The 72,089-nt window shown below is 39.5% G+C and overlaps 1 protein-coding gene across 1 annotated transcript; it reads right to left on the reverse strand.

Annotated features, from left to right (window-relative positions):
- Positions 1–6,986: 6,986 nt before the first annotated feature.
- LOC137291633 (orexin receptor type 2-like) lies at positions 6,987–57,231 on the reverse strand. The gene is made up of 5 exons (XM_067823042.1): positions 56,844–57,231; positions 35,783–36,152; positions 12,506–12,644; positions 10,279–10,403; positions 6,987–7,162 (listed from the first exon to the last, which is right to left on the reverse strand). Exons 1-5 carry the CDS (start codon positions 57,216–57,218, stop codon positions 6,987–6,989), a joined length of 1,185 nt encoding a protein of 394 aa, XP_067679143.1. The 5' UTR covers positions 57,219–57,231.
- Between the last annotated feature and the right edge of the window lie 14,858 nt (positions 57,232–72,089).

Here is a 72,089-nt window from a genome sequence, read left to right on the forward strand (position 1 = left end):
ATCGTTCGAAAGCTCTGAACATCCACGTTGCCAAGAGTATTTTCCGATTTGTAAGAAGCAATCTTAACGAAGAAAAGCTAGTTTTTAATGACGCTTATTTGCCACAGTCTGCTATAAGGATCGTGAATGGTCAAAATCAAACATGTGACCAAAGGCAGTTTTGAATGTTCTTGGAACAGTGTCTTTGGAACAGAAAGGATACCTTTTGCCTCTCATCTCACATCATACCCGTGAAGGTCCATGGTAGAGTAGGCCTTCTGCAACTCATGCATGCCACGAAAGGCGATTCTGCTTGTCGCGAGAGGCGACTAACGGGATCGGGTGGTCAGGCTCGCTGACTTGGTTAACATACGTCATCGGTTCCCATTTGCGCAGATCGATGCACATGCTGTTGATTGTTTGGTCCAGACTGGATTATTTACAGACCGCCGCCATATAGCAGGAATATTGCTGAGTGCGGCGTAGAACTAAATCACCCTCCCATCTCACATCACATCAGAAGACTTGCATTGGATTTCATGAACATACCATGCCGATCGCCATTTGGCAGTTTGATTTGTTGGTACAAAGACGAATGTCATCATCATTGTCTTTATTCTATAATCACTGTTCGTATATTATGCTATGAGCTTGTGTTGCCGTACACCTTTGTGCTGCGTTACTTACACTTTGTATAGATTTTAGAACACAGCTATTGATTACGTCACAGTGTTTGGTGAGTTTACGTTAGTTCTTTCACGACTGATGCCTGGTTAAATTTAAGTTTTAACCTGGCAATCATCATGTAAAACGTTTAGTGGCGGTTGATATCGATTGGACACACATTTCCCCGTACAGCTGTGTAATCACAGACTTGCTCCATTTACATGCACAATAATGGTCCCCTTTACGTCATCTATAACCTGTTTCTGATTATATACAAGACTTTTAGGTTCAGGTTTTATGTGGTTTGTACAAGCACATTATTTTTTATGTCGTAGTGTATTGTTCTGACGATACCTTTAATGAATTGTTCGTAGAGAATTTTCAGCAAAAATGTTTGTTCAAAGTGCACATTACTACTTCGAAAACCTACTGCAGTATTATTTTTGAGCTATGTGTCCCCACTTTGGCATCATAGATGTAAAATGTGAAGATCCGGGTCATAATTGATCTTCAGTAACCCATGTTTGTCGTTAACGGCGACTAACAGGACCGTGTTATCAGACTCGCTGGCTGACACTTGTCCACGGTTTACCCATGAGCGGATGGGTTCCCATTATGTTGGCGACTGGGTTGTCTGGTTTAGAGGCGATCGGGTGGGATCGGGTGGCAGGCTCGCTGACTTGGTTAAAACATGTCATCGGTTTCCAATTGCTCAGATCGATGCTCATGCTGCTGATCACTGGAGAGTCGGGGCTAGATTCGATTATTTACAGACCGCCGCCATATGGCTGGAATATTGCTGAGTGAGGTGTGAAACTACACTCACTCACTCACTCACTCATGCTGTTGATCACTGAATTGTCTGGGCCAGATTCGATCATTTACTAACCGCAGCCTTATGGCTTGAATGTTGCCAAGTACGGCGTAAAGTTAAACTCACTCACATACATGTACCTTACGCTGATCTGGGCATGTCGAATGAGTTCCAAGGATATTCACCTTCAATTCCCAAACAGTTCTATATGATGCCCTGAAAGGCTTGTTTTGAACAGCAGGAAGTGCCCGAGACCACATCAAATGTGCCAGAGTACAAGCCGATCAGTACAAACATGAATTGGAAGGCGAGTGTTGTTCACATTGACGTGGAGAGTTGCCCCTTAATCAGCTGAACCTACCCCTTCCACTGTTCGCCGACATTCCATTTCTAGCCATCACTTCTTCTCGGACAATGTCGCCGTCAGTATGGCCATCGGTGACAGCAAAACTTCACTGTGAACATGGAAATATTTAAGAAATATTGTATTCCTGGCTGCTTTCAGATGTTTGTGGGGTAGCTCATTGGGAAAATCATTCGCCGAAGATCCGGGTTCGATTCTCTTCATGGGTACAATGTGTGAAGCCCATATCTGGTGTCCCTCGCCGTGATATTCCTTGAATCCTGCTAAAAGCGGTGTGAACCTTAACTCGCTTAATGGTGTTGGTTGATAGTAGAATTTCTAGACTGAAATTCACCCCAGACAGACTGCACTTTCAGAATTGATATTAAATTGATGACTCGGATTCATTTGCACAACCGCTGCCGTGGAGTCCTAACGTCTCATATATAAATCAGCAGTTGAGAGCTGAAACTTTGCCAGATTTATTTTCACTTTGAATTACATGTATAATTTGTAGACTGTCATTCTAGTCATGTATGAAGCTGAGACACCCAGGTTATTGGATCTATAGATCCCTTGAGAATCTTTGCTTCCACGACACTACATAACACATAAGCAAAGGATAACTGTTAAGATGTAACATTCGTGCCATTAGATAAAAGTAGCACACGTGGACTATGCCTAGGTTGGCAGTCAAAGGGACCAACGACTAGTTAGACTTACTACTGAAGCGTGGTAGGCACAGAAAATAGCATTTTATGTGAACTGTATCGAGGATATTTCTGTTGAAAGTAGAAGGGTTCATTTGACAAAGTTCTAGAGAGGCAGTTGGATCTTGTTCATATGACAGTTAGGACCAAGTAAGACATGTTTGTCACAACAGAAAACATTTACTTCCGAAATGAAGCCTGACATATGAACACGTTTATTCTACTTGTCTTCTCCAATGATAATATACCCAAATGATGCGACATTCTTAGAGGAATCAAACCCATGCTTGCCATAAAAGGCGACTATGCTTGTCGTAAGAGGCGACTAACGGGATCGGGTGGTCAGGCTCGCTGACTTGGTTGACGCGTGTCATCGGTTCCCAATTTCCCAGATCGATGCTCATGTTGTTGATCACTGGATTGTCTGGTCCAGACTCGATTATTTACAGACCGCCGCCATATAGCTGTAATATTGCTGAGTGCGGCGTAAAACTAAACTCACTCACTCACTCACTTAGAGGAATCAAACCTACTGCGCTAGGTGACATGGCATCAGGCCGAGGGCTCTTCACTTCACAGTTCCAGTGGACTTGTCATGGAAATGATTCAAAAGTATATTGTGTTCAAATAGTAACTATTCACTATGCAGACTGGGAAATTAAATACCTTGGCAAAATGTAAGTCCTTGAACAGCTGAAGAATACATTCAGATGGCAAATTAAGAGGGGTTTTTTCCCATTTATAGACGTTCCACATTTCTTTATTACAAAAACAGCGGTTAAGTAATACAGACATACCGTTAGTTCGTCCATTTTTAATTTCCAAGACTGCAGATTTCTGTCAAACCTGAATAGGACATTGTTGTGATCAATGGCAACCCAAGACGTTACACAATACCCGATACGTTATACTGTGTTATATATCACGGTCAGGTACTTCCTGCTTCCTGACCCATAGCTGGTACTAGAAATACATTGTCAATGGAGAACCCCTCCATATTATTGTCATTGTGTATACTAGATTGTGACAATGTCAAAATTCACCCATTGAAGGACAGTAACAAGAGTAAAGAAGAAACAAAGACATCAGGCTTGCTGTTTTATTTCACAATACACGTATAGTCTACACTGTATATAGTTTACATATCACAGAATTTCAGATACTGATAAAACTGATAAAAGCATAAACATACTATTTGCAAAATAAAGTTATTTGATTTTTTAAAAGTCAACAATTTTCTTATAATCTGACAGAAATTACCTTGTGAAATTTAACAATTTGAAATTATGCAAAGAACACTCAGCTTTTACATGGTGAATAAGATTTTATTGCTAAAATAGGTATGTACAACAAAATATTCGAACGTAATCATTGGTCACTCTAATTTATCTTTTGTGTATCATTTCTCTGTTAAAAAGCTGTTGGTATGTGACATCATTGCAGGCCTGACGCACAATCAAGCTGTAACAGTCAAGTATGCGAAGATAATTATCCTTGTATCACCGTAATTTATCTCACAGTGAGACATGGAGATTCTAGCTAAATATTCTCTGTTAAGTCTGTTCATGAACCTGTATACTGCTCATCAGTTGTAGCGTTGGATAAACATCAAAACTGGTTGAATATAATGGTGTGCCTTCAATAATTAATTATACTCCTCTTTATAAACTAACACTTCACAATTTGTATTCAGTGCTTTTCAGACAACTGTTTATATGAAGCGAAACATGAGCTAAAGAGGCGGGCGTGGGGGAAAAATAGATGTTTCTTTTCAGAGATAACGAAGATTAAGATGGACGATCTGTCACAATTAAAAAAAGATTACAAGCTGATTTGCAGATTTTTTTATTGAAACTGAGAACTGGAAGCGTCCTTGTTTCACAGCACTATTTTTCTTATTCTGCATTGTTTTTCACGAAAATGGCGACTGTAGTCAGGTTTAAGTGGGCGGTAACAGTAACATAGATATGAACAGTAAATATATCGGCAGTAAATCAATGTTAACACGCAAATAAAACAAACGCCATTCGGTGCTGTATTTAAGCATCACATCTAGCTACATGTGCGTGACTGTATCTACATATACGGGTTAGCATATGACACAGGGTTACAACAAATACATTTCCAATCATTCCTTCTACATTCATGTATTAATTACATTCCAAAAAATAATAAATTGCAACAGTTTTCATTTATCGCCAAACCTGACTCAACATGTTCTTAAATGAAAAATTAAGGCAATTAAAATGCTAAATTTCTTGGTCTACAAAACATTTTATCTCCTAAAGCTTGTCTGTCTGTCTGCCATCGTGGCAAGAATTCATCGATTACAATGCTGAACAGGGGCCATGCTGTCTCACTTACCAGACCCTGTTGAGGTATCGTAATTCCAGCCACGATGAAAGACATCACATGTTCTCCATGTTCAATAATATCAAAGAAGCTAATTTTGTCAGGGCTTAGTAGTTATCATGACGATAAATGTCTTTTTAGAGTATGTGTATTTACCATCCCACCAAAAGTATCCCACCTTTGGATTATCCAAAAGGCCTTCAACAACCTAAGCTTGCCATGAAACTCTGTCGTAAGAGGCGCTTAACGGGATCGAGTGATCAAGCTCACTGACTTGGTTGACTCGTGTCATCGTTTCCCAATTGCGCAGCTCGATGCTAATGCTGTTGATCACTGGATTGTCTGGTCCCGACTCGATTATTTACAGACCGCCGCCGTATAGCTGGAATACTTCTGCGCAAGGCGTAAAACCATACTCACTCACTCACTCACTCATTCGCTTCATTCTCGCCTGTACGAATCTGTCAGTTATGATAATGCTGAAAAATGGATTTTGTTACTATAATCACGACAAAAGCACAAGTGGTTATAATAATGGGAATGGTTAGGAACAAACATGTCATATAGAGGTACATACAAAATTTCAAAGAAAATTACCCCATACATCAAAAGATAGACTCCGCAATTTCGTGCACAAATACTTAAATCTGCACTTTCAAACAAGTTTAACATACAAGTATCATGGTGACATGTTCTTGCCACCTTCAATAGTCTCAGTAACATATGCAACAGAGAACCAGGTGCAGGTGCTCCAACTATGCGTTCCAGTTACTCATGTGCAATACATAAGGTTCAAAAGAAACGTTCCTGTACATACTTACATCTGCAGAAACCCATCAGAGGACATAGATTCACAAAGATACAACGCAGTTATGGTCCTGGACGAAGTTTGCATTTGACAGAGCCTTTGATTTACAGCTTCACCTCACAACAATGCAGATCCCTGTACATTTACACAGACAATATAGTAGTGATTTCAACTCAACACATTGATGCAATCTCTGTCCCCAATATATTTTAAAATGAATTGTATTGTCAAGACGCCAATAACTGCCTGCAAAACAAAAGCCTATGGGTCTCTTCTTTTCCTTTACGCCTATTTTGTAATGACAAAAAGCCTCACTAAAATTGAGGACTGAAGAACTTCTGTGTCTGATGATTCTCCAAACAAAGGAACATCGGTATAATCGGTGCCTATTAGAAGGATGAAGCCCCCGTACCATTAGCAACATCTAGCTGTACACACAAGGGCGGGACTAAATTAGAAATCGATTTGCCATGAAAAATCTATTTCGGATCAATACCCTCCAAAGTTCCTGAGTAACACTCTATGGGTTAATGATGCTTCGCCTGAAGTTGAGAAATAGTGTATCCGGATCTTAAAGACAAATAATGTAGTCTATGTCTTCATGACCAGGTGGGACAGACTAATGATGAAAGAGTAATATTTACAACTACTTGGTGAACGTTTAAAGAAAGTTGTAAAAATTATTGAGACATCTAATTTGTTCTCAAGGCTTTCCTAAGTATGTCTGAGGGTCTGAATATTACATCATCTTGGTATGTGCAGCATACTCCAAGCCAGACTGCACAATCTCAATAAGCACCTTTAGCAGCTGTGATCGACCATGTGTCGTCCGATAATGTTAATTTGGGCATTTTCACAACCTCTACGTTCTGCTGCGTAGGCGGAAAACAACTCCCTTTATCTATCCTGCCATTTAAGACAATACTGCCCGTCAGCATATAAGCTGTATTCTCAAATGGTATTTAGTATCACGGATGAGCAAACTGCCCAAAGTACACAGCATTTAGTTGACATCATTGTGCTTAGGTAAGTCTTCAACCTTGATGCTTCAAGCAATCACCTAAGGTGTCCATTTGGATTTCCAGATGCCACTCAAGGAGGCCTCGTGACTCCGACTTGTTTCGGAACAAGTAAAACTCGAATCTTCCATTACCTTAGGGCTTACCACAACCCGTTATCGTAATTCTCCCACTGAACCTTGTATTCTGCCGAGGCACGAATATGTATTCCTGGATTTGAAATCACCAAGGCATAACCGTCTCAAATGCCCAGTCAGTCTTGACCACTTTCAGTATTGGCCAAACGCCCTGACATTCATACATTGGCAGCTTTGTTCTTGGTTGACCTATACGTTGATTTGGCGATCAGTTTGTCCGAGCAGGTCGTTCCGCCGTTCACCGATGACGTCCAGGTGGTGGAGGGAAAGAGGCGACCGCTGTTTGAAGGGGGCTGGCAGGAAAATACACGACGGAACTCGTCTCGAAATTTAACTGAAACAAAGAGGTAATAAAAGTATTAATATATTACTCCGACATTTCCCTGGTTAAATGAGGACGGGAAGTTCACTATGAAGATCAGCATTCAGATAACGCAAACACTGGAAGACATGTCCAGTTTTTACTACCTATGTATAAAGCAATTCCATCACTCTTTGACATGAGTTTAGACATAAACAGCTTTATTAACAAAGCGGTAACAAAGGTACAACCTTTATTTTTAAACCGGACTGAGAACATCGTAAACAATTCTGTGATAATGTTTTTTCTAGCAAGTTATATGCTTCATTATGCCAAGAGATTCGGTTATTTCAAAAGGCAACCACCAAAAGACAGCAAACACGAAATGGGCTCATATACCTGTCAGCAAATAGCAAACTCACTGAATCAGTCATAAAAGATAACTTGGCGAGGAATCAAAAAGGACAACGGAGGCCCTATGGTCAAACAGTCACCTGAGGTGTCCATTTGGACATGACTTGTCGACATTCGAACATATGCTGGCAATTGAAAATTGAAAATTGGAAATTTGCTTTCGAGGAGGTAATGTGTTATTGTCCAAAATGTATGTGTGCAAACAAAGAAAGCACCACAACAATGATACTGTTTTAATTATGGCTACATGTACTCAGAGATGAAGTACAGTACAATGGATGTCGATAACTTTGGTATTATTTCATTGTTCTCACAAGCACCAATTTTAACATCCCGCCATCCCTTATTCTTCTTAAGAGGGATAACATAATGCTGCACTTACTGATGCAGTCATCTTATCTTGGAACAATTTTTATAAAGATTATGATATTGTATTAATAACCTTAAGTGGCTGTACATAATGTTTATAACTCTCGTGAGAAATAAACGAATCCTGGAGGTGGTGGTTGTTGTTTATCCTACAATTGAACGCTCCGGGGAGAACAACTCAGTAAAGGCTGCTGTGCTCACGGTTAACTGACACTCCCTGGGGTGTAATATTGCACGATAAATAACACCCCTCAACATTATTTCTTAATTACAACAAAAACGTCACCTTTTTGTTGTAAATATTTCTTTCCATGCTATAAAGTCCAGTAATTATACCGTCACAAAATCGATGGTCTTTTCTGAATGATGGGGCTTTTCAGATACTCTTTATTGGCATCCAGCTGCCCAAACCTGTATCGGAATGGCCAGGATGCGAGTTTTATTCACGTGGAAATTTGTCATTTGCCGGAACGTGACATTTTAATTAAACAATCCATGTATCAAGTGTGTTTTTTCGTCTCAAATTATTAAACCACCAAGGAATGACGGAAAAGACATATGGCATAAAACCAAATTAAGAATTCCTAGAGGTATTTCAGCCTTTTTCAGTCATAGCGGCTTAACCTGAACTTATGTATGTGTAGCATCCACTATAGGACCGCGTGAAAGCGAGTGGTTGAGTAATATTATGGTTGTGCACCATTTTTAGCAATATTGCAGTAACATCACCACGGCAGATACCACGATGTGGCTTCCCATATGGACATGAATTCACTAAGCTATGGACAAAAATATGATCAAACACCCTACATCATATTGTGAAGGAATATGTGTTTTATCAGTTTGCCCATTCAACTATGTTTTCGTAATAGGCATCCAACGAAATGGAATTGTCAGACTTGTCGACTTGGTTAACACATGTCATCGTATCCAGATTGTGTAGATCAATGCTCATTCTGTTGATTTTTGGAATGTCTGGGTCAGACTCGACTAGATATATGCTGCCACCATATAGCTGGAATATTGCTGAGTGAGGGCGATAAACAGCAGGCAAAATTAGTCACTATATACCGTTGTTCAGACTCCCATATTTTCATGATCATTGTTCAAATGTGCAGTGCCGACATCTTAGAACCGTAGACTCGCAGCAGTCCATGGAAGAGTCCGAAGCTTTCGATACGACGTTTTGGTACCGCTAATGTCCCTAATTGACCCAATTTTCAAACCAGTTTCAGAGAACTGACATTCCCAAAAAGGTTACAACTGATGAGATTTGAGAGCAACCCAATTACCGGTTAGCCATGTTGCTGAAATTACCAAATTGAGATTTGTTTAAGTTTGAAATAGGTCTGTTCGGAAGAAATGGTTTCTAGTGACTTAAAGGTGAACTTTAATTGGGACATTGATCGACGCATTAGTCAGAGACGGTCAGCTGAGCCACTGGCTGACATCAATTCAATTTGAAGAGCCCGAAGATTCAGCAGTGCAGTAAAAGAGTTTCTTATAACCCGCTTGCATTTGATTGACAGTAGTGTCACGGGATGAAACCCATTGGGGAAAGGCATTGAGACTAGCTTTACGTTCATCCAAACAGAATATCAGCATTATTCCCATAAACATGTCATGTTTATGAATAAAGTAGACATATCGGTGAATATTATCAATTTAATTAGTAAAGTCAGTCACACACTGTTGGTTAGTACACCGAGTAGCATTTCTGGTGTCCCCTCTCATGATGTTGCTGAAATATTTCTAAAAGCCGCGTAAAACTATACCCACTCACACTTATTCAGTTTTAAAGCTTGCACATGAAGAATGGTATAACAAAGCAGATGCCTTTGAACAGGGATCAAGGCTTTGAACAGGGATCAACAATCGCCAGATGCCGGTACTTTCCACCAGTATAATTAATGGTACAGACTGTCTATTTCCTGTTGACAAATTGTGCATTTGCTCGATTATCGTGTCTTAGGCAGCAGTTTTTCAGGTTATGTTACGGCGGTGGGAAGCCTAGTTGTTAAAACATTCGCCGAAGAACCAGGTTCGACTCCCCATGTAGTACAATGTGTGCAGCCCATGTTTGGTGTTCCTCGCCGTAATATATTGCAACATTCCTCGAAGCGTTGTAAAACCCTGCAACATTCCTAAAAGCGTGGTAAAACCCTGCAACATTCCTAGAAGCGTTGTAAAACCCTTCAACATTCCTAGAAGCGTTGTAAAACCCTGCAACATTCCTAGAAGCGTTGTAAAACCCTGCAACATTCCTAAGAGCGTGGTAAAACCCAACTCAGCTACTCATGACGTGGATTTGTGTGGCCATTTGTGCTATAACATGAATAATGGTGAATATACAATTTTATCCTTACCACTCATGAAATTGTAAATAACCGGATTGATGGCGCTGTTGAAGTAGCACAACCAATGCGAGAAGAGAAAGATGCCGGGGAGAAGGTTCGAGTCTTCTCCTCCCTTTCCAAGCAGATTAGTAAATCTGAAAAAGACGGATTCAATCGATTAAACCGGTGATAACAAGATTTCCTTTTCAAGAAGATACTTTTGAATTTTGACAACTTTCTCTGTACGGTTCATAACGATTATATTGATTTAAATTGTGATAACAAGATTTCCTTTTCTAGAAAATACTTTTGAAATTTGACGAGGTTCAAAAGACGATTTAGCACGATATTTCTACTGTTGACGCAAACGCTTGACAAATATTACATTCTTGATTGAAATCAATATTCTTCAGTGGACAAGTTCTGAAACAGTCAATACAGATACCAGCTCAATAGTGCGATGAGGAGGTCTATCAGCTTGCCCATTCGCATGAGCGTTCATATGAGATGCTGAACTTCAACTTTTCACAGAACATATTCTGATATTGAAGAAGTGGGACATTAAAATAATAATGCAATTTAAGACAGGTATAAAAAGGGGAAAAGACTGTCCATTATCACACGAAATACATGTTGAGGGCGAAGTCCTTTCCATTATATCGTGAACATTTGTGAATTAATCGCTATTAAAGTATAGTGCTGCTAAATGTTTGTGAATGTGTTTGTGAGCTCACTTGGGCGCATCCATTACAAACACACGCAGAGGCAACTAGAGTTTTACCAGAACAAACAAGGTAAAATGTTATGAGTCTTAACATTGGCATTGCATCGGACATCATCGTAGTCACTGATGAATGGGATAAGAAAACGTATCAGATAGCTTTCTAATACTGGGAAATGATAGCTTCATCATTCCATGAATGTTTAACCCTGGTGAAATCTTTGAACAAGTGTCGTGCCACACTCTCGTGATATCTTCGAAGTCAGAGCATGGTAGCTTGTAGTTCAAAGTAATATTCAGACTCCAAATCCTGGGTCAGCACGCATGTTACGTGAAATACATGGAATAGTGAAGGCATTGCTCACGTTATATAGTCTGTGGACATTGACGTAATACATGTCTTGCACATCACAACCTGGTTATTTCTTGAGTGGTGTCTTAAAACACGTGCAGCGTTTTCCAATCTTTAAAAGACATATTTTTACTACACGTTGATATAAAGCAGATAACCAGATATAACCAGATTTGATACCAACAAGGAAATTCATATTTCCTGATTAATTTTGTTTGAAGAAACTCAATACACCTGATGATATATGTAGCGATATATAGCTGAAAGATGAATACCTTTCCCTATATTTTTTAAAAGAAACTACACATGGCTCACAATCAACTTTCTCTCTTTGAAGCGATACATCATGTTATAGTTCAAGGCACAAAGCTCACCACAGAACGTTTTGCTGGTTATCTTATTGGTGTGGCTGGAGTAGAGGAGTAGATGACGTTTCAGTGCAGCTGTTTTGTTTGAATGTCGATCAGTTTACTTCTTGACCAAATGCAGGGAAATCAGATAATATGAAACACTCGGCCTTATCACCCGTAGTGTATATCTTTACCATGTTGAACACCGATGCTTCTCACCGTCTATTAGACCATGTGGCTAATACTCCTGATGATGGTCTACGTATGAAGATGTACACACTGTGTCAACAATGAGGTTAATCGTACTGGCTTTTAGTAACCTAATACATTCTGTGGCTAATTCCATATCGACATCGATTTTTAGAGGGTATTAGTGTCTTACTACTTACAGGGTATCACTTTTTCTCTGCTGTTGTGAGATCCTCAAAGTTTGAGATTTTTCTAGCATTTCGCTAAGAAATAAGTTCGCCAAGATACATTTCAAAACTTACAATATTGCTGTGTGTGTCGTAGAACAAACGTGGAACCCTAAACACGCAATATACGCACACGAATATACGTCTGCATCTTTTTCATCTTAGGCCTTCAGCAACCCTTGCTTGCCATAACAGGCGACTCAGCTTGTCGTAAGAGGCGACTAACGGGATCGGGTGGTCAGGCTCGCTGACTTGGTTGACACATTTCATCGGTTCCCAATTGCGCAGACCGATGCTCATGTTGTTAATCACTGGATTGTCTGGTCCTGACTCGATTATTTACTGACCGCCGCCATATAGCTGGAATATTGCCGAGTGCGGCGTAAACACTAAACTCACTCACTCTTTTTCATCTTACCTCGCAACGAACAACAAATTAAGAGGAAGATAGCACACGAAGAAGATCCCAACTATTGCCATTAACATCTTCGCAACTTTTCTTCTTGCTATGAGCTGTGAATCAGCGGAATTGTGAGTAGATTTAGAGTTTGAACGACCTGAAAATAGAAGAAATAGCGTAAGTTAAAATCATTTCTCTTACAGTCCAGATCTGACATTAGTTTGTAAGGCTGTGGTGACTATGCAAGTGTGATAAAGTAATGTACATGTCCTGTACACATTTCTTAAAGACAAGAAGTTATGGATGTCAATTTATATTACTTGATGGACACAGCGTTTCGGATATTCTTACTCATTCCTCACCTTAATATATATCACTTCTAAATATCATTCAAAGCCTCAATAGATTTCTACGATTGTCGTAAGAGGCGACTAGAGGGATCAGGTTCGCTGGCACATGTCATCGATGCTCATTGTTGATCATTGGATTGTCTGGTCCTGACTCGATTATTTACAGATCGCAGCCATATAGCTGATTTATTGCTGACTTCGGCGTAGAATTAAACGCACTCACTCGCTCGCTCACTCACTCACTCACTCACTCACTCACTCGATTTCTTCATGACAGCTATTGCAACACCTGAACAATATCAGTGCTCTGTTCAGGGCAAGGCGTATAATTTACCTTGTAGGTAAGGACCCAAATTCAACTGGATAAAATATATGTGAAACCCGTCCTTGACTACCCATGATGGTACTCCATCATGAGACCTAACTTCAGTTTATTTTTCTTATATGGAAACGAGAAAATATGTATGAACGAGTGAATGCGTACGTGTGTGTGTGCAAGGCATGTGTTTGTGTGAATGTGTTTGGGTGGATGTGTGTGTTTTGCTTTTTGGAGGGGTATGGGGATGTATAATGCTAGCTAACTGTGAGGGAAACACCAAGCAACCTATTTAACATTGTTTGGTACGTCACTAAGCAAACAATAAAATATTTTCTGCACAACTGATCATGAATTGTCACATAGGATAGCGGTGCATGACAGGTTGTAGTGCCGGTGGAAGCTAGCTGCTTATGAACAACGCACCCATGTGGAATTACATCCGCCTTCAGGAAACCACCAATGCTGCGATATACGCTGTCATGCATGGATTTGATCAATAGCTTTACAAGCACTGAGTAATGACTGTGGCCATGTGGCCTGTCAAGGAAGACCACTCTGACCATACACGGAAGTGCCTTTAAGACTCTGGCCGTCATGAGAACTGTGGTCATATCGTTAAATTATCACCACTGGAATAATCAAAGATTAACTGATGTTGTCTTCCAAAATGAATAATCTCTCGGTATTACACATAGCCTCCACTCTCAAACTTTTACATCTACCGTTATATACAGATGAAATCGCAGCTACAAAGTCATGGAGAACTGAGTGAATACACAATACCACTTTTTGAAAGTGGCTGGAAGTATATGAATGTCTTATTTGGGATTACACTTCAACACTAAAATAGAGTACTATTTAGGGGGCTTGAGACCGATCCAGGATTCAACCCCCACACTTGGTCGCTGCAATTTGAGAGGATACGTAAGTCCCAAAACACTATATGTAAATGTGAGTGTACCAATTTCGTAATCACACTTAGTATTCCTGTTATTTTAATTTTGGCTTGAATTTCTTACAATCGCCAGCAGCTGAAGGGATGGTGTAAATGTGACTAGGGTCCATGCAGGTAGCAAATATACTGTACGTCCCCTTGGTCCCTAGTATGGTGATCTACCTTCAGTTGCTGACGATCTATTGCCCATGTTTTATATTGTATTGTCTGTTTTAATTACTGGAATGTTTTACTGTTCCATGCTACTTTTACATCCATATCTGTGCTACCCTGGTGTTTTTACGGCCCATCGTGACAGGTTTTATTCTTCAAAATGTGTTCATTTTTCTCATAAATTGTTCCCGTCACGATATGGCTGAGATACTGCCTATGTCACGTACAATATTAAATCACTCACTCACTCACGCTTCAGTTTCAACACAGCTGCAGCGGTTCCTTCAAACAGTTTTTGTCGCCTCCTTCGACAAGAAGACGCGGTGACTGAGTGGTTCAGATCGCTGACGTTTGTCCTGCTGCATTTTATACAGGGCAATGCTTTCATAGATGTCAAAATAAGAATTAATACCTTATTGTAAATGTTGAATAAATTTCCATGCATAAATATTCTTGGTAATTTCTTAGATATATTTAAACTTAACGTATGCGCACTCAAGGGATTATCAACTGCTAACCGTCTTATATCAGTAAACAGGTCTCTTGTGCTTTCCCTCATGAGTACTTTAATATATGAATATTCAAATAACTGCCCCATAGGAATTGTCAACTAATATTGTTAGTCTGAGGCAAACAAGGATTCGGTTTCGACCTCCCTGCACTTTATAGGGCCAACGCATTACTGAATGCTTGAGTTGTTGACAAGTATATCTCCTGAGAATCATTCTGAAAATGGAAGCAAATAATTGCAGTCCAGCTGATTCCTATGGAACCTTTACCTAAGTGGTTCACGGTGCTACCACCCTGGTAATTTAAGAAAAGCGATAATCCTCAGAAGACCTCGCCGCCATAAGTGGTAACTGTACCATTCCGAATATACCATAAGCATCCATCCATGAATCAAGGAGGAAACCACACAATCTTTGAAGGGCCTTCAAGTGTCACACACACATATACGGACAAACCAGTCGACTCATAAGTATGGAACATACTGCACAGGAGAATATAGGTAACCGCACCTAACACCAAGTGTCATCAATGCGTCAAACCTGAAAATATCCTCCACATACAAACCATGAAACGGTTCAAATTGTATGCTAAAGTATAAAATGTTCAAGAAGCAACTCTACTGCACGACTTTCTGGAGACATAGCATGCTCGACATAAACTGCTGGGATATCTCTTGAGACAAGTGGCAAGCCGAAGTCAAACACCTGTCAAATAGCCCATTAGGACAATTTGTTTTTCCTAATCCACATGTGCAAATACAGACACGAAGCACGGAGCAACATCTCGATCCAGTCAAGATTGGTAAGTCATTGAAAGGGACTTTGATATTTGACAAATAACGAACCACATTGGATCATACCGACACGCATGGTACAGAAACACCACAGGGTACTTTAAGTCGCCCGGTGTCAACATGGACGCTGAACCCATTCCCTATACCTCAGGTCCCCAATATTTGTCATCCACATTTGTAAACATCTGCGCTCATTTGTGACCCAACGGCCTGAACCTGTCTACGTGTGTTGACCGTGTTTAGTGACAACTGTTTATCAAATAGAATAAGTGTATATGGATGACAACTTCTTTAATACTGGAACACGACGTTTGTTTCGATACAGGTTCTTGTATCGTTTTCAAAGTTTCATTTTACACTTTGAAAACGACACAAGAACCTGTATCGAAAGAAGTTGTTATCCATATACACTTTTTCTATTTACTTCCAACTTCAAAAATATGCCTCTCAAGTAAGTCAACTGTTCATCAAGTTTATGGTCGGATAGTAGTGTGCAAAGTCTTATGACCTGACAAAATTAAACTTTCTCCTTTTCTTGTAAAGATTTTCGATAACCATAGCGCTGGGATGTTCGAGGACACAAGGATTGTGACGCTTCCCTGCAGATCCGACTGCATGTAAAGCCACGGTTGTGATATTTATCTCGTCAATCATTATTGATCTTTCTTCCTGCAGGACCAAAGTACCATGATGACCAGTAAACTCCTTCAAGAAAAAAACTTTACTAAAAATTAACCTTAAATCCCATTCTTTAACTTTGCATTAATGTTAAGGTACCTTAGTGCTTTGTGAAAGGAGGCCCTGGCAATCTTTAAGGGCAGAAACAGACATACGTCCTCACACACAAATGTCTCGTGAACACGCGCGCGCGCGCGCGCGCGCGCACGCACGCACACACACACACACACACACACACACACAAACGCGTACAAACATCTATAAAGTACATATACTTCATGCATAAAAGTGAAGAAAACTGAAGTAAGGCAACATAGAAAAAACAACATAATATACCAAAGTGCCAACACTATACCCACTTGCATATAACTAACTTTTATCAGACCTAGCATCATGTTTCACAGATTACGTCAGTGTTATGTCGAAACCACAAAAGTTTTCAAAAATAATTTATGTCGAATGGCATTCAAGGTAGTGCTAAAGTGGTATCAACGAAATCAGGTTTAATGTAATCATAGGATACAATCATAACATGCAGTGCCGCAAAGGTTGACATCTCGAAATTACAACACAAACGTATCTCTTCTTATTTGAAATGCTACGACACCACTCATTAAAAGCAAACATTAGCTTTAAGAAAACTGCTTTTGGGTTCTTCGTTGAAGAAATAACGTGCATGTAGATACGCCTACATTTTAGGTGGTGTTACGATACATGATAATCTCATTACTGACGTGTCTCTTTGAAGTATATTTTTTTAACATCTGTGTATAGACATGTACTTTTGAGAAAGCAGCGACACTATTATTTCATTCATTGTTGTCTAATAGATAATGTCTTTACATGTACATTTATACTAGGCATCCTATCCTGGCCAAACAGACCGCCAAGGCTAAACACACCCACAAAAGCAGAAGTGGTTTTAGACACATGGAATGACACAACTGTAGTATGATGTAGATAGTATATCAATACGCATATTTACTATAGTTACGTGCATCTATATGTCAAACTGGTATACGTACCATACAGAAAGCGTCCTTTGCATAATCTGGCTACAGAATAATAAAAACGAAATATAAGAATACTGTGGAATTCGTGTCGGCTTTGGCACGTGATTAATTGATTTTAATAATGCGTAATGCGTTTTCTTCATGTCTAGTGGAGCGGTGTGATAAGTTATGGGTTAAAGTTTTCGTTTGTCGGGTTTCGGGTTCGGGTTCGATTTCACAGATGGGTACATTGTGCGAAGCCCATTTCTGGTGCCCCCCGCCGTGATATTGCTGAAATATTACTAACAGCGGCGCAAACCATTATCACTCACTCACTTCACACCATAAGGGCCCCAAGGGCTTCTGTGGTCCGAATCATACATGTAATGACTGAGAATATGAACCCATTTCGAGATTTCGGAAACAAACCCACTCACTGGTCATGTTTTGAGTGTCAGCGCATCACATACGTCATGTCATGCATGTATAGAATAAAGGAATCTAAAACAAAATATGACCCATGTCTTCTCGGACTGTACAGAATTAACACATCTGTACTTTCGATATACATGTACTTGCTTCATAGAAATTTCACTTTCAATACTATCTCTCATGTTTTGTACCTATCTGCTTTGTACACAAGAAGGGTTTGTATTAGTCTCTGGGCAGAAAATATCGTTAGAATCTCGATAAGACGCCAATAATCTCACAGTCATCGACAAATCCACAGCAAATTCTGAACTCCTAATTTCAAACACAATTATGTTGTCAATCATGTTATTTTTTACAACTTCCACATTCAGCCTCGTTCCGTATTTTATTAAAATTATCCTTACAAGATTTTATGAAATGACAGGTGATCTAAAGCCCGTTTTATAACAACGTGTACGCAGTCCTGTTGATGATCTCGAAATAATGGTACATTATCTTAATAACAGGATAATAGTTTATCTGATTAAATTTGGTTTTGTTTAATGAAATTTTCCATTTTATGTTACATGAGTGAACGAACAGAAACATCTAAAACACTTCCATAACTGCAGAGTTATTGTCAACGATGGATTTTTATAAGTGATATTTGCCTCATATAGATATTTCAAAGTATAAGCCATTTTATTCATGTGGTAGTAAATATTTGATATTATGACATTAATTATAACCGATAGCGTACATGGTGGCAGATGTGTTAAACGTGCATCTGAAATCAGTTTGGCAACTGGAAATCGGGGAATCATTAATCATAGTCTGTGTTGATGGATTCATGTCTGTTAAGTACTATAAAACACCAACGATATATCCGGAACATGGCAAAATACCGGATATTGCATTATGTAAGCCACAGACCACATTTAACTTACATTGTACCCATTAACCAGTTGTGATCTGTTCATTCTGTGACGTCCCGTATTTACGTGAATAATTGCTAGTACTTTAACTTTATAAGATAGGTTCAAATGCGGTTCAGAGAAATTTATGTAGTGCTATTGATGATAATAATGGTATGACATGTTTAATGAATGTATTATCAATACTGGCATTTTTCCTATGACTATTTTCCTACCCATCTCTATAGCCTTTTTCCATGACCTTTTTCCTGTGACTTTCGTTGCTTCAACCTACAACAGACCCCGAAAAACTTAAACAAAACAACTGTAAAGTAGACACGTTTGCCACAGTTGACAGCAGAATATAGATACCCAAAATCTATTACGAAAGATTAAAGCATTTTTAATTTCTCTTGAGAGAAAATTTCATAAAATTCACGCATTTTCCTTCAGCGTCAATGAGTACGAAATGCACGATTCTCAATTCTGTAAAACAGGAGCGGAAATGAAAATTACAGAAGATGCTCCTGGAAACGCTTGGAGTTACCTCAAGCAAGAAGCACGTTGAAAATAATTCATACAAAACAGTATGCAAAGTGCATCATGCAGTTATACCGTAGGCGGTGAGCCCAAGTTCTTTACTTGGGATTATTAATATTATATTACGTGTCCGGAATTGTACTTCTTTGTCATTATGAAAACTAGACTGTAATGAAGATGTTCAGAGAACCTCGGAATTGGGACATAATACGGTATAGTAGTTGATCAGTGGTGTTACATTGCAAACATATTGTGTAAGTGACAGTGCGTTCCAACGCGTCTATTTGAAATGTGGTGGTTCATACAGAAATGAAAATGTACAATCTTTTTACACATTTTATATCGTTCAGACTTCAGTTGTTATGTGTGTGAACCTATAGGTAGGTCGTGTCCCAAACCAGTCCCGTAGTTCTGATGACTGACAACGCACGAAGATCCCGGTTAGAATTGGTCTTCGGCAACCCATGCTTGTCGTAAGGGCCGACTAACGGGACCGTGTGGTCACTTTCACTGACCGACAAATGTCATCGTATCCCAGTTGCGTGGATCGATGATTATGCTGTTGATCACTACATGTAGATTATCTAGTCAAGACGCGATAATCTACAAGGTCTCCACCACACAGATGGAATATTCCTGAGTCCGACGTTAAACCACACAATAAAAATGATGACTGACAGTTGTAGTCCCTGTCTACCATTATTATGAGCATTATGTCTGCATCAGCGTAAAATATTTTGTTTATCTGTTCTGAAGGAAATGGGTAACATTCCTGTGTACGGTTATCTTGACGCTATGTCAGCAGCATGCATAGCAAGACCAGTGCTTACATACAGTGTACATAGTCAAGGTTTCTCCTTCAAAGAAAGGTTTGCTCAGGGCAAACACGACCAACAACTTACTGATTGTGGTATGCTGCACTGCTGCTGATAACTATGTGTCTGACATAGAGAATTTCGATAACTCAGACGATTGCTAAAGTTAGCTATTGTCTGACTTACGTAGATAGGGATTGCTTTCGTTTGAGGAAGCCGTTCGGAGACTGGCATAATAACTCCCTTGGAACACGTGAATCTGGTTCGCAAACGTGATATTACATTTATTAGGACATGGAAAATGTTTCCCAACGTATATATGCATGTGATTCCAAACAGGCACAATATGCAATCCGTGCTTTTGAACACATAGACTATTCAGAAATTGATAATATATTTGTCTTGTACACAATTTCTTTGCCTACTACAAATGTGAAAATTAACCATTTTCTTTCCTTTATTTAAAACTCTGGTCTTTCTTTTACTAAGTTGGGGATGTGGGTGTGGTACATTTGTGGTTCATTTTTTTGCTGATCACTACGGATGTTCGAATGTAATTCAAACCAGTGGTACAGTCTAATTGAACTCATTCTCTGTATCGTCCGTGGAAATATGCCGTAAAGTGACAATCCTTCATTACTCAAAGCCAGTGAGGGTAAATGCCCACCAAAGTAGACCATTATGGCGTCTCTGGGTGCTTTTGGCATCAGTGATCAAGGAAAGCGTAAGTGAACGTGGGTATTGTTTGTAATTCGTGATCAGTGTCTGTGCTGTGCCCAAGTAACGCCGATACTCAGGAGAGACTGGTATCCAATCTTTCAGCGTGTAATTCGACGTCTTCCCCGTGCGTGACAGATTCCATATGAGAGCAGGATCAAAGGAATACCTTCTCAAGAGAAACTGCACCTTAATACACCCATGGGCCTGTAGACGATACTATCATGTCTTGGCCGTGTAAATGATACCAGGTGCTGTTTATCTGATAATAATAAATATGTCCAAATATGTGATTGATATATCGTTCATGTGAAAACAAATATATAAAATAAACATCAAAGGAAACGTAAATCTGGCATTTTGTTTTTAAATAGAATATATGAACATGAACGCTTACTTTTATGAGATGGTACTCATTTCATTTGCTAATCAGCATATGTTCACATGATTGATGTTCGGTTGCCTGAATAGCACGTCTATATTAATACAACTCGACTCTGGCTTTTCAATAACTAATTTGCCACAAGTCCATGACGTGGTATTACCGACCTGTTTCATTCCTTTTCATTTAAAACCAACAATGCATTCAGTAACGCAAGTACCACCTCCATGTTGTGTGATACCGTAAAAGTCAGTGATGTCCTTACATGACTAGAGAATGGTCACTGGCACCAGGTTTGATTCCTTTGTTAAATCCCTGTGTTGTCACAATATCTGAAGTAAGGCCATTCACATATTAAATTGGATCAGCCTGACAGACACTGAACCATTTTTCTTCTTGTACTTCTCTGGGCCCAGAATGTACGTGCCTTAGATACAAGTGTTGTGACAGTATAGAGTATGGACATACATACAGTATCCTAGGTCATCTTACTGATATTAAAACATTCATGGACGAGTACTTTGGCGGATACCTCTATAGTGCTACCAGTTTTTTAATGTTTGCGGATAGATGCATCTTGTTGGGCACAGTCATTACTGTTTCGCTCTGAAACAATGACCATTGGGAGGTATATTTAAGGTTTCTGTTTCCTACTCCAACAGTATGGCGTGGATAGGCATTGTTCAAGTTGGAGTATATTCTGTACCGTATGCCCTCTAAAAATAATCTCATTCACTGAAACGAATACCCTTTTCGCTTATTCAGTTGAATTCAACAAGGGCGTTGTGCAGCTGCGTGAGCATTCAAGACTCATTATAAGGCGGAGTAGCACGCAAAATTATCAGGATTGTCATCATTATTTCCAAACCTAAGAATACTTCAAATTGTCATTGACTTGATGTTATTGGAATATGCAACACTGCAAACACACAGGAACCCGCGTTTTATCGAAATTGAGTTATCGTGAAATACGCGAGTTTGAAATTCCTGCGGCTGCGTTTGTCATTTTTGCAAAATACCAAATATGACAATGCCATCTGGCGGAAATGCAGTGACGAAAAACCAACCATTGATTCTCAAGACATCCGGGTTTTCATTTTCTTAAAATCTCCTCGGAAATGCATTAAACCTTTTGCATTTAAATTATGGTCATGATCAATACAGGACTTTTGCCCTAGGAGAATTCAAGTTTGTGTTCAAAGGTTAGACTGAAATGTTCATATGAACTATGATTTCAGTTTGCAATTTCAATGCATATCTATGTTACAGTAAAAGTATTTTTTCTGTGATGCTGGTCGTTGGGGTATCTTATTGGTTAAAGCATTCGCTCGTCAAGCCGAAGACCATAGTTCGATTCCCCACATGGGTACAATGTATAAAAACCCATTTCAGGTGTACTTCACCGTGATATTGCGGAAATATTGCTAAAAGCAGCAAAAATTACACTCACTCACCAGAAATTGGCTTCACACATTGTACCCCTAAGGGAAGTCGAACCCAATTCATCGGGGTCAACGCTTTAACCACGAGGCTACCCCACCGCTCTTGACTTAGGAAGTGCTTTATGGCATACCACTGAGCGTGGTTAATACTATCAGGTGCTAATTGTTTTCACGTAAAGAAGAAACGTCTAAGGACAGCGCCACTTAGGGCGTTCCAAAAACAAAGTCGACATTTCTTTACATTACTGAAACACTATCAACCCTTCTGCTAATATAAACCCACTTACATATAGTGAGATGTTTTTCTGTTGCTAATATTGAGATCAGAGACACGAACACCAACCGCATTATCACAAGTGTTTCGGGAAGCACTTACGATTTATTTTGCTCATGCTGTTCCAACACTATGACCAGTATTGACGTAAGTCATAAAGACCCGGTGGTTCAGACACATCAGATGTTAGCTCCTGTGTTGTGTGTAATTAAGGAAAACCTTTTACCAATAAACAGCTTGAGTAAACGTAACAGGAACGTAATACGTGACGATACTTCTTGAGGATAATTCCTTCTTGCTATCAAACCAAAAAACGACACGCTCTCCGTACATGAAACGTGTTAAGTCTGGCAAACATCAGTTACCATTTATCATTGGTTTATTTGACAATCAAATGATAGCCTCCACATTAGTCGTGTTTGTTTAGGATAAACTTTCTTTATGGAAATACATCAATCGTTCTGATAGTGTTGACTCGAATATGCTTCTTTTTGAGTTCCACATTCTAGCAATGTCGTTATAGCTGACATTAGAAACGGAATACATAATGCAAACCTAATTCAAACAGTTCAGTAATTGATATCAGGTTTTGAGCAATAATAATTCATCAATACATATGATGGAGTTAAGATTACCTCTGCTCACAACTCTCTCTCAACATTTTGTCAATTTTGATATAAATCTTTCATGCGACTTGACGTCATTGGTTTCGACAATGATGAAAATCCTCTCCTTGCCTGATGCCTCCTTTGTATAAGCAGATCAACTGAGTCAGTTTCTTCAGGAACAACAGCGTCCATATGTTACTTTGCATCTATCTAATAACAAATACCCCAAGTTCGTGTGATTACAATAACAAGCCAACATCAAACAGAGGTTATTTTGCAAATTGCTATGATTTAGTGATGCCAGTAACACTAACCTCAGTAGCTGGCGCCAATGTTATCACATTGTATAATTTATTTACAACCAGTGCCTTATTACTCCAAATCATCTGTTGGATAATACGCCGTGTCACAAGAATGGATATTGATCAGTCTGAGCGGATTATCCGAATAAATAAATAAATAAGGACACCGTCATTATGGTCTGTCTCTGAAAACCGGGCACATCACTGCAGAAATATAGCCTTTCATCCATAGTCGAGGGTTTTCTATAACTGGCACAGCAAAACTACACATATTCGTCAGTGATTCATTCCGACTACTACGTTTATGTTGACTTATTTTGTTCTTATGCCATTCTCTCAAACCCTCTGAAAGAATGCTTCTGAAAAGTGAATCCGAAAGGATTCTAAATAAGTCTTTATAGGATTGTATTTGTTAATACTTTATGTGAAACCCAGCCCCTGCACAAGGTGTTAACAATAAATGCATTGCAAGACAGTGAACAGGCATGAAATTATGGGTTTTTTTCATGTCATACCATTACCAATCTGTACATAATGTACGTTGGTATTTACAGACAAAATCATTCTAACGGTAGGTCAATCAGAGCCAGGGTTGTAATAACTCAAACATGATCCCTTTTCTTCCAGAAAGTAATAGACAAAGAAACAAGTGGACGACTTATTAGGCCAGTAGAAATGTCGAAGAACCCGGACATATGCGATAATAAGCAACGTTTACATTCAAACGGCTCGAGTAGTTCTGCACATTCACCATGAAAAATTCAAAATCAATCCTGGGGAAAATGTCATTTTGAGGCATAAAACACTAAAAATGAGAGAAAATTGTTAAACTTTTCCAAGAAATATGTATGCATGTAGTTCATTATTTAACAGGATTGTATTTGGTTACTTAATTAGCATTCTGTATTATGAGATTGAACCAGATAATGAAACTACCCATCAAATTTGGTTTTTATGAGAAAAGACTAAGCCATCTAAGAAAATCGTTGAATATTTCCAGGGCGACCTATTCCCTTATACATTACATATGTTTTTCATAATTTTATTATTGAAGGAGTATTTTTTTTTCATACAAGTTGCAAAATATTTTTTTCTGAAACTGGGAATTTGGGATTAAAATTACGGAAAAAAAACTGACAAAATCCAAGATGGCTGCCATACTAAATTTAAAACAGCATACCTATTGATGTTTTTTTCAGAACGAAAATGTCTGCTTCAAAGAGGAAAATATTTTGTGTTTTGATATCTCCCTGAACTGAAGGCACTCGTCATGATATTTACCTCTCAGTTATCTAATGACCAATCCCTTTTCACACATGCCCTCACATTTGCAGTGTACACTGCAAGAAATTCTTCTATTGAAACATTTGCAGGAACTACAGAGGTATTTGGCAGACTCGCAGGAGCATCTTATGTCCTTCAAGATTTTTTCTGGACCTGCAGCCATATCGGTGATGACAGCTGCCGCTTCTGCATCCACTGTCCTGAATTCATACTTGTCTCTTTCAAGCACAGCATGAAGTTCCTGCCATGTACTCACTTGATGATGCACTCTCAGTGAATGAAAGTAGCATGCTCTGCTGGTTGGAGGAAACCTTTCTATTGGTACATATTTAGTGGAAACAATGTTCAAACACATCAATTCACCCAGTGATCGTTCGTGACCCCCGCCACTGAAAAGACCTGTCATGTATATCGCTCTTGCTTGTGCAATCTCTTTAAATGATGCTGTTTGATGACCTAAATGTCAATTTACCCCTGAAGATTTGATGACGATCACAGATTCACTTTACCAAACCCAAACATAGAAGATGTGGTATCACATCCTGACCGGGCATGGAGGAAAGGCAAAAGGGAGCATATTGAATGTCCAAGGGTAAGTTGTGCCTGTTTCCCTGATATGATATTTGTTCAGGTCTTCACGTTGCAACTCTGATCAACATGCTGCATTAGCATCACTAGTACATCTGTCTTGTCTGATGTGACAAACACTGGATCATGAGTATGGTCAAGCTTTAACGCCTCTCTTACAATAACAACATATGGATCTCCTTCATAACCAGCACGTACAACTTGAGTACCAACATCTGCTATGTTGCTGGATATCAGATTGATAATTTGTTGTGTGTTGGTTTTGTTAGCAAGGAAACTATGTGAATCTGTTGGCACAGGTGTTCTATCTTCAATAACTACATCAGCAGTGGTGGCTCTCATGATTCTTCTACGTTTATGCTCTGAACGCTTTGTACTGAGCTCCAGGTAACTGTCAAAGACAACTAGAAGTGGCTGTCCATCTGTTGATCTATGTTCAGTGAGGTGAGTGTAGGCCAGACAAACATCAAGTAAGGTTCCAACTTTTGGCTCCTTCACGTTTTGGAGGGCTGCACATCCATCTATGACTGAAACTCCTAGAGCAGGAGCAGTCTCATTACAGACTATACCTGGCAAGGTAAGATTTCAGGGATTTTCGCATGCTACCATCATTGTGAAGGCGTAAAGGGGATACAGATGCACGTTCATGTTTATAGATCGATTCCGGTGGTGGACCTGACACATAGGCCACACTTCATCAAGCCCACAGCCTTCCATAGCTTTGCAGTCAGCTCCCCAAAATGACATAAGTTGGTGAAAACCACCAGGTGATGTCTGAACACTGAGGATAGTTTGCCGTGATCTTGTATGCGTTAGCATTGAATGCTTGATCAAATGTGAGCAGGCCGAAGCGCTGTCGCACTATCTGTCTCTGTCTGTCAACAAACAACATGGTACTATTAACGGCTTCATTTGTCTGATGGACCAAAGGAACCATTCGATGGTACACAAAGGCAGAATATTATGATTCACTATGAGTTACTCCTCCATGAAGCCGTGTCAGCTTGGAGGTACTTGCAAACGTGCATTTGAAAGTGTCCACAAGGTGTCCTGTTTCATTTCTCAAGCAAAGACACGCATGTAGGTTCAGTTTTCCCAAATACATCCTTTGACATCATATTTGCCTTAGACGGTAGGTATGGCCTGATACTGTCCCCCAAATCACCAACACTAGCAATATCCTCAGCAGTTTTCTTCTGCCGTTTAATTACCAGTCTGTGCTCTGAAGGTGGGATTTGGCATGCGATGACGTCAATGACATGTGTTGATCCTTCCCTAGTGAGAGTGTCCTCATTATGATCGAATTTATCTGATAATTCATCTGACAAAATCCGCCGCCTGTGTCATTGGAGGTAATTCCACCAGGAAGGTCATCTATAGTTTCAAGGGAAACAGTTGCTTTTTCAAAATCCATAGCATGGTCATAGGATATGGTGAGACCAAGAGCAAATAGGACATTCAGTAGGAACTTTGACCTTGTAGTATGATGAACAAAAAGACCAGTATCAGGAAGCAAAGGTGGCAAATAAGTATTTGAAACTGAAGCTTGTATGAGCACATGACACAGTGAAACAATTTCAAGGTGTTGTTTTTCTGCGGCCGAATTTGCGTTTGGATTTCCCATCATACTTGTTACAAAATTGAAGAGGACTGCAGGGATGTCTCTTTCAAGTTCAGTTATGTCTTGTACGGATGGATAAAACACATCTGATGATGTAATGGTTTCTGTTGAAGTCCTGACATGACGTCCCGATCTTTGTGTCTGATATCATCATCCTGGGTATTATCTTCCAAACTCTATGAATCCTGCAATATAGATGATTCATTTTCCACAAATGTCACAGCATTAGCTTTGCCACCTCTTTCTGATATGATCAGATCTTCACCATAATATTCTAATATTCAAGAAGTCGACGCTTGAGATGTTTGACGCTGTAAGGCTGAACATAGTTAGGATCTCTCCTGCAGATCTTATATCGTGAACTGACCTTGAGGATTCCTTGACCACAGTAACATACAAGCTGTAATGCACTGCAGTTTACTGTGCCATTATTTTTAGTACTGGACTCACCTCCACCTCTGCCTGTGAGAAACCGCTTCATACAGTGTCTGTGATAAAATAGGTTTGGTTTTTTTTAAATATAAAATGTCCTTATATTGAAATATGAAAGGGATAAATTTAAACAACAACAATATAACAAGGCTCTGAATACTGCAAATGTTCATATAAAATGTTTATTTAAATTGTTTGGAAAAAAATTGCATTCTTCTGAAGTTATCAGCATAGGGTCTTTGACACATTATCATTAGCACGTGGGAAAGTAGTATATGCCACTCCAGCAGACGATGTAGTGAAACTACTTTTGATGACACATTATTTTTCTATAATTGGAAATATGTTAAGTGAGCAGATCATTTTGTTTTGTTTTTCACTTACAAATAGCATCTACAAGGTAATGCTTAGTTAAACAGTTCCGGCTAGATTGAAAAAAGTACATCACATGTACATGTAGTTTAATGCATGTAGTAAGTTTATAGTTACCAATAATGCAGCTTTCAGTTGACGACATTTCCTTCAGAAATAACATTGGCCTTAAATGTCCTTGAGTGGTGAGCTAGCACCTAGGGGCAGACGTCTTTGTTGTGACTGGAAACGGTACTGTTGCCTGACAACTACATACAAGTCAAATATACACACAGAGCTCTAGCAACAATTTTTAATGACGAATTTAACATTTTTCCCCTGGGTTAATTTTAGTTGTTTTTTTTTACAGTCACACAGGATCATGACAATCATTTTTTGTCAACAAATTGGCTTGTTATCACAAATGTCTAGGTTAACTGAAAAACATGGATTTTCTACTAGCCTTATTGAATACGGCTGCCTGTTCATAGTATGGCTCCGGAGGCACCGATTGCACACATTGGTGGGAGAATGTCCCAGACATTTCAAATAGGGCTTCATTGTTGGAGAAGTAATTCATGCATGAGCCCTGAATATGACCATATGCCAATTTTACGGACAATGAGCACTGTGACTGAATGTGTCATTCATTACCGGACATTGTTGCAATAATGACATTTACACTCATATATATTGCAGTATCGCGTATCCCTGGGGTGTGTATTTTGTTAACGTTGGTATCTGAGGAAATTGTGGATTAAGGCTACATTTCGTGTCTTTTCTAAGACTGGAAGTATGCGAAAAACACGAACAGCGCAAAACAAATATATTTCCCAGGAATACACTGCACAGACAGTTTTGAAGAGGGACGCTATGACGGCATTGACTGCACATTCATCCAAGACTCTTATTCCTACAGAGTGTGGACCCCTTTAAGATGTTTATACAAAATGATATTAGGCAAATAGGATTACGGCTCAGGAGAGTCTCACAAGAATAATTTACTACGCTGATCAATTCGAGTAGACCGGTGATTGAGCTTTGCTTAATGTCGCCTATAGATACACTTCTTATTCAAGCTGGAGACTCCTGTGTTTGACGCGTTGTTATATGGTCGTTTTTTCACAAGGTTATGTCTATTGGACAAGGCCATGTCAGGCCACATCGATTTCACCGAGGAAGGAAGCAAATAAGGTGTGATGAATGCGGTTTCAATTTTCGCAACTCATGACAGTTAGCTGATGAGAATACAGAGTTCTAAACCAGAATCAGCTTATTGGTTCGTTACTGATTTTGGCAATCTCAACCGATTTATAAGTTTGTGTATGAGATTTTGTGCCACCATTGATATGTTATAAAGGGCTTTAAGTTACAAACGTCTGCAGCTCATATGAAAAACATATCGTGCCAAATATATTACATCCTTAAGTGAAATCAAATCCAAGCCGAAATTATCAGTTATTGATTTACCTTCAAGATCCACATTTATTCACACTGGCGGCGGTATATAGCCTTTTTAGTATCTAATCTCTACAAATTAAGATGCTGAAAGATATTTTCTCATCCTTAGAGGTAAAGAGAGTAATTAATTGCAATGCCCCTAAAGAATAAAATTTCTGAGTTCAAATGCCATTAACACCAAAACTAAGACATATGCTGACCGGGGACAATCAACACAAGTTGTAATGGGGCGGTAGGAAGTCTAGCGGTTAAACCGTTTGCTCGTCACGCCGAAGATTCGATTCCCCACATGGATGCAGTGTGTGAAACCCATTTCTGATGTCCCCTTGCTGGAATATTGCTAAAAGCGACGCAAACCATTCTCACTCACTCCAAACTATAAGGGCCCCAAGGGCTTCTGTGGTCCGAACCATACTTGTAACTGAGAGTATGAACCAATTTCGAGATTTTGGAGCCATGTATTTGTATTCATGTTGCAACAACTTCTACTGCTCTCTCGACAAGCCAGGCTTATCGAGTAATACATAGCACAAGGATTTGTTACTGTATAATCGTCAGTGTGTCAGTAAATTCCCTTATGAAAAGTCTTGATCCATAATGCTGAAAAACATAACACAATCTTTCAATCTATGTGTCACCGAGATGGGTCCGTTGTGCATGCATGTAGTATACAGGATGTCGTTTAAACTGTGCTAGTGAAAGGTGAACCTTTGTTGACGTGGCACCGCGTCCAGAACTTCACTCGCCACAAATACATTAGTTGTTTTGTGCTAGTACTCGAGTCCGTCTTAGATACCCCCCCCCCTCCCCCAACCCCAAGACCGTTTCGTTATACTTAACCCGCTATTTGCTACGAAAAGATAACATATATCTGTCATCAATTTTCTTTACCATCAACAAAAGTCAAATGTCTCCAAATGCTAACCTCTTTAAGTGGCAAGTTAAAGATCAATCATTGTGTAGTTGTTTTGTGAAAACACTCAATATCTCAGACAAATAAATTTAAAGATCTACGGAGGTACAACTTCTGTATTATTAATTGAAGCGACCTTTCAGTATAGATGTTAACAAGGAAACGTCGCTTACATTGATAATAAAGCTGCATGTCCATACAATATATCCCACTGTTCATCAAGCCCAGATTATGAGATAAATATGTACAGTGGAAGCTGTCTAAACCGGAACTCATTGAGACTGAAGAAATAACCCGGTTAAGACAATATGCCAGATTGTAGAGCTAATGATAAATGTACAAGTCTAGGATGGGGTGGAAATTATATGCCGGTGTTCACAACTTGCCGAATTGGACGGATGCCGGTTTTGACAGCTTCCACTGTTTTGGAAGCATTAATATTAGATGGAATATATAGTTTGTACTACAGAAAACAGTTCCTCCTTCTGTCAAATGAACATGCAATTCCTTAACTTTTTCTCACATCAACGCTTTTACACCGTGTAAAGAAAACCACCCAGTCGTGATGAAATCAAATCCGAAGTGTTAACAATGTATGTCCTCATGATCCTTAGAGTGGGTTAGTGAGTATAATCTTTACGTCGCATTTCAAAATATCATGAAAGGTGACACCCGAGAAGGTTCCCGCATGTTTAGCATAGAAGAGTATTCGGACGCTGGGTCTTCGATGCGACGAGCGAATATATTTACCACAAGGCTGCCTTTCCTCACCCACTACACAATAAAAATGCCACTGACCCTTTCAGTAACTGACCAACAGAACAGTGTATCTGATTCGGTGGCGGTGGTGTCGCCAAGTAATTAAAGCGTTCACTCGTCACGCCGAAGACCCGGATCCGATTCCTCACATGGGTATATTGTGTTTTTGAAGCCCATTTCTCGTGCGCCCCGCCGTGATATTGCTGGAATATTGCTAAAAGCGGCGTAACACTTGGACCACTCACTCAGTGATGCAGTGCTCTCTATCCTGGTGCAGAAAATACCCGGTATTAGCTGACATTATCTCTGATAGTGAGTCACAAACTGTCAGAATCATGCAACAGACGCTTCTGAATGTGGATAAGGTAAGTAGATTCATCGATCCGTTGATTGAGAGATTATATTCAAAACCACATGGTGCAACGTGCATATTTTCAGTCGTCGAGCATTGATGAGAAATAATTTCTTGAATGAAGAATTATGAACGTTTCTAAAAATCCACACACCCACAACTTCTTTCCGCCAACTAGCTTGAAGTAATGAGACCTCTTTGGACCAGGCATGTCCTATTTACTTCATTACAGACACTTAAGGAAAATCGATATGCTTGTTGGTTGTTTCTTAAGTTTGAGTAGACGCATAATTGGCAAGACATTCCACGATCGTCCATGCATTCATAATTCAGGTCACCATAACACCTGATGTGTTCAGGTCTGATAACACACAAACCCTCCAACAGAACACTGACTCTTAAATACTAAAGCGACATGAATTGCAAAATGGTGTAATATGACAGCACTTAGCATCTAAACCATATATACATATACAAAACACACACACGCACTTACTCACTAACACGTACATACATTCGAAGTCATTCATATCATTTGGAAGGGAGATACATTTTACATGTTCAGATATACAAACATATAAATATAGGTATATACTACAAACTATAGTCAAACAATTATCCAATGTACAAAAACTAAATTCACAAGACGTATGTCGCAGATCTTTTCCAACATCCACACTACTGTATGTGATGGGACACAATCAACCCAGGATCCTTGATTGAATGCTGTAATTGATCTCCTTCTCGTAAATATCTATTCTATGATACATTTAAGCCCTGTCTGACAATGAACTCTATGCCCGTGAGGCTCACCACTGCAAATAGGTGCATGTATTGAAGATGTGGTATCCAGATGCACACGCGTCGTTCCTATAAAACTTTAGGTTCAGGTCGCAATGATCCAAGATAAAGCGCATATTCACACAATAGAGAAAGAAAGAAAATCCACAAGCTATAGCGACGAACTGAAATATATGCATGAGGCAGATCAGAATGAAAGATAGAGCCATGCTTCGGGTGAAAGATCATTCCTGCAATTTGGCCACTGAATGAGGATAATGACTACAAGTTTCAGATCTTGCATCAAATACTTGTATAAATCATAGTGTAAATAAAACACAAAACATATGTATAAAATGCTACTAGTAATTATTGCATAAAAAACCATTTCCATCAAAATAAGCATCACATTCCACACAACTATGCTAAAGTGCGATATGCGTTAACGATGTGTCAGTAATCTTGCTTAGAGATCAGGTATCCACCGCACAAGCTACATTTATCCTGATTATAAGCCAGTTACTGCCGTATGAAATGTCATGCAACCTGACAAGTGTCGACCTAATACTGTATATTAAGAGTCCAGATTCAGATTGTAGCCGAAAATGTATTTATAACTTTGACTGAAGCAGTGTACATGTACTTCATACGCATTTTACGATCTGCTGCATGACAACCCCTCCACAAACAGAAGCTGAACATTATTGGGCGATAACGACCCTTAGTGATCCACTCCGGACATCCATCTAGACTCTGGACTGTAAGGAGAAGGCTTCATGGGCATTTTATCTATGCGTAGAGGTATTGGATATAACGGGGGCTGTATATCCCATATCTTTCACACAGGAGATGGTCTTGTGGGAATACAACGCGATTGGCGGGCGCGATACTTTGTGAACGTCGAACAGCTGTGCTTACACAAAGGCTATGTTCCACGTTTAATCTCAAATACAGGCTTTATTGTGATCACTGTACGCTTGGTGGTGAAGCCAGACACTCTGTCACAATTAGTTTGGTCCTTTCCAAGCCGTTATTTACACACCCCGCCCCCACCACCCACCCAACCATTCACTTGAAGCAGTATGGTTTGATGACACCTTCACCTCGAAGACTGTCATGGTTGATGAAGGAAAAGTGACTTATGTGTCGAGACACCCTTTTCTATTGACGTGCTGTCTCGTGCAGGGGTTGTCTCTGCCAGTGGAGACCCCCTTGGCCTTCCGAGAGGATGACGTGGATGCGTAAAATTTAATGTCATAGCACTTAGACACTGAATGAGTGAATTGTTTCAAAAATTGTTCTGTTGTTGACGGGCTAACAATTAACACCATATGAATGTAGCACACTGACTGTAACGTTCGAGGGTCCCTACTGACAGCAAGATATGAGAGAGGCTATGGTCTGGTTTAGTTGTTGTTCGGGTGTTGGTTTAACCGGAGTTTGATCAAGTGTACTGGCCTTCCCAGAATTTATGCGCACGGGGACTGTCTGTCATTGAACTGAAGTAAACAAATTGTAATTGCCGACTGATCTGACCGGCCAACTGCTCCACAGGTAAATAGTACAGTGTGTACAGTCGGGGCGAAGATTGTACAACGAAGAAACCAAAGACATGAAGTAATAGATAGTAATAGATAAACGACATTTCACATTCGTTTGTCAACAATTTGTGTCTATTTTAGTCTCTTCTTGACCTCCTGCAGATTGTCAAAATCCATTTCGTGTCAAAATCAGACCCGCCTGTTTTGCCATCCTTTGACCGCCGAAAATATCGGTTACGAGATACCGGGACATGCAGTGTGTCACTGTCATTTATGTATTATAGGCAAGTCGGCTTACAAGTAACTGCCAATTGTATGTACGTGTCAGTGCTGACCGGCTAGCATTCCGGATTATGCTTGGGTTCGGATAAGACCCAAGACAGTAGATGATACGATACAAGCGCTGGTGGTCACAGAACTGCGGGACAGAACATGACCCTGGTTGGCACAGAGGCTCGTGTGACTGTGTCGTGATTCAAAGTGGTTATGTGATATTGTTTGCCATTTCATCGGGCGCGCATTTTCTGTGTGTATGTCTGTGGCATTTCTTGTCTCTTTCTTACTTTCTGCATGTGACTGTGGCTCTTTGTGGCATGTTTTGCCGAGGAGTGTGTGTGTGTGCGTTTGTGTGCATGTGCATGTACGCGCGCTTGCTTCTGTGAGGTATTTTGCTGCCTCCCTGTCTTATGCATAATCTGACAGAGTCTGTATTTTGAAACGTATCATTTTCTGATCGAAAACTCGACTCTGCTCTGTTCAACTTAGAAGGAAATTGTAATATCATCTGAAATCAGTTCTGTCCATTTAGCTTCACTTGCATTTTTTTCTGATAATATTTTCCAGGGTGATTATAGAACGAATGATAAAGCTATTTCAAGCTGTTCATTAAACACAAACCTTCGGGCTCCGACGAAAACATTGTCTAATCTCGCCCATCACACCTTCTGGGCTTACAAGATGCCAAATTAGGAATCCGCGTCATGACACTTTAAAAAGAATGTCAAACGTAATTAACTCTAACACTCTAGATATCTGGAGTTGTCATGTCATGTTATTGGATCTGCAGGCAAGAAAACATATTTGATTAAAAGAAGGAAAGGTCTGATGCCTTATTGACATCTTTTGTTCACCTTGTAGAAGTGCTTCCAGCAATGGAAACATGCTGGACGGAAATATGTACCATATAATTGGCAGTAAAACGTGAAACAGAAGGAGACTAGCTTTTGAGAGTGACATACGTTTTGTCTGTACGATCGGTTGTTTAGTTGCAGTGTCACTTAACACATATCAGTGAGTAAGTTTGTCGCAGTACAAACTTGGCTGCAAGGAGAGCAAAACGGAAAATCCTTTTACAAGGTTTTTCCCTTAATATTATCTTCATTAATGTCATTCCATACGGGCACTTGTTAGGTGTCGCCTTATTGAGTTTGTTCCATGTATGTGTCCATCTAAGGTTTAATTATTCTTGTTGCTAAAAGTTACTGCCGAGCATTTTCTTCAAAATATTCTATATGTTTCTCGAATAATGGGTTTGTTCCTGTGGTGTTTCGGGGTGTGGCTGCTTCAGGATTGATCTTTGACAACAAAGGGTTCGGGGCAGCATGGTTACTCTATTGTATTTGTCCTTTTCTATGCGTCATCGTCGTCTCTAGAAGGGTAGATAGATATATACGTACCACGTGCTAAAATAGGTCTCAGACTGCGATTAATACACGTAGCTAATCGCATATTTCACTCTCAGATAACATTTTGGTAAGGGTAATTTCCTTGTCATGAGTCCTGACGCTTTAAGAGGTTATAATATGAAAACAGTTTGCTGTTTCAACTGTTCGCGGTTTTGTATTTATGCTTGGGACAGTAACGTCTAATCACAAAACGCCAAGACATGTGAAACCTTCTAGCACAGATGTTTTCTCTGGCTAATATGCCATCTCTATTCGGCGGCGCTTAATATTTTCTTCTCATGAACGTGACATCAAAATCAAAGCCTTTAAGTAATCGAGTATGTCATCAAAGATGAATTCATGCATGATTGAACAGCCTCAATAGCAGTCTTACCTAGATTTTCAGCACCAGGAGCCGTGGCACTCCACAGAGTATAGGACACGACAGAATATACAATAGTCATGAGGATTAATGGCACCACGTACAGCGCCAGTGCCAAGAATACTTGATAGGCCACATCGGTCGTGTATGACCAACTCATGCGATTGTACACCAGGTAATTGTCAATGTCGTCATACGTCTTCGTGATCTCCATGAAAATCAGATTGGGCAATGCCACCAGAGATCCCGCGATCCAAATGGCCACCATTGTTATAGACACTTTCCTGAAGGTTATGTCCGAACTGAGCGGTTGGCAGATAGCGTAGTACCTCTCCACAGCAATGCAGCAAAGGGTTAGGACTGACACGCAGACAGTCAGGGTCTGAAATAAGGAAAGGAAGATGGATTAAACAACCTGTTTCAAAATAATTTCTCAAATAAGGCCATCACAGTTACGACCATGGGCACGAGAAAACCTTAATGTCCACAAGTGTAAAGACGTAGCATTTACACTTTTTTCCTTTTGTTAGAAATAAAATGAAGGCTGGGATATACATGTAGGTACAGCAAATAGAAGGAAAACAATGATCCTTTATACACTCGTGGAACTCTCGCAAATCACTAATACATCAACTGTTTTTATCCTTGTACAGACGTGCCGAAGGAGTAACCTATTTCTAGCGAAATGGTCGCAATGAACTAAATTAAACCACTATAACACAGCAATTATGACATGCTAAATCAATCTTCTAAACGCATTGAACTTATGTTCTGTGTTCAACTTTCTTTGCATTAAGTACAAGGATAAGAAAGCCACATAATTCCAAATCATTTACATGTCATTTGTTGGCAATAGTTAACGTCGAAGAGAGGTTTGTATGACTAGGGTTGTCTGTGAAAAACGATGGTTCACTCTTCAAAGGCATCAGCTACACACGCCTTCGATTTCTGCTTCCGAAACTAAAGGCAAAGATGAAGCATATTATCTCCCCTTATACCCGAGACATTTGGGCACGTTTGATTCCAGATAATTGGACATCTTAACGTAGTGGCCTGTCATTAATTCCCATAAATATTAAATGCAGCAAATGCTATTGAGTCCTGATAGTGTTTTCAGAAGCTATAGATAAAATGAAACTGAAAGAGGGTTCCCATTGCTGTTTTAGGTTGATGGGTTTCAGAAAATCAGTGTCTGTATTTAGAGACAACAATCCCTTATAGCCAATACATTGGACGACGGATCTACTAGAACGGATTCACATGACGTCGTATTACACGAAAGCCCTTGCGAGTATGTCCAAACCAGTTTACTCACTGTTTTGATAGTAACAAAATGGGTAACTGTCGCTGCGCACTAGCCACCTTTACAATGGTGGAGTTTTCTGTGCTGTGTCACGTCCCATAGGCGCACAAGAAACTTGTTATTTAGGGTATGAATCTCGGTTTGTGCTGCTTATGCTTTTGTGTTTTGGGCCCAGACATCTCACCTATACGTATGTACTGATGCTCATCATTGAGGGAAGATGAAGAAACACGTCTAACTGGTGTAGGGCTCACTGTAATCAAGATTGGGATAATGTTTTCTTTTCTGAAGAAAGTTCTATCTTTTTTCCGAACTGTGTGAAAGTTTCAACAAACGATTCCATGAGATCTTTCAACCCCCACAACATAGCCCGAAATTTCACATGTGGTGTGGGATATCCTCACGTGGAGTGACGCCGTTGTGTATTTTCACTGGTTAATTTGACAAAGTGATCATGCTGACTTGCTACCTAATTACCTCCCTCCAACGGCCGGAGTACCGAATGACCATAACTGGATTTTCCAGCAAAAAAAACAACACACACTTAGCAATATTGATGATATGAAGAAAGAAGTGGTCAAATATCGAGATACGTTGGCACACGATTTCCTACAGATTTTGATCGGTAGTTTTGTTTTTCAGTTTGTATTGCAGGACATGCAGAGTCCTGAAAAGACACCTCAGACTGTATAAGAAAATCTGAACACATTCATTTAAGTAAAACTTCTATAGTTTCTGTACACATATTAGATGTTTGCCGAAACAACGTAGGCCCCTGAAGGTCCGGGGTAAAATAGGTCTTCAGTCTTAACTCAGCTCACTCGCTCACTCACTTTCTCAGTAATTTCCGTTATTACAATAAGTCCTCTTATATAAATATCTCAATGGCCGAAAAACGGGGAAGAAAAGTGTATGCATGAAATAATGTACATATAACAAGTATGATTTGTTGCACCTGTAAGGGATCTGGGATAAAAGCAGAGTTCCAACCAGATGGTTTGAAATTGCGTTCATGAATCATTTTCAAAAGTGTTGATACAATACACTTGGAAAATGTTGAACGGATCCTATTCCCAGGGATGGTATATGTCACAAATGCATGAACATACATGATAACTGTCTCGCTGAAACAGTAAATTGATGAAACATCCTGAAGCAGTGGCTTTAAGTGGATTTGTGACCCATTGGTTTCATTAGCGTACAAGATGATTCATCGCAATTCCATTCTAAGTTGACATTGACTACAATGTTATTTGTCACCAAATACATTATATAATGACCTCTAAGAGGTGACCGAGTTTCAGGCTCTTCGCCAAATGTGAAGGTCACTCAGGGTTTCCTAATTCAAAATGAATGATGTTTTAAACGTGAACATCAGTCGTTCTTGTTATAATTCAATTAGTAATTGTTTTCATTTAGTGCTTGTGAATTATTAATACCACGAGCTTTGTTATCACGTCTCTTATGTTTCGCAAATGTCAAAGCTAAGACCACTGGAATTAAACTTTTATTTAAGCAGGATAAACGTAAAGGAATGTACACATGCATCTGTGAAGAGACACAGATACAAATTAAACGCGCCCACGCAGACACATTCACAAAAGGATTGTTGTATCCATAGACTATAAACCAGGTTCAGATACTCCCAGATTAATACAAATCTGGTCACATGTAACAGAAAAGTAGAAAAAAAGGGTTAACTCTTAATATAAGGTCAAAGCGGTCTGCACTTATCGTACGTACGACTTGTGTTCTTAAAATACATAAGTACCTACTCGTAATACAAGTGTGGCCTCGTAACAGAAGCAGGGATACTTGTATCTGAACTTAAGTGCAATTAATCGGATTGACATTCAAAAGAGGAAGATCAAAGTACGGTAAAACATTTCACGTTTCGTTCAGATGGACGCTGCACAAATTGCTCGTTCTCTATTCCAGTGACACAGAGGGACGTCAACCGCACACTAATAACATTTTGTATTGTGAGGCAGTGTTACGCATTGTAAAACATTTTTGTAATTCTAGTATTCTGCTGCTGTTAAGCCCTAAGAATTCTTAACTTCGATCACAGACAATGTGTTAAGAATGGGCTTAAGAAGTTCATAGGGCCACGAACGTTTCGAGAATAGCTGGGCAGCAGAGATCATTGATGTACAAGTTACATGCACTGTATCAGAGCAGTTGATCCTTTAAGATAATTGAACATTAATACAATCATTTTTGCCCAAAATTATTGGAGCAATAATATCTTTCTTTCAAGAAAACAAACATGTACACACATCCGGCGGTCCAAACAACACAACTTGGACAGCTAATCATGCAATATTATTCTTCGTGATGATCCAAGAACCCAGTTTTGGCCATATAGTTATTAATGTTTAGCCACCTTTATAGTTTCAGTGTTCGAATCTTGTTTGTCGTGTAATTCAGTGAAACGGTAGGTCAAGATTGTATAGCAACCTTACTGTATATGAGAATGATCGGAATAGAAACACATGCTGCTATGAAATATGCCCATGCCATCGGGGTTCGGTGTAATACTTTCTGATCAATGTCAAAGTTCTTTAAACTCCAACCAGCCGGTTCTCTGTAAACGCTTTGAGTCATTAAGGAAAATAATGGTCAGGGAACGTCATTATAATGATTGAAAGAAACCCCAGAGTGCTTAGCCAGTTAAACAAACGAACTAAGACAGTGTCCCATGGTGAATACGTACATTAGGTTTCACAGAGTATACATTCATCCGCAAATTGCTACACGTTACACACGCGAGTAATTTGGCACTTACAATATCAATCCGTGTTCATCTGGCGTGCAGAGACAATTTTCGCAACTTATCTAAACGAACGCGGTTCTTTTACGTGACACACTAACCTTGTTCTAATTGTCACTTTGGACAATTTCTCCTCTAGTATGACATGTAAAACACTTTCACTAACACTTTGAGATAAGTTTGTTTTCTTTCTTCCTGGTGTAACATACATGACCACCGTAAACGTAACGACAGAACGTTATTGAACTTTTTCAATATTTATAAGCATTACTTTCGTACATGAAAGGAGTTTTGGTTGGAGTTTGTTATGTTTAGGTTTTGTTTTGATTTTGTATTGCTTGTTTCTTAATGTTTCCCTTTGGTTATTGTTTGTTTTGTATTCTCTTTATTTGTTTTGTTTTGTTTCTTATTTTTTTCTTTTTGGGGTGGTTCTTTTTTTGGGGTAGTATATTTTTTTAAAATACACTAACACGAAAACCGATATGAACTTTTCTCTATATTAAATCAGTTTTCACAAGAGCATTGTATTGTGACACGCCTATTACGTCACTTGTAGTTCCATACACCATACACACATCCCTGAATGCTTCTTTAATTTTACGAGCAAATAGCAAATGGTCTCTCCACCCATGCTAAATATCTAAGCTAAATCAAACGAAATATATTTAGGAGATAAACCTACTGTGTTTGAAAATCAGAGACATGCTGTACTGAATTGATGGTGACTAAGTTTCAATTGGAACCGAACGCGCAGACTTGTTAATGCGCGGTGAAACGGACTAAAATCAGATAGCGTCAATCCAGAATTGATGCCGTCTGATTTTTTTGAACAACCAATCAGAATCCAGTATTTTCCTGAGTCATGGTAGAATTCGCGTTATAGTGAACGCCACGCTCTACAGCATTTATGAGGTGTAAAATGACTGTATGACTGTATTCTGCGGCTATCAGTTTTACTGGTTATGCATGTTTTGCGTACTTTTAATCGAGTTTAGCAAGCGGATAATCAGGTTTAATCTGCGTTTCGGCGAGTCTGGAAATTTGCGCTTATTACACCATCGTATAAGAAGGTCGAGGTAACACTGCGATTTGGTGGGGGAGTACCTCCCTATTCTTGTTGTGGGAAAAGGATAAATATATAGGTATGTACTAATCTTACCTAGTTCGAAACGCTTCGTTTTCTTTGAAGCAATAGAAAGGCGAACATATCCCCTTTATTTCCCGATGCTTAATCAACCAAGTACCCTTTTCGCCGTTAACATTTTATCATTTACAAAAATGCACAAGCGAGTAAAATTGAGTAGTTATCGGGAGTCAAAAATCAAATAACAGAAATTGTGGTCTGAGCAAATGCATTTATCATTACAACATATTATTTCCCAATAATTATTTCATACAAATTCGCAGAACGCAATAACCTGATCTTCGACTTTAATCAAAAAAGAATCCCATCCCGCTCTGAGCTGAATTCATGATTTTATGTAACCTCAGCTCTGACCTCAGAGTAAGGCCAGACAAGTCATGATGAAGCTAAATGTCTCAATGATTGATGATGATTGAATGAAAACTGGGTTGTACAGTGTGTACTTACAGATTAAGACTGATGTTGTTCAGGTTCTCGACATGATTAATAAAGAATTGCTAAACGACAAGTACCCTTCGCCTTTAATGAAATGTAACAAGACTCCATCATCTTTCTTCGAATTAATAGTTAGTGCCCTTACTGTGAATGACGTTAGAATGAGGTCGTGGTCGTTTCTGTTCTTTTTTGTAAACCTATTGCCCTACACGGAAAAACGCGTGTAGAAAACGCATCGGCTTTTTCTTTATGAACTCTGATACTGTGGATTAAGTATGGGTGGTATATGTACAAACATGAACATCAGTCGGGATTAGCCCAGTATTGATGCCTAATTCGCTGTGCCTTGAGTTACGTCCCTTCGGTGGTCGTTGTTGAGAGATTTTGTTTCGCTTTGCTTGCTTCTCGGTCTATCAGCACCTTTAATGATTTGTTCCTCCTAACTGTTTTCACTCACACGGAGACACCATCTATCGTGACGATTCATTTTAGCAGGATGAATGTAAGTATCTGTCTTAAAGAACTGGATCGTATTTTTATGTTTCGTTCACATAGTAAACCGACATGTATTTATGAAGGAAAACAACGTGCGATGACACTGTGGGCAGACACCAACTCTGCTTGAAATAATACGATAACTACAACGCCCACTGAAGAACGCATTTAGTTTGCTAATGACTCTGTCATCATTCTGCGCTGTTGATGCCAGGCACACACATCATTCTTAAAGTAATTACATTAAGTTTCCTACACTTCCTTCCTAAAATAAGCAAACTATTAACTAATGTATAATGACCACATTCCTTTGTGTCATATGTTCATGGTAATTGTGTCCGCAGGATGCATGAGTCGGGAGATGATTAAAAACGTCTGTATGGTTGATGGTATATGTACAACCTGTCGCGAACCTATAATCACCTAATGCATCAGAAACGCCACCACAAAGGACAGCTGTTGAAGGCACGTCTTCCTGTGAAGAAGTCCTATCTCACACGAACACTTCAGACAAAACGTGCCCTGTGCCAAACCTGGAACCAGCTCTACGATGCATAACAATGGAAGCAAGCTGTGATTGCTAAGCTATGGCGATAATACGTATAATGTGTTGTTGTGACCTCCTTGATGCTCGATTTTAAATAACGCAAACATTTATGAACTATATACATTGAAGTTCAAGAATACAAGTAGTTTGAATCATAATGATCTCATAACTGTTGCAACAGAGAGATTTCAAATATGATCAGTGCGACTTCCACTGACATCCCGTCGTTATTGCAATGACTTTGATCACTGTTTACATGTAATACGCAGCAAGATACAGATTGTCAACTGTTCACTGTAAATGAAACAGTGTAATTGTGTTTCTTGATTACTTATCAGGCGTGGCATAACTGTTATTTAGCACCCCGGTCAGGGCGCATTTACATCTCCCGTCCAATACATCTTTTGTTTCTGACAAGCACTATTACGAATGTCTTTGCTATTCCCGAAGCTATTACTCTGTACCTGTAATTTTCGTTTAGGCCTGTTGTAAATGACACGCATTAACGTTAAACCTGAGTGAGACAAGCTTCTCTACGTGAGAGATGGAATATGATGTTTCATCATGGGCTGATAGCTTATGGTTGTAATTGGTCGCTTTTATCCTACGCAAGCATTCTTTTCAGAGGCATGGTTCAGCAACAGTTCCTCCCTTAACAGAATGTAGCCTATGAGTGTTTTGGTGTGTTTCGGTTACAATGATCGACATAAGCATCCTGCTGGTTCTGATTCACTTACATTATCGAAAACCGAAATTCGAAAATGAAAATTTTACTTTGAGTATGCTGGGGAAATATTCCTTTTTGTACTTTGTTATTTTGTAACACGACAAGTTGACACGATCTGACTTGCATGCAAACATGGCCAGCTGGATAATGTGTATACAGCTTAGTCCATACTCTTCCAAAGGTAATTACTTGGATGTAATGTCCTACTTAGATACTTGATTAACTTCTGTTTGGGGCGAAGATGAGTCATTATACAGTATGTTTATGTGACGGTATGTTATTCAACATCTTACAGGTATATATGCACATAGTATTAAATCTCCATGAGATACACGCTTGTAATAACATTCACATCCAACCTAACATAATCCTGATTACTTCATGCGATATAGGTGTCCCTGACATTTGGTGGTAATGGCTACACGAGGCATTAGTTTTTTCAGTAAGCGCGGTCCCCCAGACAGCATTACAACATATGTTATTCCTGAAGCTACAGCACTAGGTGTTTGCGTTTCTCAACTCCATATTGCTCCTTTCACAATAATTTAAAAAAAACATTCAGATGTTGTTTGGTCATCATTTAAACGCCCAGAAGGGCTTTCAGATATTTATTGGTCAATGTGTGGATGTCATTTCCAAACTTGATTCATCCGCGAAAAAATGTTCATACCTTATTAGTGTGGATGAAAAACTGAAAACCCTTTGCATGGGGCAAGATACGCTCATCTTTTCGAGAACAATTCGTATCATCGCTATTTAGGTCATACTAGTGATTAAGACAGAATCGCACAATTGACTTTCCGAGGAATGTGGAAAGGATTTTTTGTCGTTAATATTGACCTTGTTGAGATCTGACTGGTTCATTTGTTCTCAATAAAATAAGACGTATGAGACCATGGAATGACACAATTCTTCACCCCCTTCGAAGCACAAAACAGCGTAAACAAAAGTCACGTGACATTATACAAATTATTCCTAGTTCAATCGAACTGCTGCTTTCTATCAATTTTCAGTTTGTTTTCATTCTTTTAGAATGGCAGATTGAAACATGACGGCGAGATCAATTCATTCATTCTATCAGTATCCCTTGGGATGTATGCGGTTTTATGTGGCACACTTTAGCTTTTATACCACTAGTCGGAGGCGTCTGATATAAAATCTCACTTGAGATGCATAAAACCACATAAACCACCGACTCGAGACATAAATCCGAGCGCCTGATCTGTAAAACCTCATGTACCGTTCGTGAACTGCTACCACAAATTCTGACACATACGTGTATGTTTCACTTGGATACAGTGGTAATGTTCCGTGAATTTCTGATATATCGTTCACTTTGTTTACGTCATGCTTTCTCCCATTATGCCTTCATTTCATTTATGTCCATCTCCGTTGCCTCCGACATACTATGCACAGCGTAATGCATCCTGATGAAGGTACATACTGACTGTCCAGAAATGTCCACGTCTTAAACATATTGTCGTAATTTCCTTTTAGCTGTTCATTTTTTTATCGACACACAAAAACATTTATCAGGGCGGTATTTGTGGTAATCGCGTTATGATTGCAAATATACTATGGAAGAATTAAGATCTCTTAGGCATCCACATCTGCAGTGCAATTCTAAAGCCATTACTGGCTTTACTTCACTGCGTAGAGTTACGGTTCCGGTGCACACCAGAATCCTAAACCCGAATGTTCGACTCCCAGCTGAGCCCAGATGATTATACAATACTACGTTTATAATGAACACGCATATACCCAACTGACATACATCGAACTGGTATTTTAATGTAGATAACCAACTCCTGTTAAATGAACTCATATAAGTTATCCCTTTGAATCACCTAACCTGGCTTGTCACTGCCAGTGATAACGTCCGTTGCATCCTTGTTTTGTGGAGCATGGCAGTATTATAACAATATGTATAGTATTTGTCAAGGTGTGTTTGATGTGTTAAAACAACGAGGTTCCTTTCCTCAAGCTCAAGAACAAAGACGACCATTTAGTTGTATGTTCCCTATCAAAATAACGCGAAAATAAATTCAGGTAATAAACAGTGTTGACAAAACTGTTTCTACATCCATAGAAATTCATGAACCGATTGTACGTTTGTGACCATCTCACGATTGTATGGTTGTTTCAGCAATGTTACTGCTGTGGGATATTGTTTGTAAGAAGTGTGTACCAGACATTCCTATATTTGTCACCATGAGACTTTTAATCACAATTCAGGAAACCACGAAACATTTACTCTTCTATTCAAAGAAATTCCCACACCTAAATTAAAGCAGAAAATGAGAAACATATATGCTGCTTGCATTCTCACAATGGTCCCGCCTCAGGTAATACAGATTTCAGTGACTATGAGGATGTCAAGACAGTGTGTCTACATTGTGTCGTTGGCTGTACAAAAATCGTGAAAAACTGCCAAAATTAATAAACATGATATAAATCACAGCGTCCCTCACAGGATGGCACAAATGATCAATACTGAGACATTTCTACAAAGTGAACAGTACTGGTTCCAACGAAGGACGCAGTGAACTGTTATGGTTAAACTGGCAGCTTTGTTTTCTAGTTTCGTGCCAAGATGTACGCGTTGTCCCTCGTATTTGTAATTGACATATAATTGCTACACGAAAGAGAACGGTCTACAGTTGATTAAAGTATGCATTGTGGTCTCTGCATTAATGCATGAGTAGTAACTTAGGAGTACTATATCAAACTATTATAGGATTAACAAATCAGGGGTTGTTCCATATTGGATAGATGGTTGCGCTAAACTACTTCAGGATACCCTCAGACGTCTGTATGTCAGTTCGCCGTCAGTAATATTACAGGCATTCCTGTTTCGCTGCATTACGTGCAAACGGAAAGATATACCCTTGTTACAAATGAAAATTGAAATACTTGAGATATACTGGCAAGGTTTAATGCCGTTTTCAAGAGTATTCCAGTTATATCATGTGAATCAGGTCTCAGACCGCGTTGCTGAAACGTATGGATATTGGTATGATGACGACAAGGAGTCGAATTCCGACGCCTTAGAAGAATGAGCCCCGTAGTCTGCCTGGCACAGGAGAAATACACAGCAAAGATATCAGTCACAAACGTTTATGACGGTTGATATGTGTTAACACTTACGGTATGAAGACCTATTTTTCAAATGTTAAAATGATGTCATTAGTCTCAGCCTCTGTTTAGACACGAGACGGATGAAAAGGCCTTAACTCTACTCCCTGATAAATATATGGAGGCGAGGCATTGAATGTCTTCAACGCCGTGATAACGAATGACACTCAATTTCTTTTAAACCCATCTGGGATGACTGGTCACCTAAAACATCTTCCATTGTTGTTAAAAAGGTTATTATCAGACACTGCAATTGCACATGTTCAGACATGAGACGGAGTCAAAAGGCTTCAACTCTGCCTCCTAGTAAATACACGGCGGTGAGGCTCAGAATGAGTCGTCGACCTAACGCCATGATAACGGGACTCAATTTCCTATAAAGCCTTGCAGGATGACTAGTCATCTAAAACTCTGAACATTTTCCATTGTCGTAGCTAAATATAATGTAGTGCTCTTGAAAACAAATAAGTCATCTATCATCCTGTAAGACGAACTTTCTCGAGTTCATTAACAGATGATGGAATAGGATGGTTACCAATCATTCCCCAATCTTCCCCGAGACTAACAGTTGGTGACCACATTTTCTAATAGAGAACTGATTAGTTTTCCAGATTCTTCGGCCATCAGTATGTGGCGCTGCTGATGGAGATCTTTTGATGTAGCCCTCTTCTCTCAACAGGGACCGAGGAATGGCCACAAAATTTGATGTCATGCCACAAAAGCGCCGAAGGTTAAAACTAACACCACCCTCCTATCTCTTACTAAAACACATCCCAAACATGTATGTTTGTTTGTTATATAACGACGCACACGGCATTATTCCAGCTGCATGGCGGTGGCTCGTAAATAATTGAGTATGGACAGACAATCTCGTCATCTACAACAAGAGCATCGATATAAACAACTGTGATACGATGACATGCATCAACCAAGTCAACAAGCCTCACCAGCCGGTCTTGTTAGTCGCCATTAATGACAAACACGGGTAGCTGAAGATCAGTTTTAACCCAATCTTTACGGGTCTGCTGATATGTATCCCACACCTGATGTAGTTACCCGTTGCTGCCCCTTTCATCACCGTGCTATTGAGTATGACTAGTTCACTAATCTCTGGATGAGGGTGTGTAAATACGACAAATACAGCTATCTATATGGCATACTGTGCATATCCGGCTTTGATTCCCACGCAACTGTTTGACATGGACCCACACTCCAATACATTTATCTCATTGTTATGAATCTCCACTCGAATACAATTAATTGTTTGACATGTATCTCCACTCAAACACATTCATCTGTTTGACATTGATCCCCACACAAATACGTTTACCTGCTTGACATGGATCCCCACTTAAATACATTTAACTGTTTGACGTGGATCGTCAGTCAAATACATTTAATTATTTGACATGGATCCACACTAAAATACTTTTAACTGTTTGGCATGGATCCATCCAATCCAGAACAGTATCTTCTAGAATACCTAATAACAGCTCTATTTTTACTGCTGAAGCTAATGCCATATTAACGGCTCTCAAATATATTCAAAGACACACTAAACATAAACAATATATAATTTATTCAGATTCTCTTTCGTGACTTTTCGTATTAAAAACCTATCTTGTAAACTTCCACCTTTAATAGAAATTATTGAATTATGTAATGATCTTGCTACTGGCCAGTACGACATCGTCTTTTGTTGGTTACCCATTTCTGTGACACCACTTCTTATTCCATACACTGATTACAAAGCTAGTATTAGATCTTACATCCGTGATCTTATGCAAAAGAAGTGGGACGCCCAAATTGATATCAATAAATTACATAAATAATACCATATATTGGTTACACCTACTTGGGCTGTCAGTCCAGATTTGAAGAGGTCATCATGAGACGATGTCGTATTGGCCACACAAGATATACACATGCATACCTGTTAAAAGGTGAAGATCCTCCGTTTTGCATCCCTTGTGATGAGAGAGTCACGGTCAAGCATATCCTGCTTGACTGTGTGGAATTCTCCTTCACAAGGGATAAATATTTCAATGTCAAAACTATTAAGGATCTTTTTACTGCTGTTAGTTATCATTTAATTTTTTTTGAAAAAGAAATTGATTTAATGACTGAATTTCGATTACTATATGCTGTATATAGATGTATTTAACGCTTGGTGGTACAAATTAGCAACTGGTATTGTTAGTAGCTGTATCCTCAAAGCATCGTAAAATTACTGTCCTCCTGAGAGGATACGTAAGTCCCAAAACGTTCACAGTTTAATTTATGCTTACCCGATTTTAAACGTAGCATTTTTGTTCTTTTAAAACTTTGGCTAAACGTCCTACAATCGCCAGCGGCTGAGGGGATGATGTAAATCCAACTAGGGTCCATGCAGGTAGCAAAGGAACCGTATGTCCTTATGGTCCTTAGTATGGTGATCTACCTTCAGCTGTTGGCGATCTAAAGCCCGTGTTTTGTATTGTAGCGTCCTCTATTATTAAACTGTTTTGGAATTAATTACTGGTTTTAAATATCTATCTGTGATAATCTAGTTGTTCCGTTGTTCATTCGTTCACATTTTCACCACTCACTATTATGTATAATATTTATGGCTCTCGTCACGATATGGCTGAGATATTGCCGATGTGACGTTAAATATTAACTCACTCACTTACTCACTCACTCACTCACTTGGCATGGATCCACGCAAATACATCGAAATGTTTGGCGTGGATCCACACTAAAATACATTTAGCTGTTTGGCATGGATCTCCACTCAGACATATTTAACTGTTTGGCATTGATCTCCACTCAAATACATTTAACCCTTTGACATGGTTCCCCACTCAAAAACAATTAAATGCTTGACATGGATCCCCACTCAGACACATTTAACAGTTTAACATGTATCTCCGCTCAAATACATTTAATCGTTTGACATGGTTCCCACTCAAAAACAATTAAATGTTTGACATAGATCCACACTCAAATACATTTATCTTTATGACATGGATACACTCTCAAATTACATTTTTGTGTTTGACATGGATACACACTTAAACATGTAACTAACACAGAGCTTGCAAGTGGTTGTTCTGTCTTATCTGTCACCGATGGCGAACCACATCACACCCACCGTCCAAGAACCCCACTGGCTTCCGGGAAAACAACGGATCGACTATAAGCTCCTTTGTCTGGCATTCCAGTCTTACTCTCAAACGGCACCTCAGTACCTCTGTGACTTACTTCTATTGAACTATCCCAACAGAAGCCTTCGCTCTGAACACTAACATCTGTTTACTGTTCCAAAAGTGACACTCTCCAGTTACGGGAAGAAATCCTTTGCATATACGCTGCAGCCACTTCATGGAGCAATCTGCCCCTTCACGCCCGACAATGTCAAACCTGTTCTACCTTCAAAACATCTATTAAAACCCATCTTTTTCGCCGAGCTTCTTCTGATCAAATCTCACTGCGCTTTGAGCACAATATCCAAGTATGGAAAAAGCGCAACACAAATCCACTATTACTACTATAACTACCATTCACACGCACCTGTTGGCGTCTTTTTACATGACGTGGCCTCGAATCGAACCACCGACCTTCCGCTCACCGGATAAATGCTTTCCACTTCATCCAAATGTGAAATTTTGTCACCACGTATAGTGTAAGAGAACATTTACAAACATTTACAAATTAGTATATTGGGATAGTCTAGTGGTTACAGTGTTCGCTCGTAACGCCGAACACCCGAGTTCCCAACATGGTACAGTATGTTAAGCCAATTTCTGGTGTCTTCCGTCGTGTTTTTGCTGGAATGTTGCTCAGAGAGGCGTATAACTTCAATTACTTATTTGATCGCGCACGTGCTGGTTACAATCCAAATCAAAGTGCTGTCTGCTCTACAATGCGTAGACGTGGCCTAGAATTTCATTGAAACAACTGGGATTTCTGACTTGAAAATACCCATACTTTGTTTCAACTGCACTTAATATTTGATAAGGGTCAGCTTGAGCGTATGTCCCCCTACCAGACATTCAATTCTCCAATGTCAGTCTAATTCTGTTTATACTGCGCCTGACTAGGAAACTACACTGTACAGGGGACCACGAACCGCCAATCTATGAGTTGATATGCAATCATCACGACTGGATCTCTACTGTTTACGTTCTGTATTTCATACAACAATCGATGTCGCCATATCGTAACTGACAGACTCCTGGATATAGTTAAGTATTTTACATGTCATCATAGTTACGGAACTACACAGAAATCATTTATTGCCATAGTGAGTGAGTTAGTTGAGTTTTACGCTGCTTTTAGCATTATTCCATCAATATCACGACGGGGGGACACCAGAAATAGACTTCAGACATTATGCCACGTGGGGAATCGAACCCTGGTCTTCGGCATTACGAGCACACGCTTTAACCACTAGACTACCAAACAGCAATTACGTATTGAGTAAACTCTGTCGTGCATGTGCCTAATTTGGTCTGTTAGACAGCTCATCCTGCTTCCAAGTTTCAACAGTTTGGTTCTTCGTATCCATCACTTGTAGTTTCCGCACAAATGAAGCAGACACCTTGACATATTTCTCAAGTACATTGAGTCGAGCTCTCTAAGATACGATCTGAGAGCTGTACCATAAATAAATGTAAGACATCCATAGTCAAGTTTGAATCTGACCAATGATCTAAAGAGGTGAGAAAGTGTCTCTTGATATCCACCCAATTTAGTATCTGAAACAACTTTCAGAATGTCAAGAACCTTTAACCATTTTGGTTTGAGGTTCTTAATATGTGAGATAAAGATAATTTATTATCTAGAAATTTGGTTTTGGAGGCACTTTTTATGGGAGTTGTATTAAGGAATAGCTCAGCATCTTTATGGATTTTACGTTTGTTAACAAAATGTAAGAAAATGCATACAACATGGTTTAGCTTAGGAAACCTTAAAATCGTATTCCATAGGTCATTTACGTACATGTTAAAACAAAGTTGCAATTGTCTTTCAATAACATTCATACTGGAACCACGATATGACATATCAGAATCATCGACAAAAGGAGGGCTATCGACGTTTTCATTGCGAACCTTAGCAAAACTAATGATTTTGATGCTGAAAAGAGTGACAGATAAAATACTTTCTAGTGGAACTCCAATTTCCTGATCGTAGATATCAGAAAGAGTGGATCCAACTCTAACCTTGAATTGTCTATCTTCTAAAAACCTTGAAATAAAATCCGTCATGCAACTATGAAGGCCCATCATATGTAGATCTTTCAAAGTATACTCATGGAAAAATTAAGGAAACGCATGAAATAGCTGTGACTTTTAATCTTTGAATCAGCAAAAAAAACGTTCATACAGATGAAAAGGCTTATGGCAAGTGATGAAAATCAATATCGGGTGTGTCCCCCATGTCTCTGGAGAACTGCTTGGCATCGTCGTGTCATGTTGTTGAATGAGTGTACGGATAGTACCAATCGGAATTCTACGCCATTCTTCCTGGAGAGCCACGAAAGGTTCATCCAAATTGTTGGTTTGAACAGGTCTGTCCCGAACATTGCGGCCAAGAACATTCCAAAGATGTTCGATGGTGGTTAAGGTAAGGACTTTTAGCCGGCCATTGCAACACCCGGACACCTGCAACACCCGGACACCTGCACCCCCAGTCTGTCCCTACAAACATGAGCGATGTGAGGGCGGGCATTGTCATGCTGGAACTCGAACATTCGAACTGCTGTACGCGCAAAGGGGATCACAATCGGGTTCAAGATCTCGTCACAATATCGTACACCTATTATCCTGCTATCAACACGCACAAGATCTGTTTGGTGGTTAAAGGTAAACCCACCCACACCATAACAGAGCTCCCTCCATAACGATCATGCTATCTGATGGTGCAGGCACTTTGACGTTCCCCAATGCGTCTCCATACTCGAATTCGACCGTCATTATGGTCTAGTGGTACCTGCTCTCATCACTGAACATGGTGTTTCTCCACTGAAGTACGGTTCTTCTTCCATGGTCATCCCGTGGGGTGATTTTCTCTTTCCGTCCCCGACCACGCCTCATTTTGACGCCACCAGTCGCTCTCTAAAGATTCCAAAGTCTGGATATCACGCTAACAGACTTGTGAAAAGTTGTTGCAACCTGTCACAATGCACTTCCACCATTAACCATGCCAACTGCCTCCCATTTCTATGCCAAAGTTAAGTACTGTCTCGCCATGTTAACAATGTTTTTAACCGTTGTGTTTGATAGTGCGCATACATGTAACGAGTAAGTGGATGTAACTTCAGGAGCATGTAGTACACGTGCATGGAAAGCATTATGGTGAGTTTGAGTGAACTGCTCTTCACGAAAATGATAATACACGGCGCTGAAGTTCGTAAACAGAAATTTTGAATTGCCCTAAGAAACATGCGTTCCCTTAACTTTTTCCATGAGTATACCATATTTTCAAGCATCACTGTGTTGTTTTTTTCTAAATCAAAGAACATAGAAACAACATGCTGCTTTTTAAATAAAACCATCATGAATAAAAAGACTCTAATCTGACAATATGATCAATAGGATTCCTCTGGTATCTGAACTGTTAGAACAGTTGGGTAATTAGTAGGATCTGTAGGATCTTTGCCCTTGTCATAACCAACTATCCTACTCTCCGATACTTTTGTAATTCCCTGGGGATCATACTGTCAGGCGCAATGAGCTCAACATTCACACTGAAAACACATCCTCACAGGTACCTGTTTAACACCTGGGTGAACTGAGACAATGTGGATCCTCGAGACCAAAATGTAGATGCCTCCACTGCGGATCCAAGCCGGGTCTTCAGCTTCACGGCTTTACCACTGCACTACTGCGCTCTACATGGCACTATTGCATCTGGTTAATCCTTTACCTTTGATTTTGATAGATCATATTCCACACTTTGGTGAGAGGAGTAGGTGTGGTTTTTTGGACACAAATTGTATCCATCTCTTTCGTTTACATTGGGTTATGTACCTTTCGCTCGCGTAACCCCGACCTACTCATATTATCCTGGGAGAGATATTTATTGACAGTTCTCAAGTGTTTTTCTTCGTTTTCTTGACCTTTCTGTAATTACCAGTGGACGATGCCTAGTTAACACGTGGATTAACTGAGGCATTAGGAATAGTTTTGCTAGCAACAGCTAATAATGAGTGTGTGAGGTAATGTTTTAGTCTCATTTTTGCCATTAACGGGAGTTGCATTATTCACACTTTTACGACGAGGTATATTAAAAGTCTGCCAGTCAGCGTTTGTAAGCCTTCATTTAGATAGAAGTAGATCCTGCGAAGGCATGAAGACCTCAAATATTATAGGGAAATGATCCTCACTACATAAATCATTATGGACTGACCAAGTCGATATAAAGAAAGTGGTAAGTCAGATACATCCCGTTGCTGGGTGTAAATACGTGCTACTACCATTGTTAAAAATGCAAAGATTCTGTTTAAGAAGAAAATCCTCGTGTACCTTACCTTTACCATTATAACTGGTGAAACCTCACAAAGGGTTGCACCCTTTCAAGTTAGCGAGAATGAAGAGCTTTGGGAGCCCGGTCGAGTTATGAAGCTCCTTAACAGTGAGTGTCGACCATGGAGCAACATGCAACGAACATAGTGTTACAGCAATATGGAGAGTAAGACGAACAGCCATAGCCAGTAGGTTTGTATTTAATGAAACACGACTGCGGAGTGTCCCCCTATTTAACACAAATGATGCATCTACCAGATGCTTTACCATTATTAGTCTTTGAATATAGATCATACATGTTGCAATGTCTGAGCGTAAGTCGTCCATTTTCCTTCAAATACGATCCGTGAAGGGATAATGCCATGGGATCATAACCATATGTAGGATATTATCAAAATTAGCCCTAGAACCTCGACAGTCCCACGGCGTTAAAGTACTGTCAGTCATTTATGGAGGAAGTATGTGTGACCGTTCTCTGTCTTTCTGCTTAGATAATTTCTCTGAGCTTTTGGAATACGGTCTAAATGTTTCGTGTAATTCGCAGTTGCATTCTTTTTCTTCTCATCTTGTGGAACATCGGTTAATTGTTGAACTTGTACGGGATGTTTGAGCTGAAACTGATGGTGCATTTTATGACTGATGCAGATCTGAGAAAGATAGTAGGTGTGTCTTTCGTTACCCATATGTAAACAGTGTGACACGAAACAGAACTTATGATGGGTGAGTGAGTGAGTGAGTTACAATTTATCATCACATCGGCAATATTCCAGCCATATCGTGACGAGAACGATTAATTACAAAGCTACAATTTAATTAGTGGCACGTAATAAAAATCTGTCAACGAAGGACAGTAAAACCAACTAGAATATCACGGAGAATGTAAAACTAGCAATTCGATCTAAAACAGTTCAACTATACAGGACAACACAATATAAAAATTTGCTACAGATTGTCAACAACTGAAGGTAGATCACCACATATATACATATGGGGACCACGTATGATGGGTTTGATTGTAGCAATTGTAGTAAGTTTTCATAACTTGTCCCGCGGAATTTGTACCAGCAGCTATTTTGTGTGCGTCAATGTAGCCAATGCTTTGCTCTGTTTTGACCGTGGCCGAACTTTTGTCATGTGAAGCAGCGGATTGGACGAGGTAAAAACAAACCGATCTTCACAGCAAAACAACCTACCTACAACGCTATGGCAGTATTGGTGTGTTAAACATCAGTATGTACGTCCTGGAAGGAAACACTTCCCTGTCTTTCTTACATGTCGCGATCGCGGATGATCACTATGCTAAAAAATTGAGGGATTTATGCGTGTGACATTTAACCTTGAGATCAACCAGTTTAATTCGTTCCAGATGTGTTATAGCTTGTTACGCGTACTGCATTCAATCAAACGTCGGGCTTTTTATTTATTTATTATTTTTTTTGTTTTTGCCTTATCAGATACATCGGTAAATGTACCGTTTATGGCCTTTTATAACAGGAAAGGAAAATCAAAATTAATATATTATTTACGGTATCTCGAATGTGTTTTTTACGCCCTCTTTGAGTTTGTTTCGGGTGCAATGATGATAAGAATATGTTTCATTGATCCTGGTCCCCGCCCACCATGGAGCATCAATATGGTTATGTTCAAGCAGACCAGTAGACCAGTAGACCAGCACCAAGAGGCTACAAGAATGCTATTCTCCACACTGGCCCAGGAGCCACCGTCTTCTGCTTTTTATTGCCCCTAAGCATCTAATTCTAATTAATAAATGTTTCATTCAGTCAAACGTATTTAATTTCAAAGACTTTTTAACCAAGACCCAAACATATACAATTCAATATTTTAAATTTGCGCAAAAGAACTGCACAGTCCCTGCCGTAACCAGCCGATTGATAGAACCGGGCCATTCTACCACCAGTCTAGGTGAAGTAACGGGCGAAGCGGTGTCTTCGGCCAATGAACCTTATTCCTGGAACCAATGCCCCAGGCCTCCAGACTACCGTCTTCCAACGACAAAGGTGTGCAGCCCACGGCAAACACGTTTCCCAGTTCGGGCGTGTCTTACGACCAGCGGTGAGGTGCTGTGAACACGTTCGATCCCGATACTACATGGGTAACGGCTTTTTGTATGTGTAATAGTATTATCTCAATGACAGGAACGGGCGCTAATGGAAAGTCTGACGTCTACGTCTTTGTCAAAAATGATTCCAATACAACCGCATTAGTACTCGTGGGTGATAAAGGTTAGAATCGATCATAAATAAAGAGGTGTTAATATCTAGCTAACAAATACACCTTTTCGTTCTAAAAACAGAGATGGCGTTCGTGGAAGAATGCAACAATGCAAAGTTGTCATCTCAGTTCGTCACGATTACGCTTTCTAAACGTTTTTGTGTCGAGTAAAGGCGAAATTTGGAATTTACAATGATACATAGTAAACGCCTATGAATATGTTTCCGCAATCAAAAGCAATGTTAAATACTGCGCACCTTACTAAATATCTGACACCGAATCACTGCTCACAAAGTGACAACAGCTACTACATTACCCCCATGACGTCTTGTGGCAATAATACCAATAATGGTCTTTACGTACAGCAAGGTTTCATGACTAAAGTTTTAGCCATGAACAAGGGATCGTCATTAAATGTTTCCCACAGTAGCATGGAAGGTCATAGAATACCCAGCTTTTTACAATACGTATATCTGTAATACTTATGTACGTATGATTAGTATGTTTTCCTTTCAGGAAATAAATATGCACTTGAACATTGTCTGTTTCATCTTTAACTGGCAGCATGAAGTTTTCCAAGTGACAAATTTCTATCGAATGCGAGCGATCATTTAATTAATTATTGAGGCTAAGACGAATTTAAGTTAGCACGTGGAGAAATAGGTACTGGTGGCAAAAATAACATGCGTCATCATCTGCAGTCGTCTCGGTGTACACAAAACAAAAAACAAATTTCGCATGAACATACACAGTGTCACATAATTGATTCCATACCTGAGCGAATAAGACGATCTTGCAGAGTGTCTCTCCAAGAAACCATGTCTCTGTTATATTCTGTAGGACAGTTGGAGGTTCACACGTAATAAACACAAGGAAGTCTGCAACAGCCAGATTCACTATGAACAAGTTAGTCACTGTTTGCATGTGTTTGCTCCTGCACACAACGAAGCACACCAAGAAGTTTCCAAGAACACCCACCAAAAACACTATGATGTGGAGGATCACAAACACCCATTCAGTCGTTGTAGGGAAAATGTGTTCCTTCAGAACCAAATTTATAAAATCATCTTTACTCATGCAGAAAGTAACGCCACTCAGGTTATAGCATTTCAGCACTGTACCATTCGTAGATATATTTGAGCTATTCATTATCAAACAAGTCACGTCTTCGGAAAGAAATCAGTGCTTGTTTTTCAAGGCGAAAATTGAAAGAAAATATGTCACTAATTTCAATAAGCAAATATTTCCAGACACCGCAGCTTATAGCTTAGTCACAAGGGCTTGATTCCGTGGCCTGTTCGAACGCTCGCTTCTGTCAGCTGTTAGATCGGAGGCTTGAAGCGAATAACCCCCGTCAGTTAAGGCTGGTCCATGCAGTTCGCCCGTTAGCAGCGGTCTGTGACTCTCCGTCCGTGGAACTGCCTCGAATCCGCAGCGCGTGCTTGGAACAACGCGCTATGATAAATATTCATATAATTACCTGGAAAGTGCAGGCGGAATAGCGCTTACCCGATTGATTGGTTGTTCGGCCAGCTGATGAGATGCGTGGCAGTTTCGAGCTAACAATATTTTTCATAATTGTTCGTGTCTGTTTATTTGATTCGGTCAGTACAAATCTGTGCTGTACAAATGATTTTGCAGATACACGTAGCGAGGGGAAAGCATCGTTTTGGCAGACATCAACATATTTGTCATGTCTTGAGGCACATGTACAACATTCTTTCTCTGTGGGTATGAAGTTGTTCATAAATTGTATATACTTCGTTCTCTGATGGCAAGGGGCGGTGGGGTTACCTAACTGTTCAAACGTTCGCTCGTCGCGCCGAAGCCCTGGGTTCGATTCTCCACATACGTACAATGTGTGAGGGTTAGAAACGATGCTGTTGCTAATGTGTTTAATTTACTATTACAACAGAAGCAGTTCTTCCCGGTAGCCTTTACCTCCATCTCATTAATCATGGTAATGTACACTCTTGAGAACGTACTACATTTAGGGGGAACGCGTTACACAAACAAACATTGAACTCACCGTTTTAGTGAACGATGGTTATACAGTAAATATGCTGCTTCATATATATGCCAATAAAATATATTCTAACCTGCTTGCACATCCGCAGGACAATCACGAGTTACAATGTCAGAATGTCGAAAATTGGTTTGTTGATATTGTTGAAAGCCGCACTCAGCAATATTACAGCTACATTTATATAGCGGCGGGCTACACTAAACAGTTCAGTGATCAATAGAAAATTCAACGACCTATGTCATTGGGAAAAGATTACATGTGTCAACCAAGAGAATGTGCATCTCCAACAGAATGGACACATCGCCTCAAGAAGCTTAAAAGATAACTCCCGATCGGTATTGTTTGATAGACAGTGAATCTGACATTGATGTACGTGTCATCGCTGAAAATGTTACAGCATTGGCTGGCTATTCTTGAAACGTTCGTAACCCTACGAACTTCTTAAGCCTATGTTTTAACACATTGGCTACGATCAAAGTAAAGAATTCTTAGGTCTACGAACGTTTCGAGAATGAGAGCCCTGATGCTGTAGTGACGAAACTTCTGGAGTTGATTATCTTGTGACTGAAATATTTAAATGATGTTGTAGGATTGAAGGTATTTTCCGGTTAAATATTTGAATCGTTTTCTTGATACGAGTTTTCCCTGCGGTGTTTCCGAAATCTGTTCTTCTTCCGCTAATTTAGAAGGTAAGCGTAAACAATCCTTACAATTGTAAGGGATATAATACTCGCCAGTGGCCCTGCTTAATATGTCATTCTTTGATCACAGAAACAAACGGTGTCAGAAGGGATTCGTCTTCTACTTTTGTTCAAATATTCACTTTGTGTGACGTGAATCAGTGTCATGTCGCCATGTCTTGAAAAATAGCTGGAAAATGTCAGAAGGTTTACCATTGATAAATGTACAGTATGCACATGTACAGCCATGTGTAAAGTGTGGGGACACTATAGGTGTATTTTAAGTCCAATAATTAAGTTCGATACTTATGTTGATGTCATGCTGTATGGTCTACATGTCATTTAGCTCCTTCCTGAAATATATTGTATGCAACAATATCGGTCTGGATATTTCTAGATATCACAAATGTTTTAACCGAACCACATGCCGTCCGACTAGATCTTTAAAACATGTGTTTAATGAAGCTGTTATCCGTCGAAATGTTTCCCATAAATTCATTCCTTTTGTGCCTGGCTATCTTTACTTTCATGGTTTAGCTATTAATATTTTGCGGACATTTGTATTTATGATAACATTTCAATACACATTGTTTGCATGGAGATACGTGTGAATCTTCGTTTGATGTTGAATGGCAGATGAAAAGCGACGGTAGGTGAAGGGTTAAACATTTCGTCTTTCAACTCATCATTATATGCTTCAAGAGCCTCTAGTGTTCACGACATAACAACAGATAAGAACTTCTTAATGGGAATATTGATCCAGCCAACATCCCTTAAAAGGTGTAAGCTGATTTCAGCCTTTGATGTATTGATACGCATATTAAAAGTTTCGGCCATGGTCGAGCTTGTTATCAGTATGAAGACTTATTCGGGGACGCGCAAGTTGACAATGTGGTTGCTGTTTGGGATTCACACATACGTAACATTTATTTCAACACTTGATAAGCCTGATGAATATGTAAACTCTGCATGGCTATAGCTATGTGTTTCCTACATATCCTTGCATTCGAAAGAGGGACAGGTACGCTAAATTACTTTGGCAAACGGCGACCCCTCTAAAGGCTTAATAATTATACATCATCAACAAGTACAAGAGATCATATATGTTATAAACCCTGCGGTGCTGTCTAAACAAAATTCCAAGCAATGGGCTGAAACATACAGTGAGCATACAGTGAATGTGTTATAATATTGTCTTTGGTACAATTAAAGCGAACTCTAAAATATAAATAAACAGGATTGCTATAGCCCAGTTCCGTCCTAGACAGCTTTTATTTCAGGTCTAGCTAACCTACAAAAACATGTTTCAGTGGTGCAGAGGATGGTAATTAGGACCATGAGAAACATGTTGTCCTTGATGATCCATTGTGTTCGCGCCACACCCTGCACTTACAGAACTTTCAGTGATATTGACCAGAGACTATCAACACTAAATGCCCTTTCAAAGTAGAATTTAACACTCTTCTGCTTCCTCTCTACTACGGGACTCTTAGTCAAGAAGGACTAGCTTTCTTAATGGCCGTGACACTCCAGTTGTATCCCCGCAGTTAAGACATGAATTAAACATATCAAAGAACATTTTAAATCGTTGTAATGTAATAATAGTGACGGGTAGCACTACACCACAGTGGCTATATTTCACGGTTGAGAAAACCACTGTTACTCCGCTGTGACACGGTAGACATTTGTCAGTGAAGGTTTTTTGTCTTTTTAACTGAAGCATCTCCAGCCACTGTCAGATTAGAAAGACTTTTCACGACCCAGAGCCTCGCGCTTAACCATCCCTAACATTATAGTGGCAGGGAAGTACTTGGTTAGAAAGAACATTTGACCCAGTCCACAGATCTGTCACGAGAATTGGTAAGTTGTTTTTGAAATGCGTTAATATTACATGCATTTGAAATGTAACTTAAACAGTGTACAACTATCAAATTGGTTTTCAGTGTATTCACTGTGGTGTTGAAGGCATTATTAGACTGGTCTGTAAAAATATCTGAGCAAATCTAGTATTGATTACTGTTACATCTGACTGATATCAATTATCATTGACATCATTCTTTTGTCAGGCTTACGTTCGACGGAAGACGACGAACCAGCAGGGCTTCATTTTACAGCCTTTAGGCCCTTACTTATAGGCCGTTAGGTATAGGCAAGAAGCCGCTACAGCAGCGGGACAGGTCAACACCCATACGTCCAACAACTTCCTGTTCCATTCCATCAGAAAAGAAGTTTCTGTGATGGAACATTTAACATCTGTCCCTACGTTCTTTCATCAGTGGAAGCACTTTGGCAGCAGGGTCCCTTTCCACAAAGTGATGGGAGCCCTAACTAATATTGTAAGCCAGTGGTACTGTGCGGAAGTTACAATCACATAAGAGCTAAGATCGCTTGATGGAACGGAGTCCTGAACGATGGAACAAGCGGGCCGGTGTGTAAGACTCTGGTATCAATACCCAGTCCCCCTACCCCTGCAAGAGGTAATTGAGTACCAGTAGTACCCCCAGCGCCATACTGTTCTGGGTAGTGAATGTCCCTTCTCTTCTCTCTACCATCCCTTAACCCCCCACCCCCACCCCCAAGGTACAGTTCTACAATAGCCTCTGCTTTTAGCAGTTGATTTCTTATAAATGAGGAAGGACTTTGTCGCGTTTATTACCAAAGGTCAATGCTAATCCAGGTTTTCACAGGACTTCTTAATGTTTACAGTGTTGGTTCTAGCCTAACCACGCATCATTGTACAATGATGTTAACACATGTTAAAGGTGTTAATCTTAATATTGTCCGATGAATCCGTCAAAACAGGAAACAGATCTATTCATAAGATCTCCATATGCCTCGACAACGGGAAATCAGTGTCATGTCGAGACAATGCAATTATGCGTCATATTCTCAATTTGTGAAACAATCAATAAAGGACCTGAGAGGGTAAGGACATGATGCAGTATTGTAATTGTGTGGTACCATAAAAGGATGATACTAATAGAGCAACGTACCGATCGGTGTTGTTTAGTATATGTTCACGGTAGTGATGCACACCAGCTTCTTATCAACAGTTCATGGATCTCCACGAAACGTTTGGGGAATGTCAAGCAGGACCCAACGACAACTAAGAACTCCCACATATATATTATGGCTTTATAATTCGTTTTCGTGGCCTATGGCACCAAGCACTCCGTTTGGTCTGGCACAGATGATGGTTTTCGTTTTGAGCTGATGTTATTTCCATATGTACAAACCTTCACAAACACGTATAAATGTGCGAAAGCATGCATTAGGCGTGATCGCATCACACCTTAAAACTCGAATGTGAATCAATCGATAGCTACATCACGCATTTAAGATGCAGCAAATATAGTAAACCGTATTTTCCATTCTTCTTCAGATAGTAAACAGGCAATAATCGATCCTGCATAAAAGGACTTGACTGGTTACGATTTCACTCAATTTCTCGTTCAAAAGAAAGTTTTTACTAAAAACAGTAAAGCTTGACGTTAATGCTAATACACATTGTGCCGTAAACACATTATTCAAGAAATCTCAGAATCGTAAATGCAGGTAGTCCTACCAGCAGTTCTAAGAAATATTGCAGATTTCTTCCAATATATTTACCTCCCGTTCGGAATGAGACATCATGGTACTAACATCAGCTTAAACAACATACAAGGGGTACTTCCCTGAATGCCGGCAGGTATTGTCTAAGGGTTACAAAGCATTGAAGCGTACTAATCCTTAGACAGTAGGGGGGACATCTCCTCTTCTTAGGTGAGCGAAATTAAGAAATTCATGTAGTGAGCGAGAGTTCAAGCCGGACAATTGTAATCATGTCTTGAGTGAACGAAAGTTTACTATTTGATTGCAGGATGATGATTATTATGTATTATTGTAAGTGTTGTTGTTATCTGTAAATGTCGTTATGTCTCATTTTCACTGTCATAATATATTATTGAATTATGTCAGTCGCTCTGAAAGAATAAAATGCGATATTTGTCCATACTAGATTTGAAACTTTTTACATGTTCAGTCAGTGGATGATGTTATGTCTATCGTAATATTGGAAGGTCCGGGGTAAAACAGGCCCTCAGCAACCCATGCTTGCTATAAAAGGCGACTATGTTTGTCGTAAAAGGCGACTAACGGGATCGGGTGGTCAGGCTAGCTGTCTTGGTTGACACATGTCATCGGTACTTAATTGTTCAGGTCGATGCTCATGTTGTTAGACACCGGATTGTCTGGTCCACACTCAATTATTTACAGACCGCCGCCAAATAGCTGGAATACTGCTAAGTGCGACGTAAAACTAAACTCACTCACTCACTCATCGTAATATTGTTGGTCAGAATACGTCGTTTTTCCACATCAACGTATTTTTTTCCCCATTTTCTTCAGTGATACATATATCACCATTTGTAAATTGTACGTGAATATTTGATACGACCTCCTAGTTGAAACAACAACAGATTAGTTTAGCAACCGTAAAATGCCGACATTCCATGAGTAAACCCGTACAAAGTCGTTGTCAGTATGAACATGTGCTCACTGCCTCATTGTTCAGTAAGAAACGGTCCTTCACAAATACAGATCATCACAGATTAACATTTTGCATTCAGGTGAAATTATGCTGCACGGTCCACTGAAATCGTGAAATATTCCGGAGATTTATTAAAACATCATTTCATCATTTCCCTAATGTTTCTATGTTTGGAAACTGACAGGATTTTCTCTTGTAGGTCACTGGTGAAATCACATCATATTTGTTTCAGATATCTGTGACAAAGATACCATAGTACTGATAGAAAAACATGTCATATTGTACCGATTGGATACGAGTTTCTGGTAAATTCTTCTAAATTCATTCAAGGTTTTCCTTATTTCCTTATCGAATTGTGCATTTCACTGAAAAAATGCATGAGTTCTGTTCTGTTCCGAATGCCGACGTTTCACGACTTTTCAACATCTTTTCCGAACTCTTCTTTTTCCAGTATGAACCTAACCACATATCTGGGTGGCAGGGTCATGAACAGCTACCCGTAATTAGAACATAGAGCCAGTGTAACCCACCACTGTTTATGTCTCACATAATTGGAAATAAACAAACGCTTAAAGTGAGTACTGATCGTCCTTTAATATGATACAAAGAATTGGTGCCGCGAAAGTGATTCATCTGAAATTATTCTGTTTGATTATGTATCCGTTGATAACGGTATGCAGATAAAAGCAGCATGCTGCTTTTTTACCAACTCTGTTTCACTTTTTGAAGCAAATGTGTTCAATCTTAGAAAGCCTGTACTGTGTGAATATCATATTGATCAAGTGCCTCTTTGGGAAACGTTGAAACTCATCTTGGCCCAAACCTGTGATACCGTGATGAGCGTTGAGTCTATTTTCTGTATTATCTTAAAGTATTCACATAGATTATGTTTGTCGTAAGAGGAGACTAACGGGATCGAGTGGTCAGGCTCGCTGACTTGGTTGAGACATGTCATCGGTTCCCAATTGCGCAGATCGATGCTCATGTTGTTGATCACTGGATTGCCTGGTCTAGACTCGAATATTTACAGACCACCGCTATATAGCTGGAATAGTACGACGTAAAACCCACTCACTCACTCATTCACACACTTAACAATGGTTTGAATATTTCTTCACCTTCGTACCAAATTGTACAGCTATAATTTGAGTGACATTATGTGCGATTCCAAATTTCTTCAGTACACCACTAGTGTATAATATCACTGCCATGTCTTCCACTTCTTGCTATTGATGATTCCTCACATTGTCATGTGTATGTCATGCATTACTGATTATCTGTGGGCCTCAATATATGCATCACACATTAACCAAAGCTGCTATGTTGCCCAAATCAAATCCCTCTGGCTATTACGGACAAGTCAAATGTGTATCCCTTTGTGCGGGTGCTCCGTGCTGGATATTCCAATAACGTTACAGTAACAAGGTTATCGATGGCCAATTGAATAACATTTGCATAATGAATCAATATATTAGCTGACGGGGAAAGGACAAGTGTGGTTTAGTACGTGCTGTCCTAATGGGAACGGGGAATCTTAACCACCAAACATGCTTTACGCATGGGATAGGCTATGGGTAACTAGACCAATCAAGTAATAGCCGCTCTACTTTGGTAGTTATCTAGCGTTCCAGGTTAAACTGTTCAACACGATGGTCATGAAGGTTCCATGGATAAATGTCATGTTTCACAGCTGTGACTGTATTAAGCGTACGAAATATATCACGTTAAAGCAGAACCTTTATTTTTAACCTGTTTCCCATGGTTTATTCTAATAGTATTGTTAGACTAATAGTTGCTATTAAAGTTCATCTATATCATACTTTAAGTGAAGATATTTTTGTTTCAATTATCATTTGATGGATGTACCGAATTGTCTCGTATTTCATAACAGCCCACGAGTTCTAAATCCCTGTGAATGACCTTCGTGCTTCCAAAGCACGAGAGCAATCCATCCATCCGTTCTTGTGTTCTGGAACTCAAACTGGAACATGACATTAATGGCCATGTTTAGCAACAACGCCTCCGTATATCTGGGTCCTGTTTGTTCTTACTTGACAAGTTAATAACATCTTTTGGACTTAGGATTCTTATGGGTATTTCACCGTCCCTAAATGCTTCTGTGATTACTGTCAGGAATCATGGATACAGAAGTTGTTTCATTCCTTATACGCACTATATGAACTTAAACATTAAAATTAAATTAAGATTTTGGGTTATTTGCATGTTTTTTATTAATTTGTTTTGTAGGCTTTTGTGTTATTTCGAACACCTCAGTCAGCGTTATTCTCGTTCATATGACACATGCCCGTGACTAACGGGATTTGGTCCAGACAAAACAAGTGATTGGTAACGCAAGCAAAGTTAGATGCCGTCAGTTACATACGATATTCCAAGTCAACCAATCAAACTTTTCTATAATATTTTGTCGGTCAGCAAGGTTGCTAGGGTGTACACTTGATTCAAAAGCAAATATAGCCAAAAATATCTTAAAGAACCTACAACGAACATTGATTACTTCGAGATCATTGTCGATACTACCGAAGAATTTGTTCTACATGGGTCAAAAGAGACTTGGAACTTGTTGAATTTTTTATTTCGTCTGGGCAGAGTGTGTTGTTGTGAATTTCACCTTTCCTTTGGTTAACTGGTCCCTTCACAAGACCTATACATACATAGTGAGGGCCACTGACCACGATATTGGTGTGACAACATTCTAATAGTCATCTTTGTGTTGAGGAATATTGTTGAAAATCTAGCGATTTGGGCCTTCATTTCAAGGAAGAGCAAACCACACTGGCTCTATTCAAGTAAAGCCAAAACACCCTTCTGTGCAGGGTTAAAATACAATGAAAGCTTTTAAAGAGTATAGGAGACACGTTCATCGAAACTTACATCTGACGCATTTCCATATTTTTCTATGTATCATTGCTAAGGTTTTCATATGTTCGTGACGATGGGGCAGAACATTCACCTGTTGCGAACACCTGGTACCATAGCTTGAGTGTACTTTTTGTATGACCATATGCTGCTAAACATATTTTACTTTTCAAACATTATAACATCTGAGATGAGTGTCTTCATGACATGGTCATGACACCTTCGGAGACGCTTGCTTTTGGATTCGTCCTTATCAGATTCTCGTTTATGTGATGATGCATCCTTATCTGACTTCGCCCTTGTCCTCAACGACCCGTGCTAGTAAGAGGTAACTAAAGGGAGCGTGTGCTCAGCCGTTCTTGACGTGGTTATCACATACCACCATATCTCATTTGCGTAGATCGATGCTCATACTGTTGATCACTTGAGTTTCTCGTCAGTGGTCAGTAGTCAGATATTTGCAGACGCCGGGTTCGGCGTTTAACACAAAACAGCTAAAAACAAACAAATCCTAAACTCATCTTCATGATATAGCGGGAAATGTGCAATACGTTGTAATTTCTTATGATTATGGAAAGGGCTTATTGCTACCAATTTATATAAAGGGCCAAACTGCGTTCTGACCACTATAGTCATGTTTCACTTGCTGCGATGCAAAAAGCGTGTCAAACTGAATATCGTGTGGATGTACAGTTCTACTTATCAGAAATAACACTTTTAAATCAGTAGTTACTAGCACTGTGTGTTAATATATATGAATGAAAGAAAAATTACCTTCAAAGAGTGAAAGTGCAACTGCGTGAGATATACACATGTAGGTTTATTGTTGGCAAAGGAACGGATCAAAAGATTGAGAGTTGACAGTTTTGCTCACAACAGGCACAGTGCACGACGGGTCGTCTCCCCTTTATTCGATCATGTGACATCCATCAAGCTCTGAGTTTCAAGATGTATGCAGGACCCATGCATTCAAGCATATTGTAAAAGCCTTCCGAACAATTCTAAAAAGATGTTTCGTGTGTCCTGGTTTCACAAGTACACACTGGTTTCGCCAGTAAAACATATTTTCAGTATTTGAAAAATAAAGTATCATGACAAATGTGTGTCATATCGTGAATGTCAGTATGCACTATTGATATACCTATGAACACCAGTCTTCTGAAAAGGTTGTATCTTGTATACGCTACACACTAGGGAATGAAAATACAAATCTCAGCTTATTACTGTGCTGACAGGCTGCTGTGTGGCCAACTGAAATACTGTAAGGTATAACCCATACTTGGCTTCCTTCCGTTGCAAGCCAGGATCTTCGCACAACCATCCCATTTTGCAGTTATTGCAAACAAAATGTACGATCTTTGTACTCGCGACTCGTCAATAAAGGGGTTGGCGTCCTTATCCTCAGACATCAACACCGCAAATACATGAATTCCGAGTTCGTCAGCCAAGTTGATGACAAGTATGGTGTTATCGGAACATCTCGGATTGGAAACCACTATACTTGACCATTTCTGATCATAGATGGAAGTAAGACAATGTGTCTTTGGGCATGCGAAAATGTTAGCTACCAGAGAAGGCAGTGTTATACCACTATACATTGTTATGCATGTGATGTGTTTTGAAAGGCGATCACATTCTATCAAATGCCAGTTTCCCATGCTAGTAGAACATAGTGTCTTACAAATAAGCGCTATATGCCTTTCTCATCAACGTGTTATTGCGCATACTGGATGACATACCAGTTAATGGGATATATGCATGTGCGCTTTCAATGAACCTTAAAGCATCTGTAAATGAATGCTTTATACATGTATTCGTGCAGCAATGAGCAGCTGTTAGGAACGGCCACCCAAGTGTATGTTTATGGTTTTACAGATATGTTCGCGCAACTGCAATGAACTGTTTCAATAATCGTCTAAAATATGCCCTCTTTCTAGACCCTCTAAGCAAAGTGATAAGCAACTAGATTAACAATAACACTTTTGCCTTACATTTTCAAATGAAAAACAAAACAGAAAGGACTTATAATATTCTCCAACCCCGAGCAATTATTCGCTGACATCAGAGAAAATGATCTAAAACCCAAAAAGCAAAATACTGCCTTCACGTTTTTCTGCATCTAGACTTAATGTAAGAGAAAGCTTTGAGCATCACTATGCAAAACGGGACACGTTATTCGGAATATAATAACCCTCACTCCAGTTCATGTAATGCCTCATCGGCAGCAAACGGCAAACTAGTCTCATTCTAATCCGTATTTGCGTAATAACTACGTTACGGGGTATGGTGTTTCCTTGTGGATTGCGATTTGTTAATGCATTCAGTACGGATAATGTAGTAACATTTAGTTAAACAGTTGTCGCGGCACAGCTTAAGATCCACCATAAGATACAGCTTCAAATTCAAATCTCACCCAACATGAAAGCATACACCAGGATTACTAAGCATGTTAAAGCATCCATCCAACGATAATTCTACGGCTCTATTTGTGCCAGGTCCAACATATGATTCGAATTCAGACCAGCATTAGATTCAATATGATATATAACATCAGATTCAGCACCAGAAACAACTTCATATTCAATCACAAGAAATACTACCACAACCTCAAACAGCCCCATCTATTCACGGCGGAGGGGATGATGACTGACAATTTCCTGTACTAGTTGAATGGTGTCTGACAATATACTTCCCCTCGAAACCAGTATGTTAATGTGTATACTGAATGGCATTATGATATCATTTAGTGGGATATATGCGCGTGTCATCGCACGTGTTCCCTCAATCAAATTGCGCTCGTTCCCTCAAATAACTTTAAACTGTTTAACTGCACCACAAGCATAACATCCAAACAACTCGACAGAGAACGCTATAAGGACTCCTACCAACAATACGACATCCCATATCATGGCGGGTCGTCTTTCGATCGTTAAAGTCTTAGTAAGTGTGTATGGTTTAGCTTCGTTGATCCCCTGGCTGAATCGTCTTCGTGTTACGTCGTGCCTGCTCGACTTAGGTTCATATCCTGAACTATGAAGATCTTAGTTTTTCCGTTTGGTCAAACCCTCAAGCATGGCCAAGAAAACATCAGGAACACCAGAACGAATCGATATCTGATCCCGCTGTCATTGATCATGATTGTCTAAAAATTATTAAACAATATAGATTTTGTTTCTTATGTAAATAATGGTGACGACACGTACATTGTTAAGATAACGCATCCAGCGTTTCTCGTTTTGAGAAATGCCTTTAGTGTTGACACAAGCAAATGCTGAAGCGCACTCTGAAGTGAATGGTCGTCACTTATGGCGTTGCCGTCAGCATTACCATTCACCCATTCACGATTATCTGTATCGTTACAGTGGATAGGACAATAGTGAAGTATCGGTGGAGAAAGAGGACATATAGATGAGCTAAACCACTTGGTTAAAGCACCAAATGCACTTTCAAAAGCGATATAGCGATTAACGTTATCTTTCTTATGAATTGTTCGTATTCAGAGCGAGATGGAATCGGTTAATATATCAATGACTTAGAGGTATCAGTGTTTTCAGATCTCTCGCTTGAAAAGAAACACACGTGCTGATATATTCAAACTCAAAACAATTTACTGCGCTAAAAGGGGTGAGTGGGGGAGGGAGTTTAGTTTTACACCGCTTTGTAGCAATATTCCAGCAATATCACGACTAGGGACACCAGCAAATAGGCTCCACATATTGTGCCCATGTGGGGAATCGAACCCGTGTCTTGGGCGTGACGAGCGAACGGTTTAACCACTAGCGCACCCCACCGCCTCCACTGAAAGAAACTACTGTAAATCACGTTGTTATGAGGTGTATCTGAGCTTGGATGTTTCGTCTATCGCAGCCATAGTTGAAGGTGCTCAATGTTTTCAATGTCCTGGAAAATTGTATCCTAGTAACCAGGGTGAGGATAGACAGTTATATTTTAGTTGCAATTTAGTAACTGTTTAAAGTCTCTAACTTTGGAGAATCAGAATTGGAGTATATTGTATTAGTAAAGAAGTGCATTGTAAACATGCCAAGCAACTTTGAAAGATATCATGGTTACCCAGTTGATCCCCAACAGACAAATAACATATGCATCAAACTAACAGGTTTCAAATTTAATTGATTATCAAGACATAATACAAGAATCAGTGATGTGGCGTTTGGTGTCGTAAGAAAGCATCAGTTTTACCATTGCCTTGTCTCGTCAAGAGTGTCTATCTGCTATAAAATAAGAAATTGTCAAGTTATTCTTGAATGCCTACATAGAAGTTCCTACCTCGGACAGTGTAACAATAAACACTGTTGTAGTTATTACCACTGCAGATGTTGGAAGGTCATTCAACGCAGCGGTTTTTGGGGCCCATATGTCAGAAGCACAAAGTCGTCTTGTCACTGTGAATCTTCTCTCTCTTCTCACGCGATGCAGCCCAGTGTCTTTGCAATATGGCTGTTGGAAGCACCCGTTTGTGATGTTCCCGTGTCCTTTTCTCGTTACGCTGACGTCAGTCTCGTCATTTTCTCGTGAGATGTTTGTCAAGTGATTGTTCAGTCTTCACGACAAACAGGTTTTGTACCATGTCTAAGAAAACTGGTCGTACACAGGACAATAATCAATTTTGCAAAATGTCGTGCAAAACGCGTAGAGATGTTTTTGCTTGCATTTTGGTAAATGAAACATGATGGTTGTGTTCTATACAATCAGTGTTCAATAATTTTATTAGTTAGAACGCAACTTTAGGATTGCAGTAACAATTACACTTGTGCATTTTCTTTGCTCGTCAGTTTATATGTTGTTCAAGTACATGGGAGAAATGACCATCCTTACTGAGATATTGGATAACTGACTGAATATTTCTTCAATTTCGACTTAATCCAGTGAAATAAAGCAGAGCCTCATATGTCTTCAAATAGCAGGCTGGTAGTCATAACGGAATTTTAACTTTTAGTATAAATCTACAACGATGTGACACTGTATTCAAGTCAGCATAATAAGGAATTTCCTATTAAGCAAGATGCATTTCAAATAGACCTGCCTACGCAAATGGCACACTTGGGGCAGGGCATTAGAATAGCATCTACTTTACAGGAAAAACTAGTAGATCCTATATTACATTTAAGGGAGAACTCGAATCACCCAAGGGATATAGGTAGTATGAATATCACAGCAATGAGCATGATTTTGTGACTGATAAACGCTAATGAAGCCACATTGCATTCTTCTTTCTCATTTCTTTGACTGATAAGAAACCTCGTAAACCTCAGAAGGGAACTTCTAACATGCCAGTAAACTAACAGAAACACACTGGTGTTCAAAAAAGTCATCGAAGGTCACTGCAAATCAATTTACTTTCACAGAGGCCAACAACCCTATTGATGAAGTACATTTATTATCAGATTTCGTTTCGGTGTCTTCCTTTGTCATTAACCGCAATTTCTGCGAAGTTATACGAGGCAGCCGAAGTTGAAGTATTTTATTATTTTTAAAGGGATATGCACATAACAACACATTACACAACGTGTTGAGTCGTTTTAAATTCTGTTTTAGGGAAAGATGAAAAAATGAAAATGATGTTAAGTCTTCATATTTTCGAAATAGAAGAAGCAGGTGTATTATCAACGGAACATGTCATTGTAACCATCAAGAGCATTAACGTGAAATATTTTACAGTTTAGAGACATTAATGTAAAACAGTACATGCTTTTAATGAATATATACATGGATTGTCATGGACGAGAAAATTGATATTTTTTACACGCACTGACATGTCCTGTAAACCTAGGTTAGTTTAAGGTCGAATAATTTCAAAATATGCTTATGTACTAATTTTCATACTGCTTTTGTCAAGGGCACTTTCCCTTGCTATGTCTTCGCTACTCAGGGATAGATACTGAAGAGCA

This window comes from Haliotis asinina, chromosome 7 (genome assembly GCF_037392515.1).
Source record: "Haliotis asinina isolate JCU_RB_2024 chromosome 7, JCU_Hal_asi_v2, whole genome shotgun sequence".
Lineage (NCBI taxonomy): Eukaryota > Metazoa > Mollusca > Gastropoda > Lepetellida > Haliotidae > Haliotis > Haliotis asinina.

What these genes read in the sequence shown, in the direction of transcription:
- LOC137291633 (XM_067823042.1), bottom strand. Translation starts at nt 57,218, where the DNA reads ATGAATAGCTCAAATATATCTACGAATGGTACAGTGCTGAAATGCTAT. An exon ending in AGATCGTCTTATTCGCTCAG is followed by an intron (nt 36,153 to 56,843) that starts GTATGGAATCAA and finishes TCCTTATTTCAG; the next exon opens with ACCCTGACTGTCTGCGTGTC. An exon ending in AATTTGTTGTTCGTTGCGAG is followed by an intron (nt 10,404 to 12,505) that starts GTAAGATGAAAA and finishes CGTCTTTTTCAG; the next exon opens with ATTTACTAATCTGCTTGGAA.